General features: G+C 42.6%; 4 protein-coding genes across 5 annotated transcripts in view; 2 read left to right on the top strand and 2 right to left on the bottom strand.

The window, feature by feature from the left end:
• odc1 (ornithine decarboxylase 1) overlaps positions 1-3672 on the bottom strand; it is a gene marked incomplete at its 3' end in the record, with an annotated part of 4664 nt that extends 992 nt beyond the window's left edge. Inside the window, exons 1-11 of one of the 2 annotated variants that reach the window (XM_079262276.1) lie at positions 3558-3672; positions 2685-2835; positions 2398-2534; positions 2003-2176; positions 1705-1877; positions 1404-1620; positions 1238-1321; positions 895-1051; positions 684-799; positions 384-598; positions 1-285 (exon numbers count right to left, since the gene is read on the bottom strand). The exon at positions 1-285 is cut by the window's left edge and continues 992 nt beyond it. In XM_079262276.1, the coding sequence (XP_079118402.1) occupies positions 147-285; positions 384-598; positions 684-799; positions 895-1051; positions 1238-1321; positions 1404-1620; positions 1705-1877; positions 2003-2176; positions 2398-2499 (1377 nt within the window). In that variant the 5' untranslated portion in view covers positions 2500-2534; positions 2685-2835; positions 3558-3672. Of the gene's footprint in view, positions 286-379; positions 599-683; positions 800-894; positions 1052-1237; positions 1322-1403; positions 1621-1704; positions 1878-2002; positions 2177-2397; positions 2535-2684; positions 2836-3557 lie in introns of those variants that run through there. The other variant, XM_079262277.1, reaches the window with a different exon arrangement.
• Positions 3673-18398: 14726 nt separating this feature from the next.
• On the bottom strand, positions 18399-38277 carry nol10 (nucleolar protein 10). The gene is made up of 21 exons (XM_079261809.1): positions 38142-38277; positions 37438-37483; positions 37252-37350; positions 37076-37153; positions 36963-37000; positions 35436-35572; positions 35287-35352; positions 35142-35202; positions 34946-35031; positions 34681-34759; positions 33268-33417; positions 32059-32125; positions 29939-29991; positions 25618-25744; positions 24181-24260; positions 23981-24079; positions 22452-22547; positions 21006-21179; positions 20540-20847; positions 20308-20410; positions 18399-18931 (listed from the first exon to the last, which is right to left on the bottom strand). The coding sequence occupies exons 1-21, from the start codon at positions 38205-38207 to the stop codon at positions 18797-18799; spliced, it is 2148 nt and encodes a 715-aa protein (XP_079117935.1). The 5' UTR covers positions 38208-38277; the 3' UTR covers positions 18399-18796.
• Positions 38278-39688: 1411 nt separating this feature from the next.
• Positions 39689-61498, top strand: atp6v1c2 (ATPase H+ transporting V1 subunit C2; the record flags this gene model as incomplete). The annotated part of the gene is made up of 13 exons (XM_079262644.1): positions 39689-39817; positions 40259-40326; positions 43493-43578; positions 43752-43814; positions 43954-44048; positions 44745-44836; positions 44921-45016; positions 45093-45161; positions 50844-50936; positions 51028-51115; positions 51202-51299; positions 51382-51505; positions 61409-61498. 13 exons carry the CDS (start codon positions 39689-39691, stop codon positions 61496-61498), a joined length of 1191 nt encoding a protein of 396 aa, XP_079118770.1.
• Positions 61499-66676: 5178 nt separating this feature from the next.
• Positions 66677-68017, top strand: kcnf1b (potassium voltage-gated channel, subfamily F, member 1b; the record flags this gene model as incomplete). Its single annotated transcript, XM_079262338.1, has 1 exon — positions 66677-68017. One exon carries the CDS (start codon positions 66677-66679, stop codon positions 68015-68017), a length of 1341 nt encoding a protein of 446 aa, XP_079118464.1.
• Positions 68018-71780: the final 3763 nt, after the last annotated feature.

Below are 71780 nucleotides of genomic sequence, written 5' to 3'. Positions count from 1 at the left end.
CGTGTCCGTCTCATTCTCCTTTCAAGTAACTGGCCTTGAAAATGTCACGTACGTTTAGAGAGAACAAAGAAAACTTTGCTCCAATTAATACAAAAAGACAAACAAATGTGTAGGTCAGAGGAACATTGCTGCATTCAACAGCAGGTTTAGACCATGTGGGCGCGGCAGGGTTTGGTGGGCACGTCCAAGCTGGTTTCTCGGCCACAGCAGGCCGGCACTTCCAACAGGGAAGACTCCTCTGCAGGAGCTGGCAGGCCCTGGGAACAGATCTGCTGGACGTATTGCCTGAAGAGGAGAAAAATCAACACAAAGTCAGACTTTTCTAGGATAAACCTGCAAGTATTCCATATAAATGCTGTGCAGCTTGTGGGACAGCTACTCACCAAGCAGGCCGGGACATGACATAGTGGATGTCGGGTCTCTGAAAGCCGTTGAAGGTGGAGGATGCAGCCACAGTGTAGGCGCCCATGTTCTCAAACACCAGCCAGTCGCCCACCTGCAGCTCAGGAAGGTTGCACTGCTCCACAATGCGGTCAAGACCGTCGCATGTCGGGCCCCAGATGCTGCAGGTGTACACCGCTTCATCTGGCTTTGGCTTCTATAAGAAGAGGAAAAGAACGGCTCACTCTTATGTTTCTCTTTAAGAGTCTGAAAGCATGAGAAAATCTTCAGACTTCACCAACCTTATGTAGTGTCGGCAAGCAGTGAGCGTGGTCATAAAGTATGCAGTTGAAGGAGCCGTACACGCCGTCATTGACGTAGTACATAAGAGTTTTGTCACTAGTCTCCTCGTCTTCCTCTGCAGAAGAAGCAGAAATCATTTCACTGTTGAAACACATCTGATGCCAAAGAAAATAAATAAATCCTGGTGTGATTGTAATACAAGGCTTTTACCATCAGAGTCCTCATCTATGATGACCTTCTTGGCAATGATGTTGACAACCAAAGTGTAGGCAGAGGCCACGTAGAAGCGTCCCGGCTCAGCAATGATCCTAACACCGGCGTCAACAGGAAAATGCTTGTCGAGGGCTGAGTTGATCACTGCTGTGATCTGCAACAGATTTCATACAATGTAAAATAAAACACGATATTTGTCCCAGAGCAAAAATAAACATGTAAAACATCTCTTTAACAAATTTAAATCAAACTAAAGCACTAACTAACACTTGTGATGCTTTGGCCAATTTTAAACATACTGTCTTGAGATGCAGATACAAAAATTAAATATATACATTACCTCTTCAAATTTAAGTTCAACATCATCTGAGCCAGGGAAACCACCTCCGATGTCCAGCAGATCCATGTTGAAGCCCAACATCTCCTACAGGTCACAACAGAAACGTTGGCTTTATTTTAATGTATTCACAAATCAAAGCAGTAGGTAGTTTACAGCCACAACTTACCCCCATATCAAAGACGCAGCGGGCATCTGCGATGGCCTTGGTGTAGGTCTCTGCGTCGGTGCAGCCGCTGCCAACATGGAAGCTGACACCGATCACGTCCAGCCCCAGTTCCTTAGCTCGCTCCAGAAGGCCCCGGCAAGCTTTGAGTGGGGCCCCGAACTTCACACTCAGACGGCACACTGCCTTGGAGTCGTCTGTGGCGATACGCAACACCAGCCTGGACAGAAAAACACAGACGGCGTTACAGACGGACAAGAAATCAAATGCCAGAAAGAAATTGGCTAGGACACAAAAGTCTTACTTGGCGTTGTCGTGGCAACGAGCCACTTTCATGAGCTCCACCTCGCTGTCAAAAGTCATCATTTGGACCCCATGGGCAGACGCATACTTTATCTGAGAAAGTTGCTTGCAGGGGTTGGCATAGATGATTCTGCTTGGGTCCACTCCCAGAGACTGAACAAGCTGAATCTCCGTCTAGAGGGCGACAATGCAAACATTCAGCAAAATGTACACAAAGCACAGATTTAAAAAATAACAGGCAAAAGGCACTTTTTTTAAAAATAAATACTTAGAATCTATACAAATCTCCTACAACACACCTTGCTTGCACAGTCAAAGCCAGTTCCCAGGGATGCCAGAGTCATGACCACGGCTTGGCTGTCGTTGCATTTCACAGCGTAGAAAGGAGTGATGCGAGGCAAGGCCCTCATCCAGCGTAGATGCTTCTTCAGCACATCTCCCAGGTCACAGACATAGAAAGCATCTCTATCATCCTTTAATGGGAGGAGGAAAACAAAAAAAACAACAACATTTTTTTATATCTGAACTCAGTTTAGTTTAAAAAGTAAACCATAAATAGTTATAAAAAGATCTGATAACATGAAAAACTTGGCCAATGGTGTAAGATTCAAGCTGTCTTTCATGCAGCTGACAATTATTACATAAATGAAACCATCTGTGATTCACATAAACAATGCCAGCATGGGATGCTTACCGTCATGGATGACTCATTTATCTTCTGCTCAACAATATCCCGAGCAGAGAAACCCTCTTCAAGGAAAGAGAATTCAAAATCTCTGGGCATGACTGCGTTCATTGTAACAACAAGTCCTTTTTCTTTGTCACTTGAAACTAAAAAGGAGAAGGGGGCAGTCTTAGATCACATACTGCTGAATATTAAAACTATTAAATTAAAACTATAAAATTATACTGCCCATTTTAAAACAAAAGCATGAATTGATACAGATGATTGTAAAAGCATTAAAATTAAAAGACACTTACTTGGACGTGAAAGAGATGGAATTAGGAGGTTTTTTTTTACTCAGGTGCAGAGAGACCAAGGTGGTTCACCAGTAAAGTTAAACCCTTTCAGATAAGACTCAAGGCCAGGGCCCGTAGAGCAGCCAGAGAGCGATTTCCTTGAGTGAGGATTCTGCAATAAAACAATGAAAATTATTTTAAATTACCCATGCATCAATAAAAGTGACTCACTAAAAACATGCTAAGTATTTTTCATTTGTAGTTTTTTCTTTCGTAACTTTACTCCAGCTTTTGACACCGGTAGTTTAAAAAAAAAAAAAAAAAAAAGGCATGGTTACATAAGCCACGCCCACACCCAATCTCAACCAATCACAAAGAAATCCCGCCTTCCACTTCAAAAGGCGGAATGAAAATCAGCCAATCAACGACTTCACATTAGGGTTACGTCTAAATACCGGTTCCGCTTCCAGCCATGAGGCGATATAGTATTTCATTCACTTAAAAACTGTTCATTCAATTTGACAGCTGGATAAAAAAAATGATTATATGTGTGGAAAATAGCACAACAGAAACAAGGTTTTTGGGTACTGAAAACATAATGTCGCGTGTCGACGTTTCCTAGCTACTTAGCAATATGAACAAAGAAGATGGTTAGCCAGCGAGCTAATCAGTTGAGACTGTGGGGGCCACGTAGTAGAGTTTGGTAAAACCACAAAGCCTTTAACTTCAAATTAAACCAAGGTCTTGGTTTTAGTTTTTTAATCCCTTTAGTAATATCCTATTTAAAGCGGTCATCACCAAGAGGGTTTGTTAGCCAACAGCCGGTTTTCAGGCTGAAACTAGATACCACTTACAAAATGAATAGTAATAATCTGGGAAAGGAGTTTTACTTACATGAAAAAGCATTTACAAAGAGTTTGTCCATTAGACCAGAGAGCTGGGTTTTAAAAAGAAGCAGTTTCCCTGCACGACCGTCTTCAGGAAATGTCTCTTCTACGGCGGGGCTGACTGACTGTGAGACCGGCGAAGGAGCGCTGCGGTATTTATAGACCCGCCGTTACCACGACAACGCAGCCAGCTGAAACCGGCCCTCCATCCACGTAGAAACCGGTTCAAGCTTGTAACCTCATCCACATGGTGGAGCATAAAGAGGCAGGAACGTCTGAAGCACACTCATAACCCTGAAATGTGGGACTACTATGTTGTTAAGACATGACTGGTAAGCCCTACTAGTTAACTAGTTACGACACACAGTCATGAACACTCAAAGTGTGATATTTCACACTTGATTAAAATGAAAACATACATGTAAGCATAAAAAGCTGTTTTGATTTTCTATGTGGAGGCATTCAGTAAATTTTGTCAAGCTAAAAAAGTTATTACACTGTTATGATAAATATTTATAGATCAAATTATTGAACAAATACAATCATTGATGGACACAAACAAATTATTTTTGTAATTTAAGGCACACAGAATACTTGTTAATTTGGTTTGTAACATTTCCAATAAAATCCACAACCTTCAGCACTGCTTTGACTAGTTACTTGTCATTAGCATTGTTTACACACATCATCATAATTAAGATCTACCATTTACAGTGTTTTTGGATCACCTTGACCCAAATAGCATTGGGCATGAAGATAGACATTTAACCACCTTGAATTACATCCCATCTAGTTTTACTGACTTATTTTCAAATGATGCATCCCTTTGTCTGACAGATCTGCTATTTATGCATAACTTTAGTCTTCTTTTTAATTTTTATTGTTATTTTGGAGAACTGCCACCAATTTTGAACTTAATTTCAAACATTTGGTTGCTTATTTCTGCTACAAAAATTGAAAATGCTACCATCACCCCAACTTTTGGGGCAAAGGAGAGACCTGAGTAATTTTCTATTTTTGGGAAAACGTGTAATAACAAAGAATTTTTAAGGGTATAAAGTTGCATACTTAGAAGTCATGTGGGAGTTGTTTTTAAATTCATAAACTATATTTGAGAACATATGCAGTTAATGCAAATGTACTATCTCATATTCAATTTATGATTCTATAAGTGGATTATTGCCTTATAAAGAATGAAGGGAATAGTTGGAATAATGTACACAAAGCCAGTTCATCTGCAACATACATCATCTTTCTGGGACTGTAAGTAGTGTTACTTAGACTCATATTATTAACACTTCAATAGGACTGATGGCTGATTTAGCTAATGATATGCCTTGTAACATATAATACATATTTCATATATATCATTACAAGGTTAAAATCTTCTTAGAGGATGAGGACTTTGAGTTAAAAGACCAGAAACTGTGTTAGTATTATTTAGAGAATGATTTTATAAAATATTTACATTGTACATTTTATAACACAGAAACAAAACCAATGCAGATTTGCAATACTTGGTCATTAACTCCCCTGTTTGTTTTTTTTTTAAAACAATGAGTAAAAACATGTCATTCTTTTGTTGTGATCAGGTTGTCCAATATGGGTCAGTCAGATCAGAGCTATTTCATGCCCATCAGACTCTGCAGTGATGAAGATCAGCACAGGCAGCTTCAGCATGGCCAGCTGTCTTTGCAGAAACCTATCACACATTTGTGTTAATCCCAGAGATGCTCACTCACATGCTGGCAGACTGCAACAGTCTGCTGGCTCTGACTGGCTACAGCGTCTCAGAGATGTGACCTGACTTGATGGCAGTCTGCTCGATCTAATTCTGAGCTGCTGACCTGCCTGATGGGATTAAAGGAGATCACAGGATAAGTGACATAGCAAGGCGTCACCTCAGACTCATACAACAGTCAGGAAAAGTTATTCTACGATTAAAGCATTAATCTGGATTTTTTTATTTAGGACATGACATATTTTCAAATATATTCATGCCCACTTGCAATGTGCAGAAAGTTATATCACTGTGCAGCTTTAAAAAGAAGGCTGCCATAGGGCCCTACTTCTAAGCAGTAAAATGCTTTTTATTTAACCAGACCCCAGACATTTCCCCCTCACCACACAATCTAATCAGTCCAAAGGTTGCTTTCATAGACAGTTGGTTTGCAAGCAGACATTACCAAATGGAGGAAAAAGAAGAATTTGGTTAATGTGACCCAACACATGTGGAAATGTTGCACAGGCATCAGTTCTTAGACATCAAGAGGAAGCTTCAGGGTTTCTTGAGGACCACATATCTGTGGGCTTAATAACTTTTCCAGGTCTTGAGGCCACATCAAGATGCACAACGGGATTTCCATTAAAATCCAAAGGGTTGGTGAATGAAGTCATTCTTGCCAGCCAGTGTAGTCTTACTAAACTAAAAAAGTGGAGCACTTTTTATTTTAACAGTTCAGTGGGAAGTTTGTTTGATGACATAATGTGGAGTCATTTTCATATATAGCAGTTTTCCTCGAAGTCCCGTTTTGGAAGGAATTTGCATGCGTGCAGATCTCTCCTCTTATGCAAACCAGCCGCCGTCAGGCAGGAAGTGGGTGCATTATCGAAGGCAAGTCCATTTTCAACAGATATTTATCAGCTTATTCAAAATCACAAGATTAAAAAACACTTTTAAAGAAACTTTTAATGGAAAACTGTCCCAGTTTATTCCAGTAACTTCTTCAAGTTCTGCTTTTGTGCCCATGCAGTTAGCCTCTCCTTCACCCCTCTCCTTCCTTTTCCTCTTGTAATGTCTGCCTCCCACTCTGTGTGCAGTGTCTGTTATCATCACTGTGGACCATTGTGGTTCAACTCCCACATTTGCAAGGCCTTGATACAGACAAGGATCATGATTGTTATTGGACGCTTGTTGAGGCCTTGGGGATAGTGTGTGCATGTAGCTGTTTCTGTTTATTCCTTTCATAACTACACAATAAGGAGCAGCGGTCGTTTTCAACAAAGATTTTCACTCCAACAGTCAATCACTGAAAAGGCATCTTTGTGAAGCTTGATAGATTAGTTACTGCACTTTCATGGGAAATGAGCATGTCAGGGACTGTTAAAAAAACAATGACTATACAGCAAAAACGTAAGGTTACATATCACGTAGAGAGAAAGTCTTTCATTAAACAGAGCCGCTCTAAACCTCCACCCCTAAAACAGCAGGATGCACATGCAACTCATGAACATTTCAACATCGAGCAAGCATCATTCTTGTGTTTTCATGAGGGGAGGAGGTGGAATGGGTGGCAAAGACGGCATTTTTCATTATTGGGTGTAACAGCCTCTTTTATAATTTCAGGTTAAGTTCAGTCAGCAACATTTTTGCTGCTGACTGAGATTAAAAACAGTGAGACTAAGAATAAATCCTTTTTATAACACCGCCATTGCTTTAAGGGTAAATTGTGCAAGACTTATGGACATCAAGTGATAAATATGGGCATAAAAATTACTGCAAAAACCAAGCATGGCAGCAGATGCCGAAACTCTCCCAGACATAAACATGTTTTAATCTGCAAATGGATCCATCAGCCTCCGGTGCAGAAATGACTGCACTACAGGTAAGTACTTCAACATAACTTCGAAACTGTATACATACTTTAAAAGGCTCATTTATGCTACATGCAGATGGATAAGTAGCATTTTGTTCATCTCTTTATTCCTTTATGTCTCTTGCAGAAGCATACCGCGATGCAAACAGAGAAGAACCAGAAATGATGGGGCAGTGTTGAGCAGTATAGCTTACGTGAAGGAACCATAGAAAGGAACAAAGAAGAAGACCAGAGACCATCGCTTTTACTGCTGAGAATGTGCATTATTGCAGAAACGATAATGGAACGGACGTAAAACCTCGGAGGTGAACTCCGTACTGCCCTCTGGTGGATGTACGACATAACAACCATGACAACATGAAAGACGCATGGACAGCGATTACTAAAAACAAATGTTTATATTCTTGTATTGGGTGTAAAGAAAGTATAAAAGGACCTTTAAAGTGTTATTTATCCCAAATGGTACTCTAGCACTCATCAAATAAAGCTGGTGTTGCAGTTTTAAAGCTCAGGGAGTTCTCACTGCACACACAGAGTAATCTGTCCATTCAGGGACACCGTACTAGAAATGGAGACATAATCATGGCAGCTGGCATGTATGTGGCAAGAATAAAAAAAAAAAGTTAATTCTAAATGAACAAAAACATAATAGTTCATTTTTTCAAGCTGTTAACAACCAATAGAAATAATTTTTAATATGCATTTTTCTGTCATCTGCATTTGGTTTTGTTACACACTGCACCTTTAATAGATACCACTCTGGTACTTTGCTAACCTAAAAAGTTATTATTTTTTATTTTAAAAATATTATTCTTAAATATTTAATTAAATATTAATTGTAAATATTTTCCAGTGTTTACCTCTTTTACTCAGTCTTAGGAGAGAGGTCAGAAAGTATCACCCGCTGCTAAATTCAACACCCAAACTATCTTTTTTTTTTTTTTAAAAGAAAGAGGACAGTATAAATTTTAGAATATTAAAATCTTCCTTTGCTAGTGGCTACCTTGTTTTTGATGAAGGAATGTATCATCTATTCTTTACATTTTGTGTCAAACTAAATTAAAATAGTAAACTGAAGGCGACTGATGATTAATGTAGAACATCCAGGAGAATTCAGCGTGACTCAGCTGTCTACTGCACATTTCCAAAGCTCTGATGAAAACGTGTTTCAGAGCATCCTGCTTGCATCAGGCTCCTACGACGTGGTGGACGCTTCAAGCAAACTGACTTCAGACAGAATATCCACAGAACTGTGCTGGGATGCATTTGATTCACCTTTGAACAGTGGAAATGAGTGGTAATGTGTCATTAATCAATATGTGCAGTCTATAGGCCATCCATGCTCCAGAGTGAATACTTCTTTATCTAAAAACTTCTTTGGAGTTTTGACAAGGAGAAGAAATCATCTTGTGACTGGTTTTATCTTGGATCCTCTTGTAGAGGTCACTAACCTCAGGTGTTGCTCCATAAATGAAGTTTTTACGTTAGTGAGACAAAAATAAAAACCTGCATTGTTTGAGCTTTGATCACATTACGAACCGCTAAATGTCATGTGACAGTAAAGCCTTCTGACGTCACAGCTGACATGTTTCTCTTAGTCACTGTTTAGACTGGTTGCTGCCAGTTCATTTAAACTGACCCACTCACCGGAAGAGAAGGGGAGTGATGGAGTCAGAGGTCAAGGTTCGCAGAGGTTAATGTGTAAAATCCATGCAGGCTTGACCTCGGTATAGCTAAACATTTCTGGCAGGACCAGACAGATACTTATGAGACTGGAAATCTTATTGTGTCTTTATGGCTTTAGCTTCATAAGAGCAGATGGTACTCCAGTCTGACAGCTGGGTGGAGTTTAAACCATTGCACCATGACCAGTGAACCACAGAGCTTGGAAGCTTATAGTTACAAACTACAATAAGTTTAATATGAATCCAGGCATAAACCTGTTGCTGTTCTATAGAATCAGCTGGAGATAAGATGTGACTTTTAGAGACAAAGACATTCCAAGAAGAGCAGAGGTAGAGCTCAGTAGTTTCCCAGTAAGTGGTCTGTAATTTAGGCTTGGCTGCAATGTTAGGCGTGTTACCACAACACCTTTATAAAGTCATTAAAAGGCTTGCTTTGCGTGCGTGTCGGCTGGCTGGGCTCATCTGGTTCATTCACAAAGCTGACATCATCCTTCTGGTATCTTCACAACTTAAGTAACCCATTGTTCTTGGTCCTTCCACAGCCCATGAGCAAAAACTGCAGGGCTAACCTCTTTCTTATGGATCCTGCTGCAACAAGGCGATATTAAAGAGCCCGTCATGCATCATATACAGGTGTATGATTACTAGGGAAAATCGAATTGAAAAATTGAATATTGTTTTTTTTTCTACAATTTTAAAATAATTTTTTTTGTTAAAAAGAATCATTCTTTTTTTTCAAATAAATAGAAAAAAAAAAATTATAAAATGTTTGTCATTTTTATTGTTTTTATTGATCTTTTTACATGTCTTCTTGGGCGTTATAACAGCAGAATGATGGTCTGGCTGCTGTGTTGTTTTTTCCTCATTGAAATCAAGAAAAATGACGAGCAAAAAAATGTTTTGTTCACAAATTTTTGGTTTTTAATTTGTAAATAATCATCAATATTGAAGAATTGTGAGAATCGCAACTTGAATCGGCATCCAAAAATCCGAATCGAATTGAATCGAATTGGGACAAATGCATATCGTCCCAGCCCTAATACTGGTATTTTGTGGAGCACATGCTTTCATTCAGATTTCCCTCCTGTCTCTTAAAGGCCACTGTTCGGAACATAGACATCATATGTACCTGTATGCATGATGTCTAAGAGGCCGCTGTGACTCTCATTGGTTAAAATTTCCAAATGTGTTTTCTGACGCATGCCAAAACCAACTGCTAAACAGTAAACACACATTTCAGTTTCTTGCATGACGATGCAGATTGTTAATTAAAGAAAAATACTGAAATATGATGTTTAGGGTAAGCTAGTTAAGCTGAGGTATCTTTTACTACTAATTAACTTTGGGTATGTTACGCTGCAGACACCAAAACGTTTTTAAAGCATTACAGGAAGGAAAAGGAAGGGACGCTTGTTGCTTCTTTGATGCTAGAATGAGATTTGGAATTGTCTAAGTAATTAATAAAAACTTTATTTATAGGTAACTTTCATGAAAAAAAAAAAGTTACAAAGTGTTTAACACAGCAGAAAAAGTTCAAATGAAGTAAAACAATGATTGAATTTCCCTTTGGGGATCAATAAAGTATTTTTCATTTCATTTCAACAACTTGAAACAAACACAACAACATATAAATATTTAATAAAAGTGTAGGGCAACATTCAAATCAATAAAAACAGAAAAGCTGTCCAATAAAAGAAACAATAATAATACTAATAAGTTGATAAGTTTATTATTGTTACTTCTATGACTATTAAGAATAATAATTGTAATAGTAAATAGTATAAAAAAGGAGGGAGTCAGAGAAAATAACTTGTTATATATGATATTTATAAAAGATACAAGAAAAGTAAATGATTGAAGTCTCAGAGTTGTTTTATCTTTCCTATAAATCCAAAACATTGTGTATTTCTGTTATTTGTTGTCATTATTTATTTGTTTGACTTGATCTCAGGACTGCTTTGCCCCTGTTTAAATTGCTTCAAAGTCTCACACTGACGCATCCAGTTTCTAAGAATCCACTAACCCCATGTGAAAACAAGCAAGGTGTCACTCACCAGAGAGAGTCACCAGGTACGCGCACAGCAGTACTCAGATATCGACCTGAGTTCTGGGAGAACGTAACTGAAAAAGAGCATTTTGAGATGACTTTAACCCAAAACGGTCAATATAAATAGTAAGCATGAATTGAATGAAGCTGTGTGGGACATGATGTGGGTGTAACATGAACTATACTGGTTTCCAATGTGCCAAAGCCACAGCGCGACATTGATTCAGTTATATTTATGTTTACTTATATTGTGTGGATTCACAATAAGAGTAATTTGGTAAGAAACAAAGCCAATGTGGCTGGTTCTGGTCTATTTTCAGTTTTCAGTCAATTCTGTCCTTTCACATAAAAACCAGTTCAGCTTGACAAAGTATAAACCTCACAACCTGACAACTTTGCTTGGTTTGCTTACATGAAAACAAGAACTGCTTATAAATAAAATACCACACAGTTACTGTGTGTTTTAACCACTAATAGCTACATTTTTGTTTTTATATACTTGGCGTATTATTCCTTACTGAGATGCAGTGTTTGATTGTCATCACATCATGTGAGGCACATCAGGTTAAGTTGTTGTGTTTGTCTCTAGCGAGCGCGCCCACAAGTTTTTTTTGTATTGTTGTATATGTTCAGCTTAATCTGTTGCAAATAAAGATGCCAACAAGCTAAAGGGGATCTTGCCTCCATCACAACATTCCTTCAGAGTTCAGTGTTGGTGATGGTGCAGCACTCAGGTGCTCCCGATGATTGCCTGCTTTGCTTTCTTACTGAACTGTAGGAGGTTTTCTGTTAAGTTTCTTGCAGGTGTAGCAGCTGGTTCTGTTATTTCTCTGTTTAGGTTGTGCAGTTGCTGCTGTTGCTTTCCACCTGTTGTATCTCTGACCCTTTTCATTCTCCATCCACTCCAGCATAGACATGTAACTCAGCATTAACTTAAAAATGAAAACAATGAAGAGCAAAACTGAAACACCCAAAAAAAAAAAAAAAGCCTTGAATCCACAAAGCTTCATTCCATCAGATCCAATAAACAACATAAAGCCAAGGTTGTTTTTTTTAAATGTGTATTTTTCTTTTATCTGAAAGCCTGAATAAATATTCAGTCTTATATTAGTGAAGGTTACTTGTGAGTCTTGCAGGACATTAACAAAGTCCAAAAGCAGAGATAAGACAACATCAGGGACACGTCCAATTTCTTTCTGCAAAATATCACCTCTGCTTTAGTCCATCAAGAGAAAACAGTCAAAACATGAAGAAAAAAGAAAGATAAAAATGTTGAGTCTAACTCACATCTAAAAATATAAAAGGATTGTGAAAATGAAATTTGATCTCAGAGCTGCTCAACCAGCAAACTCTGCTGCTACCGTTTAATCTGATGCTCTGCTGACTCATCATCTCTTCTTCATTCAGGGTTGAGCTGCCAAGACTTTGTTCACTCGGCAGTTTGGACACAGGAGACAAAAAAAAGTAAGGGACCACATTTTCACTGGAACATCTTTTGTGTGCTCCTGGGTTGGCCTGAAGCTTGGTGAAAAGGCTGCGTCAGCACATTTCACTCCTTTTATGTGTTTGCGGGAAAAGAAGACAGACAGAAGAGATGGATCATGGCTTTAAAATTTAGGTGTCACAGTTTTTCCATCTGCTCCATGAAACTTAGGAAGAATGTTCTTTATATCTTAGACCACCTGCAGTGTTTCACAAAGACACTTCTCTCTCAACAATTGCGAGTAAAATAACTTGATGAAGTGTAGCGACAGACAGATAGATGCTGTTTCAGGATTCGATGTCTGTACCTGAAATGCTCTTAATAATGGTTGCAGCATTAGGACCTGGGACGCAGCATTAGGACCTGGGATGCAGCATTAGGACCTGGGACGCAGCATTAGGACCTGGGATGCAGCATTAGGACCTGGGATGCAGCATTAGGACCTGGGACGCAGCATTAGGACCTGGGATGCAGCATTAGGACCTGGGACGCAGCATTAGGACCTGGGATGCAGCATTAGGACCTGGGACGCAGCATTAGGACCTGGGATGCAGCATTAGGACCTGGGACGCAGCATTAGGACCTGGGACGCAGCATTAGGACCTGGGACGCAGCATTAAGACCTGGGACGCAGCGTTAGGACCTGGGATGCAGCATTAGGACCTGGGACGCAGCATTAAGACCTGGGATGCAGCATTAGGACCTGGGATGCAGCATTAGGACCTGGGATGCAGCATTACGACCTGGGACGCAGCATTAAGACCTGGGATGCAGCATTAGGACCTGGGATGCAGCATTAGGACCTGGGATGCAGCATTAGGACCTGGGATGCAGCATTAGGACCTGGGATGCAGCATTAAGACCTGGGATGCAGCATTAGGACCTGGGATGCAGCATTAGGACCTGGGATGCAGCGTTGGGACCTGGGATGCAGCATTAAGACCTGGGATGCAGCGTTGGGACCTGGGATGCAGCGTTAGGACCTGGGATGCAGCATTAGGACCTGGGATGCAGCGTTGGGACCTGGGATGCAGCATTAAGACCTGGGATGCAGCATTAAGACCTGGGATGCAGGGTTGGGACCTGGGATGCAGGGTTGGGACCTGGGATGCAGCATTAGGACCTGGGATGCAGCATTAGGACCTGGGATGCAGCGTTAGGACCTAGGATGCAGCGTTGGGACCTGGGATGCATCATTAGGACCTGGGACGCAGCATTAGGACCTGGGATGCAGCATTAGGACCTGGGATGCAGCATTAGGACCTGGGACGCAGCATTAGGACCTGGGACGCAGCATTAGGACCTGGGATGCAGCATTAGGACCTGGGATGCAGCATTAGGACCTGGGATGCAGCATTACGACCTGGGACGCAGCATTAAGACCTGGGATGCAGCATTAGGACCTGGGATGCAGCATTAGGACCTGGGATGCAGCATTAGGACCTGGGATGCAGCATTAGGACCTGGGACGCAGCATTAGGACCTGGGATGCAGCATTAGGACCTGGGATGCAGCATTAGGACCTGGGATGCAGCATTAGGACCTGGGATGCAGCATTAGGACCTGGGACGCAGCATTAGGACCTGGGATGCAGCATTAGGACCTGGGATGCAGCATTAGGACCTGGGATGCAGCATTAGGACCTGGGACGCAGCATTAGGACCTGGGATGCAGCATTAGGACCTGGGATGCAGCATTAGGACCTGGGACGCAGCATTAGGACCTGGGACGCAGCATTAAGACCTGGGATGCAGCATTAGGACCTGGGATGCAGCATTAGGACCTGGGATGCAGCATTACGACCTGGGACGCAGCATTAAGACCTGGGATGCAGCATTAGGACCTGGGATGCAGCATTAGGACCTGGGATGCAGCATTAGGACCTGGGATGCAGCATTAGGACCTGGGATGCAGCATTAAGACCTGGGATGCAGCATTAGGACCTGGGATGCAGCATTAGGACCTGGGATGCAGCGTTGGGACCTGGGATGCAGCATTAAGACCTGGGATGCAGCATTAAGACCTGGGATGCAGCGTTGGGACCTGGGATGCAGCGTTAGGACCTGGGATGCAGCATTAGGACCTGGGATGCAGCGTTGGGACCTGGGATGCAGCATTAAGACCTGGGATGCAGCATTAAGACCTGGGATGCAGGGTTGGGACCTGGGATGCAGGGTTGGGACCTGGGATGCAGCATTAGGACCTGGGATGCAGCATTAGGACCTGGGATGCAGCGTTAGGACCTAGGATGCAGCGTTGGGACCTGGGATGCATCATTAGGACCTGGGATGCATCATTAGGACCTGGGATGCAGCATTAAGACCTGGGATGCAGCGTTAGGACCTAGGATTCAGCGTTGGGACCTGGGACGCAGCATTAGGACTTGGGATGCAGCTTTAGGACCAGGGATGCAGCTTTAGGACCTGGGATGCAGCGTTGGGACCTGGGATGCAGCGTTAGGACCTGGGATGCAGCATTAGGACCTGGGATGCATCATTAGGACCTGGGATGCAGCATTGGGACCTGGGATGCAGCATTAGGACCTGGGATGCAGCGTTGGGACCTGGGATGCAGCGTTAGGACCTGGGACCCAGCATTAGGACCTGGGATGCAGCGTTAGGACCTGGGACCCAGCATTAGGACCTGGGATGCAGGATTAGGACCTGGGATGCAGCGTTGGGACCTGGGATGCAGCATTAAGACCTGGGATGCAGCGTTGGGACCTGGGACCCAGCATTAGGACCTGGGATGCAGCGTTAGGACCTGGGATGCAGCGTTGGGACCTGGGATGCAGCGTTGGGACCTGGGATGCAGCGTTAGGACCTGGGATGCAGCATTAGGACCTGGGATGCAGCATGAGGACCTGGGATGCAGCGTTGGGACCTGGGATGCAGCATTAGGACCTGGGATGCAGCGTTGGGACCTGGGATGCAGCGTTAGGACCTGGGATGCAGCATTAGGACCTGGGATGCAGCGTTGGGACCTGGGATGCAGCGTTGGGACCTGGGACCCAGCATTAGGACCTGGGACGCAGCGTTAGGACCTGGGATGCAGCATTAGGACCTGGGATGCAGCGTTAGGACCTGGGATGCAGCGTTGGGACCTGGGATGCAGCATTAGGACCTGGGATGCAGCATTAGGACCTGGGATGCAGCATGAGGACCTGGGACGCAGCATTAGGACCTGGGACGCAGCATTAGGACCTGGGATGCAGCATTAGGACCTGGGATGCAGCATTAGGACCTGGGATGCAGCATTAGGACCTGGGATGCAGCATTAGGACCTGGGATGCAGCATTAGGACCTGGGATGCAGCATTAGGACCTGGGATGCAGCATGAGGACCTGGGACGCAGCTTTAGGACCTGGGATGCAGCGTTAGGACCTGGGACGCAGCGTTAGGACCTGGGATGCAGCGTTAGGACCTGGGATGCAAAGCCAACAGGGAAGCGCTGAAAACTAAAAAAAAGCAGATGCTATTTCTAAAAAAAAAAAAAAAATCAGCTTTAACAGATTCTCATTTAAAAAGCATCATCTGCTCTCATAAAATCATTCTTCTTTAATTAACTCACATTTTCTGATCACATATTACATAGATCGAGCAGAGTGGGTATAGGTCGATATTAAACGGACTATTTTAATGCGTTATAGCTCTTTCCCAGCTCAGCATTAATGGGAACACAACCTCTGGGTGGATACACTCCCTTCATTGGGGATGCTGAGGTCAGGGGGGCATTTTTTATTTTAGCTCTGATTCTCGATGGCCACGATCCTGCAGGTTTTCCATGTATCCCTGCTCCATTGGCTGCTGGATCCTTTCATGGAAGCCAGGTGTATTGGAACAGGGATACAGTGAAAACCTGCAGAACAGCAGCTCTCGAGGACCAACATTGGGCACCCCTGGCTTACAGAAACACACATACGAACCATAATGGCTCTGAAACTGACAACTACCACTTCCACTTGTTTTAACTGCTCTACCACTGTTCCGAGAACAACTTTTAACACTACGCTTGGTGTAAAAATAGCAATGACGACGTAAAAAAACTGCTGTTAAAGACCATTTTTCAACAATTCATTATACTTCCTCACTTGTCATATGGTATAAAATGAAATCATAAATTTGAAAAGGACCTTTTACTCTAATGTGTTTCTTCTTTCTTGTAGTTAGCAGTTCTTTACTCCTGTGCTATTTAACTATATAATGTTCTATGCATAGCTTATATTTGTCTTATTTATTTTTTCAGTCGTCAACTATTGCATGCAGTTGTCTGTTTGTCTTGAAATAATTTATTAGTCTGCCTGAGTTGGAGTCAAAGCAGAAGATGCAGAAGATGGTGCCGTTTCACGTTGACCCCTAGCGTTAGTTTCCAGGGGAGTGAACCTGCCACGAAGTGTGTTAAATGGCTTCATTTAACTGTTCACTTAACAAAACTGGTGGATCTGCAGCTCTTCAACATAAAGCTGAAGACTAAAAATCTTCTCAGATCTGTGTGGTGGTTTAAGACCTGAGGGGGACACAGGTGGTTTCACTTTATGCATCAGCTTTAAATGGGCTGAACTCCATTTCCTCAGTTTTGTTTAGGCTGACCCACTTCCTACGCCCTAACCGCGGGTTGCCATGGTGAAGAGGAAGCATTGTGAAAGAAACGGAACATCAGGTGACATTTTGTTTTATTTGTTGAACAGAGAAACAGTATCGCTGATGTCCCAACACAAAGGAGGAAAGTAGGCTGCAGCTTTGTTATCAGACTCAGATGCTCTACTGATGACAATCTCAACAAATCCTATTTGCTGTCACTGAATGTACTTTAAACACTGACATATATCTGCAGAGTGGGTGGTCCCAGCATGTTTATAGTCCTCATTTAAAGCCTCGGGCATATAACAGGCACATAAAGGTAAAACCCCAGTTAAATATGTCTAAAAGTGGATTTTCTTCCATGAGCTGCTCTGCATTTAATCCTAAAACCCCTGAGTTCAGATGAGCTGGGGGGGCCTGGGACCTCCCTCATGTTTGAACTGGGCCAATGCTGGCATGGAGAGGTCATACCATCATCACAGTGGGGGAAGGGCGCGACACCCAGACAGTCCCTCTTTTCTAAGAACTCGCTGCATCACATTTCTCTTCTCGCTTGCCTTTACTTCCATGTCCAGTTCTGTGCAGAGGTCACCACATACTTCCATGTTTTTAATCCCAGACTTTGTTGGAATCTTCTAAAGTGGTCTTTAATAATACTTGTCCAAACTTTCTGAAGGTCTTTCAACATTTTTCTTGCTTTTTCACTCCAGTCTCTGTAACCAACTGGTTCAAATGGATGAGACTTATGAACTGTTTAAAATAAAAAGGCGTCTAACCCAGAGGGGTGAAGCAGCAATGCGTCGACACACAGTTAACTTGGCAGAACATCATATTTAAATTGGAGCTTTCAGCTCTTTGTTACCAGCTGCCTGATGGGCGAGACAGCTCGACAGACAGAAAACTGGATTTTAGCAGCAACAAGGTCGTTGGAAACGTGGCTTAACTCAGCACGCTGCGCAGAAACTGTACAAATGGACGGAAAAAAAAAAAAAAGAAGTTGGGACTAAAAAAAAAGAAAAAGCATCAGATGAACAAGGAACCGTCACAAAGCTGAGCGATGCCACATGACACAAGACCTGGACTGAAGATCAGAAGCCAGATCTCAAAACAGAATGCGACAAACATCTTTGTCACATGTTGCTTTGGAAAGTCCTTCAAGGCCTGGAGAACTACAAGAAAGCTTGTGTGCTCAGATTAAATGACTCGACTTGTACGACCCATTTTCTGCCTGAAATATGACATTTTTATTGTCTGCATTCCAATAAAGCGCTGCGCCCGCGTTCATGTTTCCTGGAGGCATAAAAAATGAGGAGCGGCTGGACTTCAGGCCAGATCTGCTGTAACCGTCCTTTAACCTGAACTTATTCCACTTATTTGAAGAGAAATTTCTGATTTTAAAAAATAAAAATCCTGCAGATGGTTCGTTTTGGGACGAAATATATTTAGTACATGGTTTGTTAAGTCACAGTTAGTTTAACAATCAACATTAAACAACAGCATAAAAAAATACAACATTTCAGGAGATTTTATTCAGCTCCTGCTTATTTTATATAAAACTCTGAGCTCTTCCGTCTCCGACCTCTTCTCGCCTCGTCTGCGGAGAAGATGCATAAATAACGGCCTGAAATTCCTTTTATACAGCCGTGGCAGAGGCAGACTGAATCTGCAGGGAGCAGGTAAACACGGCGCTCAGACCACCCAGGAGACGACAGACGTGTCACTTCATCAGTCTTTGTCCTCTGTCCAACCCTCCCACTCGGTCAGAGGCGACTTCATGGAAGAAACTACCCAGCTCTGGTCTGAGTGGGAGGATTCTGGCGTCTCAGCTGACCGAGCACTTAGAGGAGGACTCCTCTCAGTAGCGGCCTCTTCCTCTTCCTCTCCAGCCTCTTCCTCTGCCGCTGCTCAGGTGTCCGGCCGAGCGCCTCAGCTTCTTCCTCTCCTCGTGGTGCTCACGCTCCAGCTGCTGCTGCTTCCTCTGCTGCTCCGACTGCGCAACAGAAAACAAACCTGTGAAATAAACTCCTGCTGTGTGTCCACTGCTCAACGTTGCAGAGTTTATGGTTTTACAGGAGCTGCGTGGTTTGAAACTCGTCTACATGTGACCTGGACCCGCTCTTTTGGAAGCATCTGGGAGGATGTAAGGGAATTTGTCCAACATAACCTTCATCTCTACGCCTGGCACAGAGATGGAGAGTCTGCATGTTTGTTTTGTTGCAGATGATGTGACTCTGGTACGTTCATCAGGCCGAGCGTGTACACTAGATCTCTTCAAATTTGATCTTTTTCATCAAACATATGCGAACTGATATTATTCCCATTCTCCAAGGTCTAAACAAACTAAATATATCAGTTTTATTGGTCCTGGACCTTGGCTATGCCTGCCTCATGAGCCATGTAGTTTTATTGTACACGTTTTTCAAAAACAATGCAAAATTTGGGACATTCTGTCCTTGTTTTCATTGTAGCTTCCCACAAGCTGATGCTGTAGCATGGGAAGTTTTACCAAATGAAAGCTAATAAAATGTTCTTGCATATGGTTGTAAGCACATTAACAACAGTGTAAATTTGAACTAATTTTATTTAGGTGTCAGCAAGATCAGTGAGCCAGTCACATTTCACTCCAAGAGCATCAAACAGGAAGTGAGACTCTGGGTCTACCAGGTCTGTAGCTGTGTTGAGGACATGATATATTTAGTTTATTTAGACCTTGGAGAATGGGAATAATATCAGTTTGTATATGTTTGATGAAAAAGGTCAAATTTGAAGAGGTCTAATGTACACAGAGCCAGTGTGAAGCAGGCGGGATGAGAATCAGCACCGATCTGATGCAGGAAAAGCTTGAAAAGACCCGCTCCAGGTTGGGAGAGAGACCCTGCCTCGGACTGAGATGTATCTCAGGGTTTTTGTTCATGAATGAGGAGAGAAAGGAGCAACATGACGACCTGAGAGCTGAGCTTCCACTCCACACCTGAGGTCATGAGCTGTGGGTTGTGAAAGGAGCTTCATGTCAGAGGGTGTGTGATGCCGGAGCAGCTCGCTCATCCAGGAACAGGATGGCTTCTGGACCGCTGCTGACGTGGAAAGAACCACCTTCATCAGCTCAGCTCCATCATCCCACCGCACAGATTAATCAATTCAGCTTTTTAAAAGTGAAAGGAGCCATTTTTGCTTCATATTGTTGTGTTTTACAACCTGGGGGCTTTGCTGTGACTCATACTGTGGAAAACATCCCATCTGATTAATGTTTACACCATCTGAGCTCATCCTCCTCCCCATCACCTACCAGCTGCAGATCTTCACGGTCAGACATGTTGAATTGGTCAATAATAAATCCGCAACACTGATGCGGAATCATTTGTTTACCTTTTTGAGAGTGAAGGTCAGTTGCTTGCTGCCCACTGCGGTGTCGGCCACGCTGCTGATTCCAGAGTGTTCCTCCAGTTTCAGCCGGTCCTCCAGAGAAGTCCTGGAAGACACGCAGGGTGCAGAGGATCTTTAACCATGCGGTCCAGAGGAGGAGATCTTGTCTTCATTAGGCCTGAATGTTGGCTTTAAACAGAACCTCACACAACAAACCACACTTTGCAAAACGTACTTCTGCAGTTTCTGCTTGCGAGCCATGTCGTTGAAACTCCTGAACTCCTCTCCGGCTTTGATCTGGTAAAACTGCGGCTGAATTTTCTGCTTCCCGGCCACGCTGGAGGTTCTCTCTCCGTTGTCTTCCCTCTCCAGCAGGTCAGTGTTGCGGTCTGCTTCCTTTCTCTCCTGCCGCCGCCGGTCTCGGTCCTCCTGCCGCAGCAACCTCCGCTGCTCCCTCAACTCCTCCACCCAGCTCTTGTCGTCGTCGGAGCTCTCCTCCTCGGAGCTGGCTCGACCTTCTGGCTCCTCTTCCTCTTCAGCCGCCTGGACAGAGATGTGATGCGGGAAAAGTTATTCACTTCATCCAGCATGTCTGGAATTATATTTGCCAACATAATCCTGATGTTTGGAACAAAAACCCGTCACAAAGACGACCAGACATGAGAATCCAGGAACAAGACCAGAGGAAATGTGAGCGGTACCTGTTGGGCTGCAGCCTGCTGAGCCAGCACACGCAGCTTCTTCTTCCGTTTTTGCTCCACCTTGGAGACGATTGGGTTGAGCAGCCGGAACTCCTCGCTCAGCTCATCCACCTGGTAGTCGGGGTTTTCAAACATCACCTTGAAACGGTCGTCGCCCAGGATGCTGGGAAGAGCCTGCAGTTGTGCAAAACATACGCTTGAGATGTCCGAGATGGCTGCTGCATGATGGTAGATAGTGACTTCACTCCCAGCTTGTTGTTAATCACAAACATACAAGGACGACCTGAGAGTTTCTATCTGCGTGTGTGAATGATCTGAATGAATGATGAGGGATTAAAACACAGCTGGACAAACAAAGTTAAGTTTGTTTTTTTGTCCCAAAATTCAAACTAAAACAGATCATCTCCTGCAAAGATAAGGCTCAGGTGGATTTCACACAGAAAGCAACAGTATTTATTGTCCTTATGGAGCCGTATCGCCACGTTTGAAACTGTAAATACGAAGAACAGCTTTTTCCTGCAAGTCAGAAAATACAAAACTTATTTATACGTTTTACAAGTATGAACCAATCACAGAGAGCCTGACATCCTGCGCCCACAACTACACTTCAAGCCGAGGGGAATGAAACGCTGCCACTGCCTGACGACGACCCAGCTCCCTAAAGGGGAGTCTGAAAGTAAAAGCATGAAAAAGACACGTCTACTACTCACTAATTCCATGAAGGGTTATTATTCATCAATAAACCAGAAATCTGCAGCGAACAACTGCTGGCCTTGGTCAGATCGAGGCAGATGGCTGCCCTCCCTGAGCCGGGTTCTGCTGGAGGTTTTCTTCCTGTTAAAGGGGAGTTTTTTCCTTCCCACTGTCGCCGCATGCAGCTCAGGATGGGGGATTGGATCCAAGTCACACCTCGATGCAATCAGTTGGTTTCTATTATAGGATATGTATGAAATGATGTGTATGTAAAGTGTCCTGTGACAACATTGTTGTGAAGTGGTGCTGTACAAATAAAGCTGAATTGAATTGAATTGAATCTCTTGGTCATCTTATGTCCCCTTCCTTCCTCCATGCATTCACTCTTTCACCTCCAAGTTGACCTGAACAGACTTAAAATGATGATGGAGCATGAAGCATGTATGAGCTGCTGCTGTTTAGTAGTCGGGAATCTGCAGACTGATCCGCAGAAGAGCCTAAAACTCCATCAGAAGAAAGAGATCGAACCCTGTAAATGGATGGCTCTGCACAGGGTCCTACTGATGTTCTGGTCTGGAACTAAAACAGGCTAAAGCTGCTAACTGCAACACTGGTAATGAGAAGAGTTAACTGGTAAAAGTCCAGTTAAGGAAAGCAAAAAGAGAAAAACTAAACTAAGTTAGTGACGAAACTGGCAGATGAAACAAAAGTCAACTCAACCCAGAGCTCTGACACTGTGACATGTTTTTCTACCTTGCCCTTCTTTTTCCTGGAAGTCTCTGCCGTTGCTTCATCATCGCCCTCCTCCATCAGCCTGAGCGCCAGCTCCTTGTTCACCTTAGGTAACGTCTGTCACACAGACACACACACGCACACACAACAGATTGTACTTTTGATGACACAAAATCATAAACACAGTATGTCAGCAGAATGAAATGTGAGACAAAGACACGTTATTAATACTGTGAAACAGAAGTCTAACGATTACTAGAAATCTGGGTGTGAATGGAGCTCGCTTCAGACTCAGCTGGAACAAACAGGAAGGATCCACCTCTAACAACCAGCCGAGGTTCTGCTCCGACACTGAGGGGATCTGAGGAAACTGAACTCTTTTTGTGTTTTTCTCTATATGCTGCTGGTATCACACCATCACCTGCATGGCAGGAACCAGTTACAAAGTACTGTGGAAGTGTGTTCCAGGTTACTGGACTTCCTGCTCGCCATCTCAACCTGGCTGGTTGCAGTCTTAAGAACTCCATGCAGGCTCTCTTTCCAGCATTTTAACTGCTGCCATCTGGTCGCAGGTTCTGCTGTCCGGCCTGCGAGACCCAGAGAAGGAAAGCGACCTTCGTCTGCAAGGCGGTTCCCCTCCGGATCTCTACAGGTCTACCAGGACCTCAACCTTCTGTTTAATGTTCCATTTCTGTGGAAAATCCCGTCATCTTTGTGTTTTGAGGTTTTTTATGCCGCTCTTTACCTTCTTAAATGCTCCTCGGAGATAAATAAAGGCTCCGTTCAGACTGCAGGACTTGCTGCTCATATCGGATGTTTTTGTGAAATCCAAATTTTTTAAAAGTCTGGTCACATTTCCGATCCAACGTGACTTGTATGATGATCTCCTGTATGAACCTCATGCGCACCAGAAGCGCCCCGCATGCGTAGAAGACACGGCGACGTGCGTGTGACGTCTTTGTGTTTGCAGAAGTAAACATGGACGGCAGCAGAGCATTTGCTACTTTAAATGTTTTGTCCAACCGGAGCCACAACGTTGTGAATGGGTTCGTTTTAAGGAGACGTTTAACAGAAGAGGAAAGTAAAAGTTTTGGTCTTTGTGGAGCTGTGGCAGCAACAACTGTAGAGAGAAACGTTTGGGTTCGGAGTCGCAGTCAGGATCGGTGGGAGAGGGATGTGAGCACATTCACCGATGTTCATAAACAACAAACGCAGAATAATGACGTTTGTCGTCGGTCGGATTAATGCGACCAGACCGTTCAGACTGAAGTCGCATGGCAAAAGATCAGATACATGTCGGGTTTAGGACCACATATCCAAGCGGCCTGGGTCGCATGAGAAAATATCAGATCTGTGTCGTTCAGACTGTTAAGAAAAGATCGGTTACAGGTCGCATCGGGGCTCAAACACCGGACTGAAGTCTCTTCAGCCTGTAGTGTGAACGCAGCCAAAGTTACTCGCGTCCTGTTTGTTACGTACATGCAACGTTTTTACGAACACAAAGTGACGTGGGAAGATGATAAACAGAACATCTTGTTCGGACTTCTCACCTTAACCTGGACCCTGTGGGTTCTGGACTCCTCAATCTTCTGGCGGATCTTGTCTTTGCGATATTCCTCGTACGCAAACGGGTTCGCCATGCTTTTCACCTGTGGCCAAGGCAAGGAGATTATCAGACGTATAACATGATCCTTCAGGAGCTTTTCCAACTAGTATCTGGTAAAAGTGAGGAGAGGGGTAGACGCTGCACCTTGTGATACAGCCTGATGTCCATGAAGAAGCCGTGCATGTAGGCTCTCAGCAGGCTGGATCCCACCAGGTGAGACAAACCTGAAGCAAATAGAAGAACACACGCGCATCCATGAACAGTAAATCTCAAACAAAGAGGTGCATTTTGGGCAAAAAAAGGCTAAAAGCTTAAATAAAAAAAAAAGATTATTTAACTCTTTGGAGAGTTTCTCTGAATATCCTTATCATTTCCAACATGTCTGCTGAAAAAGGTGGCGTATTGGAAAACCAATTATGTTGACATATATAACCATATATGCACATACAGTTGTGCTCATATGTCTTCATCCCCTTTCATTAAAGAAAAGGCTGAATTTACAGCAGTCACTCAAATAACTGGAGACAATAACTAAAAATGTTCAAAATTTAGTAACATAAGACTGTTTTTTCATTTAACTGAGTTGAAGAAAGAAAAAAAAAGCAAACAAACAAAGTGGTCCTGGACAAATGAGAGACTTTTCTGTTGAACAGTGGGACAAAATACCTGTCAACAGGTGCAGAAGTCTGACTGAGAGGAACAGAAAACACCTGACTGGAGCGGAAACATTAAAGGATTGTTCAACACAATATTAGTTTATCACTGATGTAATATGTAATAAATTATCTTATTTGTTTGCTTTTAAAAAAAAAAAAAAACATCCATTGAACCAGAATTAGAAAATAATGTAATGATTTTCATAAAATTTTTATTTATTACTACTTCAGTCAATTTCAGCTTATTTTACAGGCAGCTGTTTTTTTCCTTCTTTAATGAAAGGAGATGAATACATATGGGCACAACTGTATAACCATATAACACCTGTGTTTTTTTCCCTGTATTTGAAAGAAAAAACCCCTAAACTGAGCAGAAACGTATAAAGTTTCTAGAACACGGTGAGAATGGAAAGTTAACTGGGAGCTGCAGGCTTTCCGTGACAGCCAGGAACAGTTGTGCTGCAGGAAATGATGCCAACCTGTGAGAACGTGTGGAGACGGGACCCAGAATGTGGAGCGATGAACTTTTTCTGGGAACCGGCATCAACGCGCTGCACTCGGCGGGTCCCAGCAGCTGCGCGGTTACGTAACAGCGCCGCATTGCGCGGCTCCTGTAAATCAACACCACGTCTAACTCCCCCTCTCCTTTTATTCCACGCCAGCCAACCACCTTCCTGCTTCTTGTCATTTGATCTCTTTCCTGCTGAGCCTGCATTCCAGTGTTCATTCAACCCCTCCAGTGTCCTCTCCCTCCACCCTTCTTGCCCCCACCTCTCCCAACAGACAACTTTTCTTCCCAAAGAAAGAAAACCCCTCTCAGTCATTCCTCTGCTTAGCCGTCCACGCCACCGCGCGATGATTTCTTTTGGGAAATCTTGCATAACTTCAAGGTTTTTAGGGTGTAAATTAGGCGGCGTGGTCTCACCCAGATTTTCCAGGTCCTTCCGGGTGACAAACTTGTAATCATCGTACACAGTGCTCTCCGGGCTCTCCTCCAGCTCCTCTGTTAGGTTGTCCAGGAAGGAGCACCAGCGAGGTGCGGGGCCCAGAGCCTAAACAGACACACACACACACACACACACACACACACACACACAGAAACGCTACTTTTAGATTCAGACTGTTGAGTGAGCGTGAAACCTGTCGTATGTTTGTTGAAACATAAATCTAGCAACGCTTCCTGCTAATGTTTCCATTCCAGTCCAACGCCAACGACTTTGTCGGAGAACCAAAGAGGAAACGTGGCAACTGAAACGCTTCAAACCATCACAGGAAAAAAAGTTTCATTCTTATTTTGCCAGCAGTTGTCTGCCTGGTTTATTTAGCAACTTCATGCAAAAACTACGGCACAGAATGTCATGATGAGTTTCTGGCAACGGGACTTAGTTTTATTTAGACTCCATTAAATGTTGGGAGTGATCCAGATCACCATCAATCCAGGATTCTCTCTCATAGGATAATTTGCAGTATATCTGTATATAACTCCACAGCAAATGGTGAAAAAATCCAGAAGACATTCCCAACTGGTTTAATAAGATGTCAAAGATAGATGTGGATCCTGCAGAATTCCAGAAACTACCATCCAGAACAGGAAAAATTGGGAATTTGTGGAATTTTCATCACTGCAAGAAAATAAATGAAGATGTAAACATGCAACAAACTCCACGATGTAGCCAAGACGCCGTTGATTCTTTACTGATGTGTCTGGGATGGAAGTGGATCCAGATAAAATAAACGTTCACTGCAAAAACTGAAATCTAAGTCAGATTAAAAATCTTAAACTGAGTACACATATGCTATTTTTTTTTTTAAAGGTATGATGATTCTTAGTTTTTATGCCAGAGAATTCCTCTTGTATTTTTACTTGTTTTGGGAAGTGTTGACAAGCCAAATTTTCTTGTTCTGTTGGCAGATAATTTATCTTATTTTAAGCAACATTTACCCCATTTTTTTTTTTTTTTTTTTTTTTTTAAGGCTGAGTTTTTGCAGTGTGAGACCAGAACTTGGACTAGAAATGAGTTGCTTGGCAGTTAAACACAGATTTCTCTGCTCCTCATCGCTCTGCTGACACAACCTGATAAGAACTGTGTTCCTGCACATTTCTTATCAATGATTTACATGTTCGTTGTATGAAATGAGAATTCTGCTATAATCTGAAACTGAAAGAAAATGTTTTAAAACCTACAAAGTCAGCGTTTGAAAACTGAAATTGTGAAGTTTTGCACGTCTGAAAATAAGTTCTGAAACATTAATAGTAAAAAAAAAAGTTTAATCTCTGCAAACATAACTTTGTAGTTGTATTTTTTTTAAAATAAATATAACATGCATATCAGCCTCACAGTTTCAGATTCAAACCTCTTCCTGCAGCTTTGATGTTTTCAGAGTTTTAGATCTGGCATCGTCGTCCAAACACATCAGTTTCCAAATAAACGGCTGAAACCTTGAAACATGAGTTTTGAGTTGTAAAAACTTTTTAATTCTTGTGTTTTTACAGAGTTTCAATCCTCCAGTTCCCCCTCACATCCAGAGTTTCTGCTGGGAGGGTGTGATCTCTGGCAGCGTCCTCTCGCTGCTTCGCTTTGAAACTCCCAGTTTATAGAGATTTCTTTCGCACCCTTCTTTAAGTTTCATGTAAAACATTTAGAGTTGTCTTCTCCATGAAACATGCTTCTTTTTTTCTTTTAAAAAAATCAACATAGTGTCAGTAGACATTAATGTGCACGGATGTGTAAACGTGTCAGGATTTAACCACCGGCTAACGTCCGCTGTCCAACATTTACAAATAAGCCTGCATTGCCTGATTCTTCACTGTGCCGACTGTTCAGATTCATTTAAACATTTTAATTATATGAAACAAAAAGCTGAAACTTTGAATCAGAATCATAACATTTAAACTCAATAATCAAAATTAAAATAATTCTTTCAGCCTGAAATGAAGCGATCCACTCTTCACCAGAGTCCAAGGCTGCAATGATTACTAGAGTAACTCCAGTACAAAAACTGATCGAGGCAAATTATCTGCCTCGAGGCGTCGTTTAATTAACATCACGCGGTGATATATTCTAATTTATGCATCATTCTCAGACCACTGCGCTGTTCGGAGGGACGACATCACTGTTTCAGTAAACATATAAAACATCTTAACATGTATAAAATCTATAAAAGCAGAACCTGTCGCCTACGGTGTGTCTGTACAGTCTGACTGTTTCACCCGGACTGATGGCGGACAGCAGCGGCGAGCGGTTTGCTTTCTGTCTGAAGATCCTCCTTGCTTTGGTCTCTAATGGCAGAGAATGAAGAAGAGGGGAGGAAAAGACCGAAAAATTGCCAGTGTGGGACCATTTCACACTGAAAAGGGCAGAAAACGCAGTGCAGTGTGTGTGTGCTGTAAAGCAGGTGTCAATGTTGCAACACCTGAAACAAACACCCACACACACACACTTCACCGCTCCAGGAGGAGATTCAGCTTTGCCATTTATATCAACAGCAGCAGCAACTGGTGAAATGTACAGAGTTATAACCTGTGTATCAGTCAGCAGTGACGAGGCATGGCGAGGTGTCTGCTGCTAACGCACGTTAACCGTCTTGTAATCCGTCCCTCATCTGTCTCTCCTGCACACACGCAGAGTCAAAGCGCATGTTTTAAGCAGCGTGTGACGGCAGGCGGAGCCTCTGTTCCTGCAGCAAACTTTTATTCCTTATTAAACAGACACACTTTTAACAGGCGTGTCGTCCACCAAGACATCGGCTAGTTCTTAGATACTTTGGACATGTTTACAAGTCGGTCCTTCTTTCTACGTGAATTCATCTTTTAAATCTTTTAAAATGCAGAAATCTGCGACACATTGAGCGCGTGCACAAACATGTTGGCACATTCTAAAATATGATAGTAACAAGACATGCGACAGCTTCATAAATATACATTTATAGATTTACTTTGGTTGAGTTTCTTGCATTTGTTTTGCAAATTATAATTTAAAAAAATATAATCGTTAGAATACCCGATTACTCGAAGAAATAATCGTTAAGAGTACCCGATTACAAAAGTACTCGATAGTTGCAGCTCTACTACTAGTTGTCTCTAAATAACAAAACAAACCCTGAAGCACACTGTTACTATCTGAGACGTCAGAGTATCACACACCCAGCCGATGACGCACACACACACACACACACACACACACATCTCATGTCTGATCCAGATTTAAACCACTGACTTGTAAGTTACTGGAAGGAGGAGGAGAAGATGATGAAGAATGAAGGAACCCAAAAGCTGATCAAACACACACACACTTAAAAGTAGTTGTTTCCAGAACCACAGTTGATACTGACACACACACACACACACACACACACACACACACACACACACACACACACACACACACACACACACACACACACACACACACACACACACACACACACACACACACACACACACACACACACAATCCTTCTGCATCATAAACTCTCAGCTGATAATCTGCTAATGTCAAAGTGATGCGTTCACCTTCCTCTGGCGTGTCGGACAGAACGTTCACCTTCTGCCATGAAGTCATTTACACAAAGCAAACTGGAGTTTACTGTACACACACACACACACACACACACACCTCATGTCTGATCCAGATTTAAACCACTGACTTGTAAGTTACTGGAAGGAGGAGGAGAAGAAGGTGATGAAGAATGAAGGAACCCAAAAGCTGATCAAACACACACACACACTTAAAAGTAGTTGTTTCCAGAACCACAGTTGATACTGACACACACACACACACACACACACACCATCCTTCTGCATCATAAACTCTCAGCTGATAATCTGCTAATGTCAAAGTGATGCGTTCACCTTCCTCTGGCGTGTCGGACAGAACGTTCACCTTCTGCCATGAAGTCATTTACACAAAGCAAACTGGAGTTTACTGTACACACACACACACACACACACACACACACACACACACACACACACACACACACACACACACACACACACACACACACACACACACACACACACAGGTACTTTCTGGAATGATGCAAGCGGAGGCTGAGATCACATCAGAGCCTCGTAAGCGCAGGAAAATAAACAAGCCACTAACTCTGGTTTGTTTACTCCCACGTCTCCTTAAACATCCACCTGAATCACTGAGATGTGTAAACACCTGTATTGCCACGGCAATACAAGGTTTCCCAGCACCGGAAGCTGGGAACGTGACCCATGTTTGTGCCTGTGTACTCACTGGGATGTAAAACGTGTTCATCTTGGGGTCTTCATTGGCAGTGAAGAGCATTCCTGGTAAGGAGACACACGAGGACATCGCTGACGTTATAAACAAAAACATGGCAGCGGTGAAGTCTAATTTTATACAACACAATTCCAAAAAGTTCCATGAAAACCAGGATCCCATCAACCCATATTTAGAACTAAGATTTAACATTTTTATTGTCCTTTTTGCAGCATAAAAACAACGGTTCAACACAATGCAATGAAATTCTTTTGTTTGTAATCCAGAACCTACAAAATAAAAGCACATTATTTATAAAAACAATACAAGGCAGGAATAAGAATCATAAATAATCATTTATAAGTAGCCGCATTGATTGAAAGAAGTGTGTGTGGCGCGCAGTGTGTGTGCTGACAAGTGTTCAGATTCAGTCAGCTCATATTTTCCATGAAACGGTGAAATGTCTTGTTGTTCTTGTTATGTTGGGAAAAAGGGTTTTGTGTTGTTTATTCACATCTACAGAGCATCCGAATGCTTTTGGAACGGGACTTGTACAGTAAACTGCTGTTTTAAAGACACAAAACAGAACATTTTCTCATCAGCGCCCCCTATTGATGACTAACTCAGCTCCATCCTGCTTCCTACCTGAGGAAGACCATCTAACTGTCTTGTTTAGTCTCTTTCTCTATTTTAATCCTGTGTTTCTTTCCTGAATCAGCGACGTTGTGTGTTCAGAACATCCAGTTCCCTATTATACCGTGAAGCGAAACGTTGCATCCTGGATGTAAAATGAGGCTAGTGTCGGTTTCTTGGCCATCGAACAAGTCCGGGACGCGGAGCTTTAAGATCAGAACGTTACGTAATGAGTCTTTAAAGGGGTGCTATGATGTTATTTCTGAGCTTTCTACAGTGTTACAGTGTTGAATCCTCATCAGACATGTGAACGACACTGTTTTTTATCACCTAAACGCATGTTTTAGTTTGAGTTTGAGTTCCAGCACTCTCTCCGTTCGGTTTCCATGGCGACGAAAAACGCGTCATTTTAGAGTTTTTTCTACGTGGAAATCCTTGTGACGTCCCGGGGGATAAGGTTCGGTGATTGGTTACCTTCTACTGGTTAACAAGGGCATGTACAAATACATCAGACGGGTGGAAAACGTGGGATAAAGTTATTTCCAACGATGGCTGGTGAGTTTACCAAAGAGAGACATCCTGCTGCATTCGTTGCTGTGGGTTGCTGTTTTCCACTTCGCTTTCAGGGTCTGATTCAGGTTCCAACATGTAGGGCTGGATGCTATGTGTTGACATTGTAGTTTCTTTTTTTATTGAGTTCATATTAGCCTAATTCTTCTGTTTATGAGACGTTACAATGATGGTGAAAGCAGGTGAGGTGCGCGCTCCCGATGTAGTGCAGTGGCGGGAGGCGGGGCTTAATGCGGAAGAGTCTCAATCCACTCGTTTTGCCCGCAGGCTGATCTGACAGCCTACGGAGAGGGTCGGTCTGAAGTAAATAAAGCCATTTGTGACAATAACTCCATCAATCCCAGCCTTTCTGGTCTCAGAAATAAAAATAAATTAGCCTGAAATGCACATAATAGTTCCACTTTAAACATATCCTGAGGTTGTGACTTATCTATGGCCAAATATGAGAACACTGTAAAAATCACATGAAGTCATGAGCGAACTGGTATGAAAATGCTGGAAAAGCAGGATGGTGCCACCCAGAGGTAAATAAAAAAGCTGACGTCAACTTAAAAACAAACAGAAGTGCTTCCTAAGGGTTAGACGTGTAAAAACACATTTTTATTTCAAATAAATTAAATGAATGCACTATAAAATTTTTGTCATTTTTATTGTTTTTACTGATCTTTTAACTTATCTTCTTGGGCTTTATAGCAGCAGAATGCTAATCTGACTGATGTGTTGCTTTTTCCTCATTGAAATGAAGAAAAATGACGAGCAAAAAAAAGTTTTACACATTTTTTTGGTTTTTAATCAACTAAAATCAGCAGTATCGGAGAATTATGAGAATCGCAATTTAAATCGAATCGGCACCCAAAAAATCGGAATCGAATTGGGACAAAAGCGTATCGTCACACCTCTACTTCTTATGTAACATCTCCAGCTGCTCTCACCTGAACTGGGATACATGCAGACATCGTTGATGTTGGTCTGAGGCTGAATGGAGGAGAACAACTTTCCCTGCGAAGAACAGGAGAAAACAAAACAAAGGTTAGTCAGGAAGGACGAGATTTCCCTGAAGACACTGTCAGACCTTTAAGTTTTCCTCTTTTTATTTACTTCCTTTTGCTGACTTTGTTTTAAATCTTTATATTTCCATCTCTTTAGCTTGTTCACCCAGACAGTCTCCTCCCTCCTGGATGACCTCCTCCTCTCCAAAAGCTGAGAACAGACCACCGATTGGAGGAAACTCATTTCCACTTCTTGTATCTGTGATCTCGTTCTTTGTGTCAACACTCACATTTCAAGTCTGTTACACACCACAAATATCTGCAGATGTACAAATACTACAAGACTGAATCTCTCATAAATATCCGAAGCACCTCGCTGCATCGTCTCAAATCAGCTCCAGCCATTCACGAAGATGCTCCTCTGGTTCCAGACTGCAGGAATTACACGTTCATTTGGGTTTTAGAAGCATCATCTGCTCATCACCTGGTGGAAATTCACTCTGAGAACCTGAGTATTCTGGAAAAAAGCTTTTCCCTCGCTTTGCACATCCCTACAGACCCTGCCCAGTTTCCTCCACACCTGCTGCTGGTTAATGTGGTCCAGTGTTAGCAGACCAGAGGATGTTGTCCTGGTGGGGTGGCATGTACTTTCAGAGAGAAGGAAAACCCGCTGGATGGAGTTCTGCACTAAAGATGATCCCATTGTAAGATTATTTTCACATCAAACAGGAATTCCTTTACTGGAATACATTCATCCCAGCAGCAGAAGACACTGGTTTATTACCAGTCTGAGGCGTCGTTCCCTCTGCATCACATCTGATGTTTGTCTCTTTCACAGCCGAGAAAAAGCTAAAGGACAAACAGCAGCAACAAGAAGCAGCTTAGCTTGTCCCACGTGTGTGTGTGTGTGAGTGAGTGCCCCCATGTGGCAGCACAATGCTATGACACACACCTGTGTGTTCTGTTGTCCAAAACATCAGACTTTTCACTCCCAGTTTGTAAAAAAGATAAAAAAAACAACAGAAAAAACCTCCGGTGCTTTGAAATGATGGAGACTGCTGATACTTTAGACACTTAAAATGTGCGAATCTGTCTGCATGGATGAGTTTGGATGCTTCAACCGTCCCTGCTCCTCATGCCGGTGTTACTTACAGTGTCTTTGTTCCAGATTTTTATGATCTTGGCGTCAGCAGACACAACCAGGTCCAGCTGATTGTTGAAGTTGAGAGACTTGATTGGCAGATTGTAGAAGTGGTCTTTGACCAGCAGCGGCTGGCTGGAGCGCAGGTCATACAGCATCACCTGCACAACAACCCAGAAAGGGAGACAAGAGCAAATACTGAGACATGTTCAAGCTTTTCTGTCTGAATGCAACAAGTTTCCACCAAAAACATCAAGAAACGTCTGAATGATGAAAAAATTCCAACTGAACTTTATGCTTTCGGCAAAACTGATAAAAGTGTGACATTATTAGCTTCAATATAAACTAAAAACGTGGATATAAGTTTTTACAACACAGTAAAATGTCAATTATTTTACATTTTCCTTCCTTTAATGTGACCTATAACCCAAACGATTCATCTGACACTGCAAACAGCAAAGGAAAAAACAAAAAAAGAAAAGTAACATACATCAAACTGGTTGTATAAACATACAAATGAATACTGCGTTGAAGAATCCGGTGATTTAACCCCAGTATTCAGTCCTGAGTTACTTACTTACTTTTACTTACAAGAAACATCTAGACACATTTCCATCCGTCGTCTCGTGTTAAAAGCCTGTTTCACCTCTCAGGCTTTTGTTTTGGGCTACTCTAAAACTTCCACATTCATCTGGTGCAGCTGTTCCTGTGTTGATCTACACGCCTGTTTGGGTCATTTTCATGCCTAACCCATAAGAACCCAGCGTGACATTTATGATGCATGCTGTTACTGGCATCACTTTGTGGTACAAACTAAATCCTGTGAAATACAATCTAATTTTTGTCTTTTGTCCCTTAATGGACACCAGAAAGCAGAAGATAAAAATGTAGACATATCACGTGGTCATAAATTCTAAATATACCTAAAAATGTTGGTACTTTTTTTTATTTTACACTTTGGTAAAAGGTCAAATAAAGACCTCATATTAAAAACACCTGAACTTATCTGGTCTGGTTGGGTCTTTATGGGTTAAAGGTGAATAATGGCTCCTAAGCGACAGGTATTTACAACTGTAATTCCCTTCAGTCTGAGTAAAGCCACAGTTTGAGCTAGAGAAAGCAGCCCGTAGCATGATACTGCCACCGCTGTGCTTCACCATGGTGGTGCAAAGTGTTGTTTTTTTTCTTTGAAACTGTGACCAAACCATTTAAACTCGGTCTAATCAGAGCAGAACTTATTTTCCTACAGCAAGAAACTGCAGAAAGGTCAGGAATCCTACTGAACTTTAGGTGGAGTTCATCTGTTACTTTATAACAAGACTGATGGGATCAAATCAAAAGATACAACAACAAACAAGTTTTTTCTCTTTAGTTTTACCCTGTAAAAGATTTCTTTACCAGAAAGACTGAATGTTTGGACTCACCTGTCCTGTGCTGGTCCCTACCGCCATGTTGAGGGAGCCGTTAAACTTCAGCGCAGAGATTGAAGGCAAAGCTTGAACTCTGTCAGCAAAGACAGAAGCAGAAAACAGTCACATCAACCGAGTTTAGGAGAAAAGATGAAAGGAAATCTCAACAGCTCGAAGCCTGTTTTCTCTCGGTGAAAAGCACCATGTGGCTGCATGTGCATCACGAGGCTGAGATCAGCAGTAATGACGAGACATCTCAGCGCGACAGCTTGATACTCACTCTGTTCCCTCAGTGAGGCTGCTCAAAGCGCAGTCCAGCGTGCCCACTCGGCTCCGGACCCGAGGATCCCAACATTCAACCCTTCCCTGCAGACCAAACAGGAAAACTTAAGACTTCAACAGACATTTTTATTCTTTTATTAGCGACAAACATGCACAGGCGCTTCATGTAGCGCTCAGCCTGCGATGGCGCTTACCTCAGAGGTTCCTGTCGCAAACAAATGGTGGACGGGGTTGATGTCACACACATTGTTCTCTCTAAACAAGACACAGAAGAGTCGGGAAAATGAGCCGATCACATCAGATATGAATGTCAGATTCAGCAGGAGCGGCTGGACTTACACCGCGTCAGTCTGAAGGGAGTTCAGGAAGCGTCCCTGTTCCAGGTTCAGTCTGTAAACCTCTGAGCTGAAAGTTTACCAAGCAGATTAAACTTTACAGCAGAGAACTCCGGAGGAAGGAGCTGAAACACGTCTGCACAGAACACACACCTCATTCCAACAAAGTACAGGTCACAGGAGGGGTAGTGGTAGGAAAAGTCCCGACCAAACTTTGGGATTCGGGTCTTGTAGTAGTGTCCATGTTGGGAGTGGAACTCTACGTAGCGATCGCAGTGCAGAAAGACCAGCTGAAACACGGAAAAATGAAGTTTACCAAAATAAGGACCAACACAGACAAGGAGCTGCGGTGTGAAAGAGTAAAGCAAGAAAGCATCATTTGCTTTATCATCCAACACTCATCCTGGCTTTGTAAGATGGAAGAATTTACTGCAGTTTATCCAGAAAACTCTGGACTCACTTAAAAAAAATGCTGATAAAATTATTCATAATTCTTCTATAAAATCATGAACCATCTTTAGCATCTGTGTGACTGTAATGTTTTCACTTTGGCTGTTTTTCACCTGCAGTACTCTGCTAAAAACACACACTGCTGGCCTTAGAATGAAAAAAAGATTTGTTAGGTTGCCTCTGCAGCAGCCCAACAATGACGGCACGGCCAGATTTATTCAGACAGAAGTTAAGTGCAGCTTATTTATACCTCATAAGTAACATCGAGCATCATAACGAAAAGTTAAACGGAGAGCTGCAACTGAAAACTGAAATGTGCAAAACCAAGAAAAGAAAGATGAAATCAAGAAAATGCAAATCCATTATTATATTCTGTGCTTTTTATCTAATAAATGACCATCTTACAGCCATGAAAGAACATAAATGAACTGAAAAACAACAGAAGGAAGCTGTGAGTTTTTAAATGTAAATTATGTTATCAATAAAAAGCATTATATTATTCATTGTTGTTTCTTTTGATTAGAAGAGTTTGTGGGAAATTTGTCTCATTTTCATTCTAAACAAGATAATTTGCACTCGAGAGGAATTAAAGAATCAATTAATTCAAACTGCACAGATGTAAAAATCAGGGATGACGTGCAGCAGCGCAGCAGCTGACGTGGATTCATCGGATCTGACCAAAGAAAGGAAGTCAACACTCGACTAACCAGCTGTAGGCCGCAGTACAACCAAGTTTAGGAAGCTTAAAGTTACCTGATGGATGGATGATTTTAATGTGGCGAAGCCTGACCAACGCTGTTACAAATCAAATCAAAGATACTTTATTCATCCCTGAGGGGAAATTCAAAGTTCAAGCTCTCTTTATGATTTTATGCTCTCTTTATCTTTAATAATCATATTTCAGATTCATCAGAAAGTGGATGTGAACGATTCTGAAAAACTGCTGTTCTATACAACAAACATAAGAAATACAACTACACTCATCCCATCCAAGAAACAAGCCTGAAAGGTCGAAGTAGATCACAACTCTATCCTGCTTTTACTGCCAAGCATTTCCATCTGTTTCAGGCTGAGCGTCAGAGCTTTTTTCCTGCACTGAAAACATGTCACTAACACGATGGTTGCAGCAACGCAGCAAGCACAATCTGGGTGTGTTCGAGATCAAGCAACAATCCATAAAAAACAGCAGCAGAGTACAGTTAGGAGGTAAAATAGCATGCAGTGTCTCACCTTAGAGTAGTCGTCTGACAGGATGTCGAAGGCCACAACTGTAAGAAAAGAATAACATTAAATTATATAAAGTCGCGTACGAGGTGCGAAGCAACAAGATGTATCCGACTTACCATCCGAATCCAAGCAGCGCTCAAACTTCAGGGACAGCTGATAGGTATCATAGCAGCGAATTCTGGGTTTATAAGTTCCTGAAAAAGATTTAAATGAACCCTCCAACTTTCTCTGTGTGATAAGTGACTGTGAAGGATGTTATCCTAAAACTGTTATTCTGCAGAGCTCGCCTTACCTGCTGCCAGGATGAACTGACCATCCCGGGACACTTTGATGGAAGTGCACACTGTGGGCATCTCAAAGTCCTGGATGAGCTCGATCCTGCGTTGGATGTCTGGGGAGAAAAGAGGATAGTCCTGATAATGTCAACCACTTTGGAGGAAATGAACACGCAGAGCTGAAACTGTAGCTGTGAACTCACCAACATCTTTCTTCTGCAGCTGCCTTTTCTTCCGATCCGACAACCACTGCAGAGAAAATACACAGGGAATCAGGATTTGTTACATAACTGCAGAGTGAAACCTGATCCAGCCATAGAAATCTGTTTTTGTCTGATGTCACCAGTTTCTGCTCCATAAAAACACAACCTGCCATAAGCAGCTCAATTTTAGTTTCTTTATACTGTTTGATTTTGTGCTTGTGTTGTTCTCACTCATATGTAAGTCGCTTTGGATAAAAGCGTCTGCTGAATGACTGTAGTACAGAATAGAATAGAAGCTGGAGTGTTGATCGGTGCAGAAAAACAGCTTATTAGCAGATCCGGGAGTTGTTTCACATCGTTTTTATTTCTGGCAGATTTACAAATGAGGCGAAAAGATGAAAGTGAGACTGATTAAATCTCACATTTCCGTATTTTTATTGATGGATTTGTCACTGTGGTTAGTTTACAAACCCTCTGAAAATTCAAACATCCAAGTATTTTTTTACTGTTACTGGCAACAACGAAAGGTGTAATTATTCATATTTGACATTGTATAAACCCCACTATAAAGGGGTTCAGTAGGTACAATCGTTTTATCAGCGTTTTATTTCCTACTTTCAGTGTTTTAAACTTTTCTCGTGGCTAAATGAGTTAGCTAGCAATGCTAACCATTAGCTATTTTACGACGTAACGTAACTTCTTACCTCCGGAAGAGACTTTCCGTGGCTTAAATTATATATTTTCACATCGTTTACACTGGATATCTGCATTGTTGATGATAAACGCCAGTCTGGCCCCTCATAACACTGGAACTACATACAGGGGAGCTGAACTGTACCCACGTTGTTGAACCAAACACCGGAAATACAAGAGTTTGACTAAACTGATCCGATTGGAAACCGCGATCACCACCTTCGTGTCGAATGTTCCGGGTTTCAAAAATTATTAGTATACAGATAAATTAAATTAAATTAATATCCAGAGTGTTTTAATTTAAATATACGAGAATGTCACACGGGTTTTAAAGCATTTAACATTCAATTAAGTAACAAACTTAATTACTTAATAACAATAAATGAAAAAAAACAAACAAACAAACATCTAAATGCTCCCATATATAAGCTTTTTATCATTTTTTAAGGTGTCCAGAAAATATCCCTTCATTTTCAGAGATTTAAAAAAAAAAGTGCACAAGCCATGCCCTGCATTAAAAGTAGAGAAGAAAGAAGGATTAAAATCTCTTTTTACATGAATATTCCTTTGGTCAGCTGGGGATACATGAATATGCTAATATAGCTTCGCCCATATGTCCTCCTGTCAGCCTTTGTTAAAGTGTCACTAACACACCCTCTCTACTGCATTCATATTGCAAAGAACAAGCAGTAACAGAATCCTCATCCTCTTCTCTTCAACCCAGACTTCCAGTACTTCATTATTGTTTCAGTGATCTGCAGAAATACTCAGCGGAGTATTTCAGGAATACAGAAACTGGTGGACTACCTTCTAGTGTGGTGTGAGAGGAATCACCACAGTATCAATAGGAAGAATTTGTGTGGATAAGCATGATTTGCTTCCACATGGCAAAGGAAGATGAGGATAATAACTATTTAAATGAGAAAAAAACCCCACTTATAATCTATTGCAGGACATGACAAAATTACAGGAACAAATAAAACTAACATTTTGTCTAGTATAGTTTATCTTTACATGAACTTTATTTTCAATTTTGCAGCTATTAGGAGTAACAACATATCAAATTGCAAATAAACCTAAAGTGCATTTGCTCAAATTTCCTGGAGTGATAAGGGCTTCCTGCGACAGCCAGAAGACAGTCGGCTGGCTGTCATTCAGAGTCAAGCGGAGCTGCAGCTCAGGCTCAGTCAGTTTCAGGTGGAGCTGTTGTTCAGACTAAATCACTCAGAGGGAATGTGACAGGATGTTCATGAGGATAACCTGAAGGTAAGCTACCTCCAACAGCTGAAACTTGGTCTCATTTAAAGCTTTGTAAGTCTTACGTGTCAGAAATGAAAGAAGTCAATGTGATCTGAGTGGAAAGAGTGAACTAATGTAAATGCTGCCTGTACTTTTCTATAAAGTTGGTTTAAAATGAAAGTTACACATACATTAGTCAGTTATAGAAATAATCAAACTGTTGCATTATTTGCTCTGGATTGCAGGCTCTCTGGTGACAAATCCTCTTCTTATTGGGTGCAATTCTGAGTGGAAGTTTTTATGAGGAGATCTGGGAGTCATGACAGACTTTTGGTTGATTTCTGTCCCACTGGACAAAACCAGTTTAACTGGTGTGGAGAAACTAAAGCGCACCATCACCAAAACCCATCTGGCCTCCTCCTGGAAGTTCTCCATTCCAGATCTGAAGGTGAGGCTGTGTGACACCTGTTCTGAGGAGCTTAAAGGGGCGTTGAAGTAAATTTAATTGATTAGGAGATAAGGAGGCGTCCCTGCTCCTAGAAAACAACAGCAGCTGTATGTTGCTTCTTTGTTTATACTGGTACAGTAGCATATAGCAGAGGAGGCTCATGGTGTTTGGTGTCCTTCTCTGGTGAAGGTATCAAGGCTCAGGTTGCTCTCTACAGTTTGAGGCAAAATTTCCATCTGACCCATTTCAGTCTACATGATCAGTGTCCTCCAGGCCTGCTAAAAACCCTGCTCTGCCTGGTTTATCCTAAATAAAAATCTCTTTAAATGCAGAAGTAAACATCCAGGATGAATCTCAGTGCAGAAATGGCTTCTTGTGCAGAATGCAGTGTGAGTTTTACTGTGATGTGACGTTGACTTTGTTGTCTTGTCGTGGCGACAGGTGGGAGTCCTGGACAGCCTCCTCAGCGTGTCAGAGGATCTCTCCAAACTCGACACACTAACTGAGAGGTAAAATACAAACTAGATGATGAAATGAGCTGCATATTGAGGACCTGCTCTGTTAACAGAGGTGTATAATCCAAGTCCTGCCATGTTTTTGGATCTATCTGTTAAAACAGGTGTTTTCACCGACAGGTTCATCTACCTGCAGCGGAGCTGAGTTGATTAAATTCAAATGGTTGGAATAGGAATTTTCCTTTGTGGTGCCTGGATTAAACACCTCTGTCTGTGAATAACTGCATGTTTGCAGGCTAATGATCAGCTTTGTCCCCATTAAGACCAGTAAGTTTGAGCTTTTGTGCTGGCTCAGTCATGTTTTATTGATGGTCAGGGGCAGTTAGCGCTTGGCTTTGCCTCCTGATTATAAATTCATCGTTGGTGTTTTTGAGACTGTGAGAGGAGAAGTTAATGTTACACTTTCAGACAGGAAATGATATTGTTCTTTTCCTGAAGCAAAATGACTTTTCAGCATGCATTTTTGATGCAGAGAGAAAAACAAGAACCATGAGTACAAACTCTGAGCTTTCTGTGGGATTTCTGAGGTTTAGAGGAAGGTCAAAACAGTCTGATCACGTACTTCTACCAAAACTTAAAGCTTATATAAAGCCTGGCTCCACACTTTGTGCAGATCAACCGTCAAACAAATCATATTTACACTGGATTAAGCCCCATACCCATTAATTAACTTTCCTGTTAGATGCGTGATTGACTTGTGCTGATTGCACATGTGTGCTTGGGTGACAATGTGCAGTCGAACTAAAATCTAAAATAAACTCATTTGGACAGTTTATTACATATATATCTATATCTATCTATGTATGTATATATATATATATATATATATATATATATATATATATATATATATATATATATATATATATATATATATATATATATATAATTTATTTATTTATTTTTGTTGGTTTTTTTTTTGGTTTTTTGTTTGAACTAAAAAAAAAAAAAGGACTTTTAAAAGAACAAATATTGGTTACAACAAACAATAAATAAAATAAGGGTTTTGGAAGAAGTTATCTAGTCCAAACCCCCCTTATCAATGACACTGTAAAATTTTCACAGCATGAAAAATGTAGTAATATACATTAAATTCCATTACAATGAAACTTAAACAGTATACAGTCGTAATACACACAATAAATCATAGAATTCAACATACATTGCTTTAAAAAAATAACCCTATTTGCCTGATAACTTTTAATTATGTCATCTTTTATCATAAGTTTAAATTTTCCTAAATTTTCCTATTGATTGACACGATTTTATTTCTTTACTGCAGCTGTTCCAGAGCTGAACTCCTCTTGAAGAAACACAATGGAGTTTAGCATTTGTTCTCACAGCTGGTTTTTTGAAAATGGATGTTCCTCTCAGGCCAAATATACTCTCTCTTAACTGGAAAAGCTTTTGGATGCTGCTGGGTAGTTGATCATTTTTGACTTTGTACATAATTTGAAGTATCTTAAATTTTAATAGGTCCTCAAATTTCAATCCTTTCAATTTAATAAAAACATAATTTGTTGGTTCTGTGTAGAAGGAATTTATAGCTTATAGCTTTATTTTGAAGAAGAAAGACAGAATTTATTGTTGTCCCGTATGTGTATGTGTGTAAAGTCTCTCAAAGTGTTTTCTAAAACATTGCAAAATCAACAAGTCAGACAAGTTTAGTTACATTACAGAGAATTAGACATTTTCCAAAGTCTGTAAGAGGAAATGGTCCACTGAGTGGGAGCAACCCAGCAACCATGGAGATGCAGGTGGTGATGCTGTAAGCTGTGATAAGAGAAAGTTGATTTGTGTCATGAAACCTTCCTGTGCCAGGATGGAAATCACTCTGCATTAACATCCAAATTCTTAAGCACAACCATTTATTTAAACCTAAATAAGCCTAACTAAATAGATTCATCACTTAAACCTGACCACATGTGGGTTAGCATGGAGTAGGAATACAAGGAACTACAAGCTGATGTGTGTGAGTGTTAAAAACATTGTGTGGGATGAGTGTAAAAGCAGCAATCCTCTGAACAGAAATGTTCAGTGTCACAAATGGGATGAAGCTTAAGGTTGACCCTCTTCTCTCCTCATCGCAAGTGTTCAAAGGCAGCAAAGAAGACATCCTCTCTAAAGCATGGTGGTGGCAGCATCATGCTCTGGGCCTTCTTGGTATATGGCATAATGGATGTTCTGCTCAGTTAGATGGGTTCAGACAGAATGAAAACAAAGATTTATTTACATTTATTTAGCTGGATGTGGCTCAGATGAACCAGCGGGACATTCAGGTTTGTCTCAGAATTATGTTAATCTTTTTCTTTGACCTGAATTTCAATAAAAATACTTTAAAACAATTAATATAAAAGAATTCCAGAAAAAAACTTGTCAGAAAGTTGATCAAAATTATTTTAGAAGGTTGCTGACAGCCGCCAGGGTTGCCAGTTTCTGTAAAATATCCCCTCTTAGCTTGCTGGGTTTAAATTTTAGTCCATGCCACTGCAATCCACACTTATTTATTATGTATTTATGACATTTATCACATTCATGTCCATGATGCAACATGCTCAACTTAATTCACACTCATACATTCATCCTACAGTCTTGACAACCAGTCCTGCTGGCGGTAAGAAATACTGATCGTTCTTCTGAACAGAGCCTTCAAATGGGACTTATGGTTCCCTCTTTAATAGGATTTATAACCAAGATGACTCGGGGATGAAATATATTTTGTATTTTTTTTATCATGCCACACTTAAGTGTACATAATTTTTAATCATTTCTTTGTTCTGACAATGCAACAACACCACTGGATAGTTAAATCCTAACTGCATGTTGAGGTTTTTACCGTGCTGCTGTGGCACTAATGGAAGCCTCTGCAGAAGCTGTTGCTGTGTGTTGTCATTAATAGTTTGTAACTCTCTGGATGAAGCGATAATGTCTACAAACTTTCCTCTGCATCACATATAAATTATTCAGCGGAGGAGATCGGATAGGAGAAATTTGGAAGCTGAAGTCTTCGTTCTCACCAGTTCAACCCTCTGCTGTAAACACTGAAAGTCCTGTTTCTGTATGTGTGTCTCTGTGTTGAGGAGATTTTCAGTGGAGAGGAAATGTACTAAAACACACAAATATTCTGTAATAATGGTATTTTTTCCTGTCGCTTGCTCAGCGTGATAAAAACAACATGCCAGTATTTGAAGGAGGTGATGGAGACGTCCAGTGACAAATTACTGGAAAACGCTTTAGCCAATGGAGGTGAGTCACACACACACACAGAAACACACGTCCACGCTGAGGGTGTTAATTACAGTGCAAGAAACTTGATCTGCCAAGAAAATAAAAACTCCTGCTGTGTTCGGTATACATCCCACAACCCACTGGTCCTTTTATTTTGCACAGACTAACACGATCACTCTTCCCTCCATCAGACCACAGCACCAATCAGAGAGTCGTCCTGTCGCCTCTGACAGCTTACTTCAAGTCTCTCAGGGGTATTTTACCTGCAGCAGTGTAGCTTCTGCGCTGAGTGCAGTGCTGTGGATCTTTGCAGTGCTGCTGTCCTCTTGCTGTGTTCTTTATTTTAGCATTTGTTCAGTTTTTCAGTGATGACTCGGTGTGTGTTTTTCTCAGTTGACCTGATGAGCTACGTGACAAAGTTTCAGTGGGACAAAGCCAAGTATCCCACCGCTCTGCCTCTCTCCGTCCTGGCAGAACTCATCAGCAAGGTACAAACGGATGGAAACGTAACTGCATACGGATGTTTTAGACACGACAGAGAGGAGGATGTCAGAAACTGCTGATCTGCTGGGATTTTCACACATAAAACACATGATCAGCGAGCAGCAGTTGCCTGGACCAGAATGTCTTGTTGATGTCAGAGGTCAGAGGAGACTGGGCCGACTGGTTTAAGCTAGAAGTTTCCAGAGGGTTTAGTTTGGCTTCATTCTGTCAGACCATCATCATATTTTCTTGTCTTTCCTTGTTGTTGAAATGTTTTTTTTTTTATTTTTATTTTTATTTTTTTATTCATCATCATTTCTCTTTTATTCTACTGTTGTAAAACATGCGTTTTATGTTCCCAAGCCGGTTGGATGAGCATTGATGGTTTAACCCTTTAATGTTCTGCTCTACCACTTGGTAGAGGTAGATTCACAGTGACTTTGATGAATTTCTGTTAAAAATCATGGATATAAACATGCCAGAGCATCTCTACCAGTTGGTTTGAGGATGTAAAACCCAAACTAAGTGTTAACTTCTTTTTAACATCTCAACCATTTTCTGAAAACACTTATTTTGTTTATTTTTGTCCAAAACAAACAGAAAAACACAAACATTTTTCTCTGGCCTTTTTTGTTAGTGTGAACATGAAAGGGTTAAACTGTGCAGACGTTGTAAACATGACTGACATACCTGATCTGCAGGAAGTTTTGCAGGTGGAAACAGAATTAAAATCCCGAGCTGCAGCGTACAACAGCGTGAAAGCCAACTTGCAAAACCTCGAACACAAGCTGGAGTGAGTGACTTCAGTCACACGTGAAATAAAAACACGTTGTTATATCAGCTGGATGTTTACTGGTCTGTTTCTTCTGTCCTTCAGAGGGAATCTGCAAACTCGCTCTCTCAGAGGCATCGTAGGGAAAGAAGACCTGGTGGTTTCAGAGTATCTGACCACTCTGCTGGTGGTGGTGAGCAGGTCAGTCACACAATCTGCTCGCTGATACGTCTTCATCATTCACACATTTTCATCAAGTAAACGTATATGTGTACAGAAGGAGCTACCTGCAGTGGGAGCGCAGCTACGAATCCTTTTCAGAGTTTGTGGTTCCTCGCTCGAGCAGGTGAGCTTAGTTTTTTTTTGCTTTCTGAGCCGAGAGATCAGCTATTCCACTCAGACCGAGTGCCATCGTACCACCAGAGCTCTAAGTGCACGTTCTAAAAGGTCAGGCTAAGTAACAAGAAGTGTTCCATTACCAGTAGAAAGTAAGAGTCTGTGTGGTTTGGATCAACATCAGGAGGAGGATCTGCTTTTCAGGACAATAGCCAGTTGGAGCTTTAAATAATTGAGTACTTTATGATATCCTGTCAGAACAGGAAGCATGAGTGGAATATAGAGTGTTTATCAGAGTAAGAACTCTCTACAAACATCCAACACACACTTAAAAGCCAGTAAAAACTTCATTGCAGAAAGAGTTTCCCCTCAAACTAGCCGAAGATGAAGTTCAACATCAGAGAAAACATTTCTGGAGAGACGATCTGATATCTGAGGTTATTGCTAATATTTTTTATATGCTTCATTATTCATGATTGTTTGATCTATTAGAGATTTATAATCATGTGTGAGGTTAAAATAACTCCACCTCAGGTTGGGTAAACTGTTGCAAAGTATGCAGACAGAACAGCTGAACCAGGTACAGCTGAACAGTTCAGATTACCGCGGGGGAAACAGGAGTGTCCGGCTGCTTGCAAACAGGAAAATCTGAGCTAAAGAGGGAAACAAACATGAACGTTGGTTCTCTCTGCTGAGAAAAAAACAGCAGCTGCCCTGCAGGTTCAGCATTTGTCAGTTCTGCTTGATTTTAAGCACATTTTTATTCCTTGACTTCAAACTTGCTGCCTTTAGTTGCTTATTTTTAACTGTTTTAAAGCTTTTAGCTGATATTTGTAGCAACAACGCTGTTTTAGATCAACAGCACTTTGATAAGTAGTAGCTTCTAATATGGTCTGGAAGTAAGTTTGACTGATTTTAAAAAAAGATTTATTACCTACACTAATCCATGTCCAGGCCTACAACTAACATCTGGACCAACAGGAGACTTATCATAAGTCTCCTACCATCCAAGCCAGGCTGGCTACTGACATCCGGTGCACTTCTGGCCCTCACAACACTTGCTGGTGCTATAACTGTAATAATAATGGATCAGATTTATGTAGCACTTTTCAAAGCACCCAAAGTGTTTTACATTACTCATTCATACTTGGCGATGATTAGCTACATCTGCAGCCACAGGTGTCCTGAAACACACTAATGGAAACGTGGCAGCCGGCGTGCACCAGCAGCCTCCTCAACCACCACCAGAACATTCATTCAGAGATCCATAAGTACCAAAAGTAGCCTGGATTCAGCTCAGATGTTCCTATCTGGGGATTTTAGCTACACAAGCGATTTCAAACTGATCTAATGAGGGTGTATGAGTGTGTATGCTGGCCCTGTGCATGTGATGACTTATCCAGGGTGCACCCTGCCTCTCAGCTGAGAGCCTCTCTGGGACCTCGAAGTGGAATAAGTGGGCAGAGAAAATGGATGGAAGTTGGTACCGACAAGTGATTCAGTACTCATTAAGTACTCAGTGTGAGTTTTCACGTTACTTCAGAGGCCACAGAAGGTTAATTAGTGGTAAGTTAATGATGAAGTCCGTTAGAGCCACTGCTGATCAAGATGAGTCTTCAAGCAAAGCAGTTGTTGCAGATGTGGAGCTGTTGTCCTGCTGGTTAATGTGAAACACTCACCAGAGAAAAGCTAGGGTGCTTCTCATTAAAGAATCATTAATTAATCATCACCTGTTTCATGATTAATTAGCAATTAGTCCCTGATTTAGTCACTTTATGACTGACAGACAATTAAGTAATCATTCAGTAATCATTAGTTAATTTATCAGATTTCACAGGAATGTGAAGCATTAATTAACTAATTTTTAATTAAACATCAGCCTGATTCATTCCTCATTAGCCGCTAAGTAACAAAGCAGTTATTGTTGCCCTTACCGTGATGTTTCCTGCTCCAACACACTTGATTCAAAAGGGTCCAACAGCTTGTTAAGCTCTGCAAAATGACCCGTTAATTTGATTCAGGTGTGTTGAAACAGGAAAACACGTAAAACCTGCATGACAGAAGGTTCCCAGGCGTTCCCAGGTCAGCCGAGAGATATAATCCCTCCAGCGTGTCCTGGGTCTTCCCCGGGGTCTCCTCCCGGGATATGTGCCTGGAACACCTCACCAGGGAGGCGTCCAGGAGGCATCCTGACCAGATGCCCGAGCCACCTCAACTGGTTCCTCTCGATGCGGAGGAGCAGCGGCTCTACTCTGAGCTGTAAATCGCTCAAGTGAGAGCAGGAGATACGACCAGATGAAGCCAACAGGACTACGTCATCTGCAAAAAGAAGGGACCCAATCCTGAGGCCACCAAGCCGGATCCCCTCAACACCTCGGCTGCGCCTAGAAATTCTGTCCATATAAGTCATGAACAGAATCGGTGATAAAGAGCAGCCTTGGCGGAGTCCAACCCTCACCGGAAACGAATCCGACTTACTACCGGCAATGTGGACCAAGCTCTGACACCTGTCATACAGGGACCGGACAGCTCGTACAAGGGGGTCCTGTACCCCATACTCCCGGAGTACCCCCACAGGAGCCCCCGGGGGACATGGTCAAATGCCTTCTCCAGGTCCACAAAGCACATGTAGACTGGTTGGGCAAACTCCCATGCCCCCTCCAGGACCCCAAAGAGGGTATAGAGCTGGTCCACTGTTCTGCGACCAGGACGAAAACCACACTGCTCCTCCTCAATCTGAGATTTGACTATCCAGCGGACCCTCCTCTCCAGGACCCCTGAATGGACCTTACCAGGGAGGCTGAGGAGTGTGATTCCCCTGTAATTGGAACACACCCTCCGGTCCCCCTTCTTAAAAAGGGGGACCACCACCCCAGTCTGCCAATCCAGCAGCATTGTCCCTGATGTCCATGCGATGCTGCAGAGGCGTGTCCGCCAGGACAGCCCCACAGCATCCAGAGTCTTAAGGAACTCCGGGCGGATCTCGTCCATCCCCGGGGCCTTGTCGCATAGGAGCTTTTTGACCACCTCAGCGACTTCAGCCCCAGAGATAGGAGAGTCCACCCCTGAGTGCCCCAGCTCTGCTTCTTCATCAGAAGATGTGTTGGTAGGATTGAGAGATCTTGGAAGTATTCCTTCCACCGACCCACGACGTCCTGAGTTGAGGTCAGCAGCTCCCCACCTCCACTGTACACAGTGTCGATGGAGCACTGCTTCCCCCTCCTGCGCTGCCGCATGGTGGACCAGAATCGCCTTGAAGCCATCCGAAAGTCTTTCTCCATGGTCTTGCCAAACTCCTCCCATGCCCGAGTTTTTGCCTTAGCGACAGCTGAAGCCACATGCTGCTTAGCCCGCCGGTACCCATCAGCTGCCTCCAGAGTCCCACAGGCCAAGAAGGCCCGATAGGACTCCTTCAGCTTCTTCACCAGCAGTGAGGGATGCCACCAACGAGTCCACCAATGAGTCCTGGGATTACCGCTACAACAGGCACCAACGACCTTACGGCCACAGCTCCGGCTGTCCGCCTCAACAATAGAGGCACACAACACAGCCCATTCGGACTAAATGTCCCCCGCCTCACTTGGGACATGGTCGACGCTCTGCTGAAGGTGGGAGTTGAAGCTCTCTCTGACGGGGGACTCAGCCAGACGTTCCCAGCAGACCCTCACAACACGTTTGGGCCTGCCAGATCTGAGTGGCTTCCTTCGCCACCATCTGAGCCAACTCACCACCAGGTGGTGATCAATTGACAGCTCCGCCCCCCTCTTCACCCGAGTGTCCAAAGCATGTGGCCGCAGGTCCGACAACATGACTACAAAATCAATTATCGAACTGTGGCCCAGGGACTTCTGATGCTAGGTGACACTCTTATGTTGGAACATGGTGTTCGTTATGGACAATCCATGACGAAGACAGAAGTCCAATAACAAAACACCATTTGGGTTCAGAGGGGGGAGGGGCGACCATGCCTCCCAAACACTCTCCTCTAGATCTCACTGTCATTGCCCACATGAGCATTGAAGTCCCCCAGCAGAACTATGGAGAGAAGAAGGAGCACCCTCCAGCACTCCCTCCAAGGACTCCAGAAAGGGTGGGTACTCTGAACTGCTGTTTGGTGCATAAGCACAGACAACAGTCAGAACCTGTCCCCTCACCTGAAGGCGGAGGGAAACTGCCCTTTTGTCCACTGGGGTAAACTCCAACGTCTAGGCACCAAGCCAAAGGCTGATGAGAATGCCCACACCTGCTCGGCGCCTCCCACCATGAGCAACTCCAGAGTGGAAGAAGGGCCAGACCCTCTCGAGGGTACTGGTTCCAGAGCCCAAGCCATGCGTCGAGGTGAGTCCAACTATATCTAGCCAGAACCACTCAACCTCGCGCACAAGCTCAGGCTCCTTCCCCACCAGAGAGGTGACATTCCATGTCTCTATAGCCAGTTTCTGCAGCCGGGGATCTGACCGCAAGGGTCCCCGCCCGTTGCTGCCACTCAGCTCATATTGCACCTGACCCCTACAGCTCCTCCCGCTCATATTGCAGCCGACCCCTACGGCTCCTCCCGCAGATGGTGAGCCCACGGGAGGTGGGGCCCATGTAACCCTTTCAGGCTGAGCCTGACTGGGCCCCACAGGCAAAGGCCCAGCCACCAGATGCTCGCTCTTGTACCCCACCCCCAGGCCTGGCTCCAGAGGGGGGTCCCGGTAACCCACGCCCGGGCAAGGGAACATTTATGCCCTGGTTTGTCGTCATTATAGAGGTCGATGAGCCGTGCTTGGCCTGGTCCTTTCCCTAGACACCTGTTTGCCATGGGTGACCCTACCAGGGGCATAAAGCCCCAGACAATATAGCTGCTAGGATCTTCAGGACTCACAAACCCCTCCACCACAATAAGGTGACAGCTCAGGGAGGGGTAAAGACATGTAAGAAGCAATAAAAGACTACTAAAAAGAATAAAATGAGATTAAAAAATTTGAAAGACAAAACATTATATATAAAAGTTGACATGTAAAATACTAAATAACATTTTAAAAAAGGATAAAAAAAAAAAAGTCAAGTTCAACAATGATTAATTAAAAGATTTATTGATAAGCTTAGTTTTAAGCTGCCTCTCAACGATATCAACAGACCCAGCCGCCCTCAGGAAGGCTGTTCCACACCAAACATCACACCATCAGCTTAAAAAACTTGGAAGCGAACAGGAGGCCAAGGCAGACGTTAACACAGGTGTAATATGGGCTCTCCTTCTGGTCTTCATCAGCAGGCGAGCAGCTGACTTCTGTAAAATATCTAATGTTTGCATTGTTTCATGTAGAAATGAGCATTTTTGCATTTCAAGTCAATAAACCAAAAATAAAAACTTTATACTTTTTGTTGGTTCTGTACAAGCAGAGGGCATTTTAAGGAGTTTCTGTGGAAGTTTGCATGATCTACCCATGTATGCGTGGGGTCGATGGGTGGCAACCTGTCCAGGTTGTACCTCGTCACTTCTCGCCAATGATTGCTGTGATAGACTCCGGCTTCCCCGCAACCCTTAACTGGACTAAACAGTGAAGAAATGGATGGAAGAACTTGAATCTGCAGAGCGAGAGTTTTCAGGCTTAGTGTTTAAGCCAACCCATTCTGTGTCCTTAAACTTCACCTGTTGCTGCTCATTGTATTGATCTTATTATCTGTCCTTATTTCATGTGACTGTCAGAAAGCTGTTTGAGGACGGAGAGGGGGGAGTCTTCACCGTTACACTCTTCAAAAGAGCTGCGTGTGAATTCAAAGCCAAAGCTCAGGAGAGCATGTAAGCAGTGGGGGCTGGCAGAAAACACCCAGTGGAGTCAAAGCGATGCTATCTGTGTCGATTACCATAATGTAGTCTGTGATCCACACAGGTTCATTGTGCGTGAGTACAGCTTTGATCTGGAGGAGAAGAAGCATCAGGAGATCACGCAGCTCACCAGTCGCAAAAAAGAGCAACACGTGAGTCAGACATCATGTCTACTGGCTGAAGGTCTTATGTGGGAACAGGATGATGTGTGTTTATGCAGTAACTGCTAACTCTTCAGGGAATCTTCCTGCGTTGGCTGAAGGTGAATTTTAGTCAGATCTTCATCGCATGGATTCACTTGAAAGCACTGAGAGTGTTTGTGGAATCAGTCCTCAGGTCAGTCATGGTAACATTAGTGATGTTCATCATTAATGAAAGATGGCAAGTTATTGATTCTGTGCATGATATCCGCTGGCAGGTATGGATTACCGGTGAATTATCAGGCTCTTCTGCTGCAGACTGACAGGAAGCGCTCAAAGAGGCTGAGAGAGGAACTTTCTTCACTGTTTGTGCATCTGGACCCAACTGCCAGTGTGACAGATGTTAGCAGTGTGACAGATGTAAGCAGTGTGACAGATGTTAGCAGTGTGACAGATGTCAGCAGTGTGACAGATGTTAGCAGTGTGACAGATGTCAGCAGTGTGACAGATGTTAGCAGTGTGACAGATGTTAGTAGTGTGACAGATGTCAGCAGTGTGACAGATGTTAGCAGTGTGACAGATGTTAGCAGTGTGACAGATGTCAGCAAGCAGTGTGACAGATGTTAGCAGTGTGACAGATGTCAGCAGTGTGACAGATGTTAGCAGTGTGACAGATGTCAGCAGTGTGACAGATGTAAGCAGAGTGACAGATGTTAGCAGTGTGACAGATGTCAGCAGTGTGACAGATGTTAGCAGTGTGACAGATGTCAGCAGTGTGACAGATGTTAGCAGTGTGACAGATGTCAGCAGTGTGACAGATGTCAGCAGTGTGACAGATGTTAGCTGTGTGACAGATGTCAGCAGTGTGACAGATGTCAGCAGTGTGACAGATGTTAGCAGTGTGAGAGATGTCAGCAGTGTGACAGATGTCAGCAGTGTGACAGATGTTAGCTGTGTGACAGATGTCAGCAGTGTGACAGATGTTAGCAGTGTGACAGATGTCAGCAGTGTGACAGATGTAAGCAGAGTGACAGATGTTAGCAGTGTGACAGATGTCAGCAGTGTGACAGATGTTAGCAGTGTGACAGATGTTAGCAGTGTGACAGATGTTAGCAGTGTGACAGATGTCAGCAGTGTGACAGATGTTAGTAGTGTGACAGATGTCAGCACTGTGACAGATGTTAGTAGTGTGACAGATGTTAGCAGTGTGAGAGATGTTAGCAGTGTGACAGATGTCAGCAGTGTGACAGATGTTAGCAGTGTGACAGATGTCAGCAGTGTGACAGATGTTAGCAGTGTGACAGATGTCAGCAGTGTGACAGATGTTAGCAGTGTGACAGATGTTAGCAGTGTGAGAGATGTTAGCAGTGTGACAGATGTCAGCAGTGTGACAGATGTTAGCAGTGTGACAGATGTCAGCAGTGTGACAGATGTTAGCAGAGTGACAGATGTTAGCAGTGTGAGAGATGTTAGCAGTGTGACAGATGTCAGCAGTGTGACAGATGTTAGCAGTGTGACAGATGTCAGCAGTGTGACAGATGTCAGCAGTGTGACAGATGTTAGCAGTGTGACAGATGTCAGCAGTGTGACGGATGTAAGCAGAGTGACAGATGTCAGCAGTTTGACAGATGTTAGTAGTGTGACAGATGTCAGCAGTGTGACAGATGTTAGCAGTGTGACAGATGCCAGCAGTGTGACAGATGTTAGCAGTGTGACAGATGTCAGCAGTGTGACATATGTTAGCAGTGTGACAGATGTTAGCAGTGTGACAGATGTCAGCAGTGTGACAGATGTCAGCAGTGTGACAGATGTCAGCAGTGTGACAGATGTTAGCAGTGTGACATATGTTAGCAGTGTGACAGATGTTAGCAGTGTGACAGATGTCAGCAGTGTGACAGATGTAAGCAGTGTGACAGATGTCAGCAGTGTGACAGATGTCAGCAGTGTGACAGATGTTTGCAGTGTGACAGATGTCAGCAGTGTGACAGATGTTAGCAGTGTGACAGATGTCAGCAGTGTGACAGATGTTAGCAGTGTGACAGATGTTAGCAGTGTGACAGATGTCAGCAGTGTGACAGATGTTAGCAGTGTGACAGATGTTAGTAGTGTGACAGATGTCAGCAGTGTGACAGATGTCAGCAGTGTGATAGATGTTAGCAGTGTGACAGATGTTAGCAGTGTGACAGATGTCAGCAGTGTGACAGATGTTAGTAGTGTGACAGATGTCAGCAGTGTGACAGATGTCAGCAGTGTGACAGATGTCAGCAGTGTGACAGATGTTAGCAGCGTGACAGATGTCAGCAGTGTGACAGATGTCAGCAGTGTGACAGATGTAAGCATTGTGACAGATGTTAGTAGTGTGACAGATGTTAGTAGTGTGACAGATGTCAGCAGTGTGACAGATGTAAGCATTGTGACAGATGTTAGTAGTGTGACAGATGTTAGTAGTGTGACAGATGTCAGCAGTGTGACAGATGTCAGCAGTGTGACAGATGTAAGCATTGTGACAGATGTTAGTAGTGTGACAGATGTCAGCAGTGTGACAGATGTAAGCATTGTGACAGATGTCAGCAGTGTGACAGATGTCAGCAGTGTGACAGATGTCAGCAGAGTGACAGATGTTAGTAGTGTGACAGATGTCAGCAGTGTGACAGATGTAAGCATTGTGACAGATGTTAGTAGTGTGACAGATGTTAGCAGTGTGACAGATGTCAGCAGTGTGACAGATGTCAGCAGAGTGACAGATGTTAGTAGTGTGACAGTTGTCAGCAGTGTGACAGATGTTAGCAGTGTGACAGATGTCAGCAGTGTGACAGATGTCAGCAGTGTGACAGATGTTAGCATTGTGACAGATGTCAGCAGTGTGACAGATGTTAGCAGTGTGACAGATGTCAGCAGTGTGACAGATGTTAGCAGTGTGAAAGATGTTAGCAGTGTGACAGATGTAAGCAGTGTGACAGATGTCAGCAGTGTGACAGATGTAAGCAGAGTGACAGATGTCAGCAGTGTGACAGATGTCAGCAGTGTGACAGATGTTAGCAGTGTGACAGATGTCAGCAGTGTGACAGATGTTAGCAGTGTGACAGATGTCAGCAGTGTGACAGATGTAAGCAGAGTGACAGATGTCCGCAGTGTGACAGATGTTAGTAGTGTGACAGACGTCAGCAGTGTGACAGATGTCAGCAGTGTGACAGATGTTAGCAGTGTGACAGATGTCAGCAGTGTGACAGATGTCCGCAGTGTGACAGATGTTAGTAGTGTGACAGACGTCAGCAGTGTGACAGATGTCAGCAGTGTGACAGATGTAAGCAGAGTGACAGATGTTAGTAGTGTGACAGACGTCAGCAGTGTGACAGATGTCAGCAGTGTGACAGATAGCAGTGTGACAGATGTCAGCAGTGTGACAGATGTTAGCAGTGTGACAGATGTCAGCAGTGTGACAGATGTTAGTAGTGTGACAGATGTTAGCAGTGTGACAGATGTCAGCAGTGTGACAGATGTCAGCAGTGTGACAGATGTTAGCAGTGTGACAGATGTCAGCAGTGTGACAGATGTTAGCAGTGTGACAGATGTTAGTAGTGTGACAGATGTTAGCAGTGTGACAGATGTTAGCAGTGTGACAGATGTTAGTAGTGTGACAGATGTTAGCAGTGTGACAGATGTTAGTAGTGTGACATATCTCAGCAGTGTGACAGATGTTAGCAGTGTGACAGATGTTAGCAGTGTGACAGATGTCAGCAGTGTGACAGATGTAAGCAGTGTGACAGATGTTAGCAGTGTGACAGATGTCAGCAGTCTGACAGATGTCAGCAGTGTGACAGATGTCAGCAGTGTGACAGATGTCAGCAGTCTGACAGATGTCAGCAGTGTGACAGATGTCAGCAGTGTGACAGATGTAAGCAGAGTGACAGATGTTAACAGTGTGACAGATGTTAGCAGTGTGACAGATGTTAACAGTGTGACAGATGTAAGCAGAGTGACAGATGTCAGCAGAGTGACAGATGTTAACAGTGTGACAGATGTAAGCAGAGTGACAGATGTTAACAGTGTGACAGATGTCAGCAGTGTGACAGATGTCAGCAGAGTGACAGATGTTAACAGTGTGACAGATGTCAGCAGTGTGAAAGATGTCAGCAGTGTGACAGATGTCAGCAGTGTGACAGATGTTAGCAGTGTGACAGATGTTAGCAGTGTGACAGATGTTAGCAGTGTGACAGATAGCAGTGTGACAGATGTCAGCAGTGTGACAGATGTCAGCAGTGTGACAGATGTTTGCAGTGTGATAGATGTTAGCAGTGTGACAGATGTCAGCAGTGTGACAGATGTCAGCAGTGTGACAGATGTTAGTAGTGTGACAGATGTCAGCAGTGTGACAGATGTTAGCAGTGTGACAGATGTTAGTAGTGTGACAGATGTCAGCAGTGTGACAGATGTTAGCAGTGTGACAGATGTTAGTAGTGTGACAGATGTCAGCAGTGTGACAGATGTTAGTAGTGTGACAGATGTCAGCAGTGTGACAGATGTAAGCAGTGTGACAGATGTTAGCAGTGTGACAGATGTCAGCAGTCTGACAGATGTAAGCAGTGTGACAGATAGCAGTGTGACAGATGTCAGCAGTGTGACAGATGTTAGCAGTGTGACAGATAGCAGTGTGACAGATGTTAGCAGTGTGACAGATGTCAGCAGTGTGACAGATGTCAGCACTGTGACAGATGTTTGCAGTGTGACAGATGTTAGCAGTGTGACAGATGTCAGCAGTGTGACAGATGTCAGCAGTGTGACAGATGTCAGCAGTGTGACAGATGTTAGCAGTGTGACAGATGTCAGCAGTGTGACAGATGTTAGCAGTGTGACAGATAGCAGTGTGACAGATGTTAGCAGTGTGACAGATGTCAGCAGTGTGACAGATGTCAGCACTGTGACAGATGTTTGCAGTGTGACAGATGTTAGCAGTGTGACAGATGTCAGCAGTGTGACAGATGTCAGCAGTGTGACAGATGTTAGCAGTGTGACAGATGTTAGCAGTGTGACAGATGTCAGCAGTGTGACAGATGTTTGCAGTGTGACAGATGTCAGCAGTGTGACAGATGTTAGCAGTGTGACAGATGTTTGCAGTGTGACAGATGTCAGCAGTGTGACAGATGTCAGCAGAGTGACAGATGTTAACAGTGTGACAGATGTTAGCAGTGTTACAGATGTCAGCAGTGTGACAGATGTCAGCAGTGTGACAGATGTAAGCAGTGTGACAGATGTCAGCAGTGTGACAGATGTTAGTAGTGTGACAGATGTTAGCAGTGTGACAGATGTTAGCAGTCTGACAGATGTTAGTAGTGTGACAGATGTCAGCAGTGTGACAGATGTTAGCAGTGTGACAGATGTTAGTAGTGTGACAGATGTCAGCAGTGTGACAGATGTCAGCAGTGTGACAGATGTAAACAGAGTGACAGATGTTAGCAGTGTGACAGATGTCAGCAGTGTGACAGATGTTAGCAGTGTGACAGATGTCAGCAGTGTGACAGATGTTAGCAGTGTGACAGATGTCAGCAGTGTGACAGATGTCAGCAGTGTGACAGATGTTAGCAGTGTGACAGATGTCAGCAGTGTGACAGATGTTAGCAGTGTGACAGATGTCAGCAGTGTGACAGATGTCAGCAGTGTGACAGATGTTAGCAGTGTGACAGATGTCAGCAGTGTGACAGATGTCAGCAGTGTGACAGATGTTAGCAGAGTGACAGATGTTAGCAGTGTGACAGATGTCAGCAGTGTGACAGATGTTAGCAGTGTGACAGATGTCAGCAGTGTGACAGATGTTAGCAGTGTGACAGATGTCAGCAGTGTGACAGATGTCAGCAGTGTGACAGATGTTAGCAGTGTGACAGATGTCAGCAGTGTGACAGATGTCAGCAGAGTGACAGATGTCAGCAGTGTGACAGATGTCAGCAGTGTGACAGATGTCAGCAGTGTGACAGATGTTAGCAGTGTGACAGATGTCAGCAGTGTGACAGATGTCAGCAGTGTGACAGATGTTAGCAGAGTGACAGATGTTAGCAGTGTGACAGATGTTAGCAGTGTGACAGATGTCAGCAGTGTGACAGATGTTAGCAGTGTGACAGATGTCAGCAGTGTGACAGATGTCAGCAGTGTGACAGATGTTAGCAGTGTGACAGATGTAAGCAGTGTGACAGATGTCAGCAGTGTGACAGATGTTAGCAGTGTGACAGATGTCAGCAGTGTGACAGATGTTAGCAGTGTGACAGATGTCAGCAGTGTGACAGATGTTAGCAGTGTGACAGATGTCAGCAGTGTGACAGATGTTAGCAGTGTGACAGATGTTAGCAGTGTGACAGATGTTAGTAGTGTGACAGATGTCAGCAGTGTGACAGATGTTAGCAGTGTGACAGATGTTAGCAGTGTGACAGATGTCAGCAGTGTGACAGATGTTAGCAGTGTGACAGATGTTAGCAGTGTGACAGATGTTAGTAGTGTGACAGATGTCAGCAGTGTGACAGATGTTAGCAGTGTGACAGATGTTAGTAGTGTGACAGATGTTAGCAGTGTGACAGATGTCAGCAGTGTGACAGATGTCAGCAGAGTGACAGATGTTAGCAGTGTGACAGATGTTAGCAGTGTGACAGATGTCAGCAGTGTGACAGATGTTAGCAGTGTGACAGATGTCAGCAGTGTGACAGATGTTAGTAGTGTGACAGATGTCAGCAGAGTGACAGATGTTAACAGTGTGACAGATGTTAGCAGTGTGACAGATGTCAGCAGTGTGACAGAAGTCAGCAGAGTGACAGATGTTAACAGTGTGACAGATGTCAGCAGTGTGACAGATGTCAGCAGTGTGACAGATGTTAGCAGTGTGACAGATGTTAGCAGTGTGACAGATGTCAGCAGTGTGACAGATGTCAGCAGTGTGACAGATAGCAGTGTGACAGATGTTAGCAGTGTGACAGATGTCAGCAGTGTGACAGATGTCAGCAGTGTGACAGATAGCAGTGTGACAGATGTTAGCAGTGTGACAGATGTCAGCAGTGTGACAGATGTCAGCAGTGTGACAGATAGCAGTGTGACAGATGTTAGCAGTGTGACAGATGTCAGCAGTGTGACAGATGTCAGCAGTGTGACAGATGTTAGCAGTGTGACAGATAGCAGTGTGACAGATGTTAGCAGTGTGACAGATGTCAGCAGTGTGACAGATAGCAGTGTGACAGATGTTAGCAGTGTGACAGATGTCAGCAGTGTGACAGATGTCAGCAGAGTGACAGATGTTAACAGTGTGACAGATGTCAGCAGTGTGACAGATGTTAGCAGTGTGACAGATGTTAGCAGTGTGACAGATGTCAGCAGTGTGACAGATAGCAGTGTGACAGATGTTAGCAGTGTGACAGATGTCAGCAGTGTGACAGATGTTAGCAGTGTGACAGATGTCAGCAGTGTGACAGATAGCAGTGTGACAGATGTTAGCAGTGTGACAGATGTTAGCAGTGTGACAGATGTCAGCAGTGTGACAGATGTCAGCAGTGTGACAGATAGCAGTGTGACAGATGTTAGCAGTGTGACAGATGTTAGCAGTGTGACAGATGTCAGCAGTGTGACAGATGTCAGCAGTGTGACAGATAGCAGTGTGACAGATGTTAGCAGTGTGACAGATGTCAGCAGTGTGACAGATGTCAGCAGTGTGACAGATAGCAGTGTGACAGATGTTAGCAGTGTGACAGATGTTAGCAGTGTGACAGATGTCAGCAGTGTGACAGATGTTAGCAGTGTGACAGATGTCAGCAGTGTGACAGATGTCAGCAGTGTGACAGATAGCAGTGTGACAGATGTTAGCAGTGTGACAGATGTCAGCAGTGTGACAGATGTTAGCAGTGTGACAGATAGCAGTGTGACAGATGTTAGCAGTGTGACAGATAGCAGTGTGACAGATGTTAGCAGTGTGACAGATAGCAGTGTGACAGATGTTAGCAGTGTGACAGATGTTAACAGTGTGACAGATGTCAGCAGTGTGACAGATGTCAGCAGTGTGACAGATAGCAGTGTGACAGATGTTAGCAGTGTGACAGATGTTAGCAGTGTGACAGATGTCAGCAGTGTGACAGATGTTAGCAGTGTGACAGATGTCAGCAGTGTGACAGATGTCAGCAGTGTGACAGATGTTAGCAGTGTGACAGATGTCAGCAGTGTGACAGATGTCAGCAGTGTGACAGATAGCAGTGTGACAGATGTTAGCAGTGTGACAGATGTCAGCAGTGTGACAGATGTTAGCAGTGTGACAGATAGCAGTGTGACAGATGTCAGCAGTGTGACAGATGTCAGCAGTGTGACAGATGTTAGCAGTGTGACAGATAGCAGTGTGACAGATGTTAGCAGTGTGACAGATAGCAGTGTGACAGATGTTAGCAGTGTGACAGATAGCAGTGTGACAGATGTTAGCAGTGTGACAGATGTTAACAGTGTGACAGATGTCAGCAGTGTGACAGATGTCAGCAGTGTGACAGATAGCAGTGTGACAGATGTTAGCAGTGTGACAGATGTTAGCAGTGTGACAGATGTCAGCAGTGTGACAGATGTCAGCAGTGTGACAGATGTTAGCAGTGTGACAGATGTCAGCAGTGTGACAGATGTCAGCAGTGTGACAGATGTTAGCAGTGTGACAGATGTCAGCAGTGTGACAGATGTCAGCAGTGTGACAGATAGCAGTGTGACAGATGTTAGCAGTGTGACAGATGTCAGCAGTGTGACAGATGTTAGCAGTGTGACAGATAGCAGTGTGACAGATGTCAGCAGTGTGACAGATGTTAGCAGTGTGACAGATGTTAACAGCTGGCCGGACTTATCTTTACAGCATTGCATGGGTTAAACCATCTTCACCAAGCAGCTGATTTGCATCAGCTACTTTTTAATAATGTATAACAGTGTTACTCTCTTTTAATACTTAACTAAAATGTGTTTATTTAAGTTTTGAATATTTCAGAACAAACAACACAAACAGTACAAGACAAGCAAAATGTCATCCAGAAAGTCCGAGAAGGGCACTCCCTCTCGATATGCGTTGCAGCAGCGGGGTTGTAAACTATCCCTCCGTCTAACCATCCAGAGCAACAGTGCGCACCATCGGTTCTTGAGGCCCTCTGTCCTGCTGGTTTTCCATGTATCTCTGCTCCAACACACCTGACTTCTGTTAAATTGATCCAACAGCCAATGAAGTTCAGCACAATGACTGATTCGTTTGAGTCAGGTGTTGTCAAGCAAGGATACATGGAAAACTGCAGGATTGTGGCCATCGAGGACTGGAGCTGGACACCCCTGGTGAAGAGTTTCAGTGTAGGACTGAGTCACAAACAACAAAACACAGTAACAACTGGACTGGCAGGAACCCGGTGACTGAAAATGATCAGATTTCTCCGTATCTTCTGAAAGGTGGACGCTTTTCCAGAGTGAAGGAGTTTTCCAAAGCAACCAGCCAGATTTAAAAACTCAGTTTATCAGTGAACTTCTAGGATTTCACCATGTGCTGTTTTGCTTGTTTGCCTTGTTCAAGTGAAATTTTGAGCAATTTAGACTGCAGAACTATAGTTACTATGATCCATATATCCAGACATACATATTGCAGTATTTTTTTTTTAAAGTTACATGAATGTAACCTATTTTTCAAATTATTCCCCCAAACTTCTGCACACTAAGCGAGATGTGAAAGAACATGTCGAGTTGTATAAAGTACCAAAAAGCAGCTTCACAGACAGGAAGCTGATGAAAAGAGGAGAGTTTCAACTTTCATCTTTTAGTTTTTCTTCCTTTTTTTTAGTTAAAAAGGGAAGAATAAAACCTTCCTTGTACAATTCTTCCTTTTTTTGGTTAAAAAGGTGGAATAAAAAGGAAAAAGGGGCTCCAGTTGCAGTAGAACCAGCCTGTAGACATGTGAAAAACATGTTTACTTAAGGAGGGAAAGGTGCGTGTTCTCTAAGGTCACTTCGTGCTGCATTCACTTGCACTAGGAGATTTGAGATTCAGCCAAAGAAGTCAGTTTAGATGGGATCTTTGTTCAAATTTGATCACATAAATCTTTTGAGAGAGTGGTCAAATTGTACGGTTGGGGCAGCCCTCCACCTCTGGCTCCACCCTGGAAGCTACACTGCTGCAAGTGCTGTTACTTCTGGCAAACAGGGACATGATAACCAAGGTGCATTATTTACAACGCAGATCTGCATTTACATGGTGCTACAAAGATCTGTTTCGTGGCTCAAGGTGTGTGTGTGTGTGTGTGTGTGTGTTACACTGTTTTCTATCTTCTCTGCCAAACAGGTGAGCTCTGAAATCCCAGGACTCAGTCAGCAGGAGTACCACTCCTACATCTGCTTCTATATCAGCACCAACATGCTGGAGATCAGCTAGCCGTCCAGCAACGTGACCGACAAACTCAGAAGGCGTCGTCACCCACGCTGTAGCCGCGGTCCGTTGCAGACCCATCACCAAGCAAATAAAACACGTCTGCAACCCGAAAACGACGATTTTCTTCTTCTCTTGAGCCAGGTGGAATCAGTTTTTGGGATGAAGGTGTAAATAGTTTTGACGCGTTATGAAACTGTGGGACAATCAACACGTTAATGTCTGTAAAGTTTTTTCAAGGATTCGTCCTAAATGTGTGTTTACTGTAAATGTTTTTAATCAATGTGCAGCTACAATATGTGACAACATTCACAAAAACACGAGGCTCACAGGAATAAATATACTGGGAATATTCTCAAACTGGATCAGTTTTCAGTCATGTTTGATCAGAATGTTCCAATAAATCAACTTCACAAATAAAAGTTAAAATCTTGAATCTGTTCTTCATTCTGCATGTTTTTACTGGAAAGTTCCCATTTCTGTCGATGAGGTCAACTCAACCCCTTGTGGCGTTATAAGGACTAGAACAGGGGTCCCCAAATCCAGACCTCTTAAGCTAGTGTCCTTTAATGTTTTCAGTGTTTACCTGCTCCAACAAAAATGACTCAAATGAATGAGCCATTGAGCAGAACCTAAAGGCCTTTACACACTGGGACCTATGTGACTAAACAACACAAAATTGTGAGTAATTCAGAGGTGAATTATCAATGTTTCCGTCTATGCACACCAAATGTGATGCCAAATTGTGAATAAATGATAAAAATTCTAAAATAAATTCACAAGCTGGATTCTATATTCAGCCACGACAACCTGGTACTGATGCTGCAGAAGGAAAGACAAACGGAGGCGCTGGCTTCGTCCGTTTCTAGAAAAGAGAGGAGAACTTGGGAAGCTTCATGAGGGACATTTCCATTACATCTAGAATTGCGCAAAAACTAAATATTGCAAGAAAAAAAACGCTAATGGTAACACCTACATTTTGAAAGAAGTCTCAAATATCGTTAAAAAGCTTTTATGCTCTCATGAGCTGGTTTTTCAGATGTTTCGCAACATATCACAAAAGTCTAATGGAAACACTGCAAACACCGTGTCCTCTGACATGATGGAGGGGGGTCGTCACCAGTTCAATTCCGGTAAAGATGCTGCGGCATGGAACACACAGCAAATTTGAGACCACAGTGCAGCACAATTTCATTTATTCATTCATTCATTATCCTAACCGCTTAGTCCAATTAAGGGTTGCAGGGAAGCTGGAGCCTATCCCTGCAGTCTTTGAGCGAAAGGCAGGGTACACCCTGGACAGCTCGCCAGTGCATCGCAGGGCCACACAGAGACAAACAACCACTCACGCTCACACTCATTTCTAAGGACAATTTAAAGTAAACAATTAACCTAACATGCATGTCTTTGGACGGTGGGAAGAAGCCGGAGTAGCGGGCGAAAACCCACGCGTACACGGGGGGGAGCACAGCGAATTTCAGAGTTTTGGTAAACAAAATCAGGGAAAAAGCTTTGAAAAGTCGTAGCAAATTCACCACAGCAAGTAGAAAACTCCTACATAACACTACCCGGCTACTTTGCATCACCTGCAATTTTTTCTAAAATCTTCTGAGAATAACGAGATTTTATGAGACTTGAGGCTTATGTGCTAAACACTGTTCAATGGAAACAGCCGCAAATCACAACTGTTGTTTGTCGAAACTTACCAATATCGCTGTAGCTCCGGAGGAGGAGCTGTTGTCTTTCAACTGGAAAGTTGGGTCAATTCCAGGCTTCCCCTGACTACATGCCGAAGTGTCCTGGGGCAAGACTGCAAAAGAATGTAACAGAAATGCAGCTCTTGTTTAGGCTGAAGCTGGACCACGGTGGCTTCAGGACGGACTTTAGGACATCTGCGGGACAGTTGGAGGATCTGCTGTAGCAGCTAGCTGCTAGCTTAAAGAAGCAGAGAAGAAATAATAAAGATGCTCGGCCACGATGATGCAAAGTTAGAACGAAATGACAGCGACAACTTGACACCTGCAGTGCTCGCAAACAGTGATCAGTTAACATGCCTTCTTTGATTTGTTGATTAGATATCTGTCTGATGCAAATATTGTAAAAAAAAAAAAAAAAAAAAAAAAAAATCAACCTCGGTTTAAAACAAATAAAACTCATGAAATCGCTGGATGGAATTTTGTCACTGATGTGAACGTTCACACTGACTTTAAATGGGTCAAATTAAATATATTGCCATAAGAATTATTCAGTTGAGTTATTCAGATTCAGTGTTTAAAGACCTTATTGTGTTGTTGGAGCCATTTAATTTGAGTCAGGTGTTTTGGAGCAGGGATTCACTGAAAACCTGCAGGACACTGGCCCATAAGGTCTGGATTTGGTGATCTTTTAACTAGAAGAACTATAAATGGTGTCTCACAAGTTTCTTTTTGTTTATTTGCTCAAAGACACAAACATGCAGCTCAATACATGACCAGCTGAGCCTAAAATGAAAGTAAACTTAACTTAGAGCCTCCGAAGCTGCTTGTTAGCCTCCTTGTAGACTAAAAGAAAGCGATGTGGGTAATTCTTTTTGGAAGATTTGTAAATTTTCATTGAATGAAATTCTTGAAGTTTTTTCACTCCAGAAAAAGAAATATGGCTGAACTATCAGGCGCAGAACGACGTCTGGACATGGACAGCCTATGTTCGAGTCGAGGATTACCATTTAAAAGCCAGAAGCTTAGCAAGTTGCTTGTCACTATCTCTGTTTTTACAACCAGATCAGCAAATCAAATTAATGGCATAAAATTACACAGACGAAAATGAAAAATGCACATATGACATGGAAAAGTGGGTAACAGGTCTTTATCGTTAGAGTCCTCTTTGCAATAAGGGACATCGCCCCCTTCAGGACATAAACTAGAATGCAGATTGGCTTTACTTTTCAGATCAGGAGTCCATCCTGCTAATCTCTTCCATCTTGAGTTGAGTGTGCTTGAAAAGGAGCATCTTAAATACAGAGACTGCTGACTGTGACGACTTAAACTGTACGTACAAAACAACTAAATGTAAGACTCCACCCTCAGCAGTGAAGTAATATTACAGCAACATGAGGAAAGCTGATTTGTTTTACATTTCACATACAAGTCAAATGCTTTACATAAAGATTAAAAGCATCACAGCAGGTGCAGAAGGTGCATTAGATGGACCTGCAGTTGCTTATGTGAGGAGAAAAAACTGAACGCTTCCTCCATGTTTGCTTCTGGGAACAGAAAGTAGACCTGCTCCTGATGACCTGATAGATCTGGTTGGTTCACAACCAGGAAATCCTGAACATTTTTTGGTCTTAAACCATTCATCGCTTTATAAATTAACAGCAAGATTCTGAACTCTGACAGACGTGAGTGTGAAGACCTGGACTCATATGATCCACTTTCATGGTCTTAGTGAGGAGTCGAGCTGCAGCGTTCTGGACTCCCTGCAGCTGTCTGATGCCTTTCAGAGAGACCTGGAAGGGCAGCGTTACAGTCGAGTCTGCTAAAGATACATGCAGAAATCCAGCTGAGACATCAGCTCCTAATAAACATGGCTAATATAAAGATATAAGAAGTAATACGGATAATACATAATCATGAGTTTATGGTGAACTTGCTGTGGGATTATATCACACCTAGTAATGATGAACGTTAATTCATTTTTACTTCCAGACAATAATTAATATGAAATACTCACTACAGATAGTTTCTCTGTTTAAATAAGTTTACTGTTTCAATATTTAATGCCGTAAAAATACTAAATAACTATTTGAAGCATGTTTGTACTTGTATCACAAAAAGCTGGACAAAAAAAAAAAAAAAAAAAAAAATCACCTTGGTTTATGATGTTTCTCAGTGATACAGATCTTAAAATGAATATTTTCATATACTTTATAATACATTATGCACAGTGAAGCTTATAAAGCTCAGCGTGGTATATTTAATGCTGTTTGAGACATTTGGGATCACTTTCTGGTAAAAACTCCAGCTGAACACAATCTAATGCTTTACTTCTTCTCCTCAATAAATACCACAAAGCAGAAGATAATAATTATGACATATTTCATTATAATAAATGTTCAGTATTCTCAAAAATGTTTTTAATATTTTGTTCAACTTTGTTAAAGGGCAAAAATAAAGACCTCGTATGATAAAAATTGGACTTTTCTTACCATTCTTCTATGGATCTTAAAGGTCCTTTAATGGTTTATTTAGTTCAGTAATTCTTCATTTGACCCATTTACAAAGATGTAAAGCTAAAGAGATGTGCAATTAACACTGATTTCATGTTTCTTTTGAAGGATGAATTACAGGCAGACTTAATCTGCTCACTTTTAGTCTTAACTTTAGACACCATATGCTTTTCTTATAAACACCCTGCTTCGCCCTTAAAACTAGCGTTTTCTCTGATCTTTGTATTTTTGTTGAATTCTGGAGAGATTTTCCTGCCTTTGGCATGAATTCAGAAAAAAATCATTTAATGTACTTAAATGCTGTGTGTAAATACTGAAATAAATGATTAATAATTGCATAAAGTGCATTAATATAAAATGCATTAGTAAATTTATCCGGTTCTTTTCATCCATGAATGCTATGCAGTGCTCAGTCACCAGAGTGCACTGTCTCTGCTGTGCAGCTTATAATCATATTTGATTCAGAAATATTTCCTTCATATTTTGACAAAATTCTTGATAAAGTAGGAAAATGGCAAATTATTCCTCTTCATAATTAGAGTTCATTTATAATAATGAGACTGAATAAGACATTCTTTGGCTGTCTTTTAAAGTGCGTTATATTTGTACTATTCAAATAAATGTATTATTGTTATAATTATTATATTATTATTATTATTATTATTATTTTCTTTATTTATACTGTTTTCACAGGCAGTTTTACAGCTGCGCGCATGAATATGTCTGCTAGATGCGACTGTTGCGTCCTAGTTTGTGAGTGCGCATGCACGTGCGCGTGTTGATGTGAGAGAGAGAGAGGGAGGAGAGAGAAATGGGAGGTGTTGGATAAAGCTGGCCGCTCAAGCTGTGCCGCTCAGTGGGAGAAACAGACCAGAGAAGAAGCATTTTACGCGTGAAGACAATGGCCTTTAGGCTGCTTGTTCAGCTTTATTTTTACATTTAAACATTAAATCTTATCAAACAGGCTTCTGTGTAAAATGTGGACACTTCCGAAGCCAAATTATAGAAGTGATTTGTGCGCTGATGGAGAGATTGCTGTGAACATTGGCGGAGTCAGGGTGGTGCTGTTTGGGGATGTTTTGAAGCGCTACCCGGAGAGCAGACTGGCGGAGCTGATGAACTGCTCAGCTCAGAACTCCGAACTTATCTCCTCTTTGTGTGATGATTTTGATCCAAGCAGAAGAGAGTTTTACTTTGACCGAGATCCTGACGCCTTCAAGTGCATCATCGACGTTTACTACTTCGGTGAAATCCACATAAAACGCGGCATCTGCCCCATCTGCTTCATCAAGGAGATGGAGTTCTGGAAGATAGACCAGAGTGCTTTAGATGAATGTTGCAAAAGTTACCTGAGCGAGAAGGAGGAAGAGTTGAAAGAAATTGCAAACAAAGTGAAAGTAATTTTGGAAGACATGGATGTGGATCGGTGCGTCACGCGCACCCAGCGGTGCCAGAGGTTTTTATGGAAGCTGATGGAGAAGCCAGACTCCTCGCTGCCGGCGCGCGTAATCGCCATCGCGTCCTTCCTCTCCATCCTGGTCTCAGCCGTGGTCATGTGCATAGGCACCATCCCTGAGCTCCAAGTGCTGGATGATGATGGGAAACTGGTGGAACACCCCACCCTCGAGGCGATCGAGACCGCGTGCATGTTGTGGTTCACGGCGGAGTTCGCGCTGCGTCTCGCGTCGTCCCCGAACAAGCTGCGCTTTGCGCTCTCCATCATGAACATCATTGACTTCATGGCCATCATGCCTTTCTACGTGGTCCTGTCTCTCATGTACCTCGGCACCACTTCCATGATGGAGCTGGTGAACGTCCAGCAAGCCGTCCAGGCGCTGCGCATCATGCGCATCGCGCGCATTTTCAAGCTGGCGCGCCACTCCTCCGGACTGCAGACTCTGACCTACGCGCTGAAAAGGAGCCTCAAAGAGCTGGGGCTTCTACTCATGTACATGGGCGTGGGGATCTTCGTGTTCTCCGCGCTGGGTTACACCATGGAGCAGAGCCACCCCGAGACGCTCTTCAGAAGCATCCCGCAGTCTTTCTGGTGGGCCATCATCACCATGACCACTGTGGGCTACGGAGACATATATCCCAAAACCACGCTGGGGAAGTGTAACGCGGCAGTGAGCTTTCTCTGTGGGGTCATAGCCATCGCGTTGCCCATCCACCCCATCATTAACAACTTTGTTGTCTTCTACAATAAGCAGAAAGTCCTGGAGACTGCAGCACAGCACGAAGTAGAGCTGATGGAGCTGAAGTCTGGCAGGCAAGTGCGCAGAAAAAGCAGAGAATTAGAAGAAGCAGCAACTTTCTGAGCAAGTTAACAATGATTTCATCTGTCAGCAGAATGAAAAATAGCCCAACAATGATGTAGGAATTAAACAATTCCACCTGAGACTTTGGAACTGCAGATGCATTTGGATTTCTGTACATATAACACGCTTATGGCTGTTGTGGCTGCCACTGGGCAACGCGTTGCTTTTGTAAGTATGAAGGTTGCAGAATAAAACTTGTGCATGAGAATTTTTGCATCTGCATGGAGAATTATTAAAAAAACCAAACAGGAACTTCTCAACTTTAACTATGAGCTCCGTCTGTGCAGAAAGATTTCTTTTCTGTCGCAGACGTGAAATGCAGTTCTGCTTATTTATTAGGTTTGCACAACAACAACAAACAACAACAACAACAACACCACAATCACCATTTGGCAGCTGGAAATGCGAAAAACAGGAAATAAAAATAATAAAGTTCTACCATAAAAATACAGTTTATGTCTTTTCATTGGAATATTTTGTTCTGTTTATGATTTTTTTTAAAATGTTTTATTACATATGTGAGCCAGTGTGATATATATTCAATAATTAGATTAATAATGAAATAGTGTATTATTATAGTCACGAGATATATAAATACAGAAAATGTACATTTTTGATATTGGTTTTATTCTGCAATTTTTTTTTTTGTTTTGGCAGGTCAGTATAAAACAATGTATCAACAATAAAACATAGTATTTAAAATTTACTTTATTAATCCTAGTTGATAAATTTTCCTTTTTGTAGGATGTCTGGTTTATGGGGATCAGTGGGGTTTAAAGACATTGCTGAAAGTCTGACAGAACTCAGCCGGGTCCTCCTCTCCTGAGTCTTTAACTTTCAGCCAACACAGTTTAGTCATAGTATGAATAAATTCACAGTACAAAGACTATTGACATCGTTAAACTTGAATTTAACATATTATTTTATTTAATAATAATTAAATTTTGATTAATTTGAAAGTGTATAATAACAGTTATTTATCCTTTTAAAATGTGATGTTTACTTGTTACATGTTATTTTACATTCAACATCTCAATTTTAAGTTTATTTCTGTCTTATTGAGACATCCCAGGATTTAAAAATACTGTGAAATACTGAAAAAAATTTCTTTTACCATGTTGATCACTTTAACAAATACTTCCAATTGTAAAATTAGATGTTTCTAAAACAGTATATGACTAAAACTGAGTCATAAGTCACAACGGGGTGGGTAACGTTGATTACAGAACAATATTTTCTATCAGAATTGACTCTCTGATCCCACTGGGATGTGATAACTGTATGTATGATGTGATCATATCTCAGAAGAAGAATCTAAAAAGGACAAATTTCTTCATATAAGCAAATGTACGCTCAAATTTCAGCATTCATGTACATGGACACTGCAACAACTAAATATCCCACCTTGGGATGAATAAAGTCCTTCTATCTATCTATAAAAGAATTTAGTTTTTCAGCACAATTTCTAATAATGGCCTTTCTAGTCCAAAATGTTTTGAGAAAAAAAAACAAAAAAAACAAAAAACAAAGTTATTAATTTAAAGCAATCAATTGAAGTATAAATGATCAAAACGAAGCTGATCAATATAACCCATGTATCATACGAGTCGTATATAAATCCAATCCAATCCAATCCAGTTTATTTATAAAGCACCGTTAAAAACAACAAAGTTGACCAAAGTGCTGTACAGAAGAAACAATAAAACATACATATTTACATCATAATTGGGGCATCAGCACATTGTTAATAGTAAAACAACCCTTTAAATTAGTAAAACGCCAAAGAGAAAAAATGAGTCTTCAGACAAGACTTAAAAACAAGAAGCGATTCAGCCTGTCTAATGTACAGGGGCAGCTTATTCCACAACTTGGGACCAATAACAGAAAAAGCTCGGTCACCTCTCAGTTTACGCTTCGTCTTAGGAACCACAAGCAGAAGTTGATCTGTGGACCTCAGAGAGCGTGTAGGGGAATACCTCACCAGCAGGTCTGACAGGTAGCGAGGGGCCAGACCGTTCAGGCATTTAAAAACAAATAAAAGAATCTTAAAATCAATTCTGTAACGGACAGGGAGCCAGTGAAGGGAAGACAAAATTGGTAAAACATGGTCAGACTTTCGAGATCCAGTTAAAAGACGCGCTGCAGCGTTCTGCACCAGCTGCAGCCGTGCGAGAGAGGACTGACTGATCCCACAGTACAGGGCGTTACAATAATCAAGCCGTGTGGTTACAAAAGCATGGATCAAAATTTCAAAATCATGTCGTGAGAGTGAGGACCTTATTTTTGCAAGCTGTCTCAGGTGGAAAAAACTTGCTTTCACCACAGCACTAATTTGTTTGTCCAATTTAAGTTCCTGATCCATTTTCACACCAAGATTGCAGACAGTAGGCTTAACAAACTGTGACAAGGATCCAAGGTTAACTGAGACAGCATCACCAACACTGCTAGGTCCAAGAAGAAGAACCTCTGTTTTTTTATCATTAAAATGCAAAAAATTTGTTGACATCCAAATTTTAATTTCATCAGTGCACTTTAAGAGTTCAGTGGCACTGAAGCTTTCTTGACGTTTGAGGGGAATGTAAATTTGGCTATCATCAGCATAAAGATGAAAAGACACACCAAGCCTTCGGAGAATAGACCCCAGCGGCAACAGATACAATGAAAAAAGGAGCGGACCAAGGATTGATCCTTGTGGCACGCCACAATTCAAGGGGGCCGAGGTTGAAGCAAAGTCACCCAATCTCACACAAAAACTCCTATCTGCTAAGTAGGAACGGAACCACTCCAAGGCAGCCCCGTGAATGCCCACTGTGTTCTCGAGTCGGCACAGTAGGATTTCATGATCCACTGTGTCGAACGCAGCGGTCAGATCTAACAAAACCAGTGCAACAGTATGACCAGAGTCAGTATACATCAAAATGTCATTAAAGACTTTAAGTAGAGCAGACTCTGTGCTGTGCAAATTTTTAAAACCAGACTGAAAAACTTCAGTGATCTCATGTGCATCCAGAAATGCCTTCAATTGACAAAATACAATTTTCTCTAGTATTTTGGACAGGAATGGAAGCTTAGAAATTGGACGAAAGTTTGAAGGATCATTGTTATCAAGGCCAGACTTTTTTTATTAATGGCTGAACAACAGCGTGCTTAAAGCATTTTGGCACCACTCCTTTTAACAAGCTTCCATTCACAAGATGTATAACAAAGGGTGCTATGGTTGGAAACACCTCTTTAAAGAGGCGCGGAGGAATGGAATCATCAGGTGAGCCCGCAGGCTTCATTCCACTAACAACCTTAAAGGCAGGGTTGCTTATAAGGAACAAATGTATATATAACTTGAATGTAGTTGACCACCTGGACAACATCATGCAGTAACAACAGTCTCTTGGTAGAGGGCGATATTTCCCCAAAACGACAGCTGACCAAAGACAAAAGAAGAAGAAAATCTGGCTCATTGATTGGCCAGGGCTGAAACGAGCGCATCCACTGCATGTAAATCAAAACAGAGAAGCAAGAAATCACATAAAACTCAAATGCATTCTAAAATACTAAAATAATTCACATTGAAAAGCTACAAAAAAAAAAAAAAATCCCTTTTTCACATTTTCCATCGCAAATTACAACATGCTCACTTTCTGCACAACTATTAAATGTAAAAAAATGCTGATAAGGAGGTAAGAGTGGTGGATGGTGGCATCACATTGAGTCTGATGATTGTCCAACAGCTTTTTAACTTTGCAGCCCATCATATTTTTATAGGGTT

This window comes from Telmatherina bonti (assembly GCF_933228915.1).
Source record: "Telmatherina bonti genome assembly, chromosome: 22".
Classification (NCBI taxonomy): Eukaryota; Metazoa; Chordata; class Actinopteri; order Atheriniformes; family Telmatherinidae; genus Telmatherina; species Telmatherina bonti.
Note: the sequence above shows the minus strand (reverse complement) of the source record. Positions and strands in the feature narration are given on the sequence as shown.

What these genes read in the sequence shown, in the direction of transcription:
- nol10 (XM_079261809.1), bottom strand. Translation starts at nt 38,207, where the DNA reads ATGCAGATATCCAGTGTAAACGATGTGAAAATATATAATTTAAGCCAC. An exon ending in TCAGTTCATCCTGGCAGCAG is followed by an intron (nt 37,154 to 37,251) that starts GTAAGGCGAGCT and finishes AATCTTTTTCAG; the next exon opens with GAACTTATAAACCCAGAATT. An exon ending in CTGCATGTATCCCAGTTCAG is followed by an intron (nt 29,992 to 32,058) that starts GTGAGAGCAGCT and finishes TCTCCTTACCAG; the next exon opens with GAATGCTCTTCACTGCCAAT.